Here is a 70861-nt window from a genome sequence, read left to right on the forward strand (position 1 = left end):
TTCTTGAGTATGAAGGAATCGACATATGGGATCGAAGGTCCCCTATTTTCAAAGAAGACAAAGTGTAGATTTTGGAATAAGACATTAGATTTCAATAAGATTATAAGACACCCCCTAAAAAAACTGTCATTTTCTTCAGAAAATCACACTGCTGCCAATCAGTATAGCCATAGAAGCCAAGTTAAATCAAAAGAAAGACTGCTCACGACGGATTCTGAAAACAATAGTTACTATAAATGCAAAGAACGAATATGCATATGTGAAAAGTGAGCAAAGGATGTGACAAGTTACAACGTCGAAACTGGATGCAATTGCATACCGAACTCCCTACGGTATTGCCTCAACAAAGCTGTTGTATCAAGTTTGCAAGTGACTGTATTTATGTCATCTTATTACTCATCCTAATGCGATTCTCTCTTTTGCAGGTGGGGGCATGAGTTCTGTTATAATTGTGGAGCCGAGTGGAAAGACAAAGGCAACATGTCCATTGCCGCTGTGGGATGAGGGCAATATTTTGTACATGATGAAGATGATGAGGATTTTGATGAAGAGGATGTGTCGAAGTCAGATTCCGAGGGGTATTAAGATTTTTATCACAAATGGTCTTTTATGTTCTACGAATCCATAATTTTAATCCTTTATGTTTAACTTCAATCAACGTGGCTTCATGTTTCCTCCCAAGCATTGATTTGGTCGTGCCATCCAGATACGTAAAAAACTCCGTTAGTGTGCTGATGTGGCACACATGTGGGAGTCAGGACTCGGGACCTACAACTTCATACATCATGTGTATTAGTGAGATTGTAAAAACAATTTGGTGGATCGATCGGACGAACTCGGACAGTTTCCAGTCTTAGACCACAGTTGTTGAACCTGGATACCAATCGTAGTGATTTGCTTTGTTAGAAGTGGTTCGGCTGGGTTGATTTGTTTAAGTGCAAGGTAACAAACGTTGCTCTTTAATTTGTCAAAGTGTTTGGGACTGTCAAATTTAGCTGCAGAAGCTGCATGGTCATCATTAATCGTGTTTACTGAATAAAGCATGCTTAGCATTACAGAAAATTCTGTTTGGTGCCACTTACGCGGATGATTGACATCTTATAAATACTGTAGAAAATGTTGAAGAAGATATTTTTCATTCATTAGCTTAATTGACAGTACACAGAGATATATATAGTCACAAAGACTCTTTACATAAGTGACCTTATTTTCTACAACTAATTACACAAATACCACAACTAACTATTTACTGTTGTAACTAACTTGTGACTGGTTTAGATCTCTCAATACACCCCCTCAAGCTGAGCTTGGGATCAATTGAAGAACCAAGAGGAAGCTTGGATTTGAGAGTAGCAAATCGACTTTTGGACAGAGACTTGGTGTGTATGTCAGCGAGCTGATCCTGACTACAAACAAAGTGAACCTTGATGAGATTAGCTAAGACCAACTCGCGAATATAATGATAGTCAATCTCCACGTGTTTGGTTCGGGCAGGAAAGACCGGATTAGAAGCAAGAGAGATGGCTGAAATGTTATCACACCAGAGAGTGGGAGCCTGAGAGAGAGGAAAACCAAGGTCACGAAATTTTTTACAGATCCAAGTCAGTTCAGCTGCAATGTGGGCTAGAGATCTGTATTCCGCCTCTGTGGATGACCGTGCCACAGTAGCCTGTTTCTTGGCACTCCAACTGATAAGATTGGATCCGAGAAAGACATTGTAACCACTAGTAGAACGGCGATCAAAGAGACAGCCAGCCCAGTCTGCATCGGAGAAGGCTATGAGATTAGTGGCACCCTTTCTGAACCATAGACCTTCAGATACAGTACCCTTGAGATAACGAAGAATTCGTTTGGCAGCTTGCATGTGTTGGTCTCGAGGAGCATGCATGAACTGACAGATTTGATTCACAGCAAACGAAATATCTGGACGTGTCCATGTCAAATACTGTAAACCACCAACAATGGATCGATACTCAGTTGGATTAGAGAAAAGAGGACCACTGTGATCCAATTTGTTAGAGCTAAGGGGAGTGCAGCAAGGCTTCGCACCAGCCATATTAGTTTTCCGGAGAAGATCAAGTAAATACTTTGTTTGATGGAGGAAGAGACCTGTGGAAGATCGTTGAATCTCTAAACCCAGGAAGTAGTGCAGTGGACCCAAATCCTTTACTGGAAAAATAGCACTGAGATTTTGAATGAAGAGACTGCATAAGGAAGAGTCAGGTCCAGTGACTAAGATATCATCTACATACACAAGCACCATGACAGGAGTAGGACCAGGGAGAACAAATAAGGAAGCATCGGAGGAAGATTGCTGAAAACCAAGCTGAAGAAGAGCTTGAAACAGTTTGTCAAACCAAGCCCGAGGGGCTTATTTGAGACCATAAAGGGATTTCCTTAATTTGCAGACATGATGCGGCATAGTAGGATCAGAGAAACCGGGAGGCTGCTGCATGTACACATCTTCCTTCAAATCACCATGAAGAAAGGCATTACTGATGTCTAACTGATTTAGAAACCAATTGAACTGCACAGCAAGAGAGAAAAGGATTCTAATGGTGACTGGTTTAGCCACAGGACTGAAGGTCTCTTGAAAATCGATACCTTCCTGCTGATGATACCCCTTTGCCGAGCTTAAAGCGCTCAACAGTACCATCAAGTTTCTTCTTGATTCGGAACACCCACTTGCAGCCAACCACATTGTAGGAGGAAGATGGAGGAACAAGGGTCCAGGTGCCTGTTGATTGTAATGCTTTAAACTCATCTTGCATGGCAGATCTCCAATGAGCATGTTTAGATGCTTGCAGATATGTAGTTGGAATAAAGTCAATATCAGATGGAAGAGGATGTTTGGTAGCTGCATAAACTTTGGGCTTGAAGATACCAGCTTTGGAGCGAGTGATCATAGGGTGAGTATTGGGAAGGGGCAGTGACATAGTTGTTGCAGAGGAAGATACGGATGCATTATTCAGAGAATCTGTACTTGGAGCAGCAGTAGGAAGAATGGACTCTTGAGTATGGCCAACGTGTGGACTTGAAGGAAAACAATCAGAGGTAGATTGCAAATCTAGAACCAAAGGTCCAGGAGGAACACCAGTATGCTGAGAAACGGAGAACTGCAGATCCATGGGAGTGGTAACAGAGTCTGAAGACAGAACATGGATGGTAGGAGAAGACTGAAACGGATATGTTGCTTCATCAAACTGCACATGTCTGGAAATATAGAGACGATTAGTGACTGGATCAAGGTATCTATAACCTTTGTGCTGTAAACTGTACCCCAGAAACACAGAGCTTTTGCTTTTAGCGTCCAACTTGGAATGAGTATAAGGTTTGAGCCACGGGAAACATCGACAGCCAAAGACTTTGAGTCTGGAGTAATCTGGTGGCTTGAAGAAGAGTAATTCCCAAGGAGATTTAGAGAGGCCAGAGATTGGCAACCTGTTAATAAGATACACAGCCGTGGAAAAAGCTTCCACCCAATAGAGATGTGGAACATTAGAAGCAACAAGTAATGTACGGGCAGTTTCCACGATATGGCGGTGCTTTCTTTCAACACAGCCATTTTGTTCAGGAGTGTGAGGACATGTTAATCGATGAATAATACCATGAGTGTGAAGAAAAGACTCGAACTGAGCACCAATGAATTCACCCCCTGAATCTGAATGCACAACTTTGATTTTATTTCCAAGTAGATTTTCTACATATTGTTTGAATACAACAAAAGTAGAATAGGCATCATTAGCTTAATTGACAGTACACATAGATATATATAGTCACAAAGACTCTTTACATAAGTGACCTTATCTTCTACAACTAATTACACAAATAAATACATGTCACAAACAGAGTGCATCAAAATAGAAAGGTTGCCACGTTAGTCAATTAAGTGGGAAAAGGATCCTCGTCGGATCTTTTTCTTAGAAATCCTAAGGATCACGTGATCGTGATCGTTCATCGTACATCGTGCGGTAAAAAATTATTTCAAAATTTAAATTTTAAAATTAAATATAAATAGTACCTAATGAAAATTGACTGCACGATGAACGGTCACGATCACGGGATTCTTAGGAAAATGATCTGACGAAGATCCTTTTCCAATTAAGTGGCTCGTCTGTGGGCATGTGTGGTGTCTCGCAATTGATCGGTTTGAGACTGATCTATTTGCCCATCAAATTAACGATAATGCGAGAAAGACCAACTATTTAGATCAAATTTTGTAAACTAGATGGTGTTGCTGTTGATCATTAAATATTACTTAAGTATTGATTAATGTATTTTTTTTAAGAAAGTACGATATTCATTAATACAAAAAACACATACAAAGAGACGATATGGTGCTAAAATAGGTCTCAATAAAAATCTTGTTGGGGATTTCAACCATGTCTAAGAAAAAAAAGAGTGTTTTGCACAAATTTCATATTAATAAAACATTATATAATTTGTAAATTTGGTCCAAAATAATTAATCCATCTGATATTATCATTAAGTTAAATGACCATTTGACGTTGAGAGACGTAATAAGTACGACTAAGAAAAGTATTTTAGAAAGGGAAAGCAATGTTGACATGGAGTGCCTAACCACCGATCGGTAAAAAATATGTAAAACACAAAAAGCAATGCAGACGATCCAAACATAGAGAAATATGGTGGGAGGATAACGAAATAAAGATTGATTGGACACAACACATCACAAAATTGTACCAAAGGATAGACTCTTTATTTGGGTTTGGATGGACTCTTTATTTGGTTTCCTAACCGACGTAATATCGGTTAAAAAATGTCATAAGATTATTGATTACAATGTGACGTGTGTATAGATATGTCTTGGAGAAAGAGGGAATATATTGATTATTATTTACATGTAGTGTTTACACACATTGTAAAAATTAAGTTATCAGAATTATATTCTAATATTTCATTACTTATTAATGATCATGGTAAGAGAAGGTTTGTCTTAAACAATTGGCAAGTATGTATTTTGGAATAAAGAAGAGTAATTTGGTTGTATATGTTCTTGGTCTTTTTGGCTAAACCAAGGGTTAAGTTTGATATATATATTTATGCCCCAAAGGTGCACTAAAGGCCATAATTAGAATTTGATGTGTGCAGAAATATATCTTTTTATAACTTTAATAAGTTGCTTTTACATGTGAGTCGCACATACATAAGTAGACATTACATGTAAAAAGTTGTACTATTGAATTTTAGTTCTTTTTACAAGATGCACTATGTTACTATTAAGAGTAATGCGAGGGATACCACATTTAGACTACATTGGGATATCATCTTATGTGACAAGTAATGTACATCATTAACATCTAATGAGATAAATTCATAAATTAACGTGACAATTGCACATCAATTACCACATCAAATGATATGTGAATATGATCTAAATATGTAATCTCCTACCATTTTCCTGCTACTAATGCCATTCTCTAACTATTTTTATTGGAAGAGAATGATAATTCACATTCTCTACCTTGAGATTTGATTATTAGAGTTAAATAATGATGGGCAATTGATTGTATGGTTTATTAATTTGTCTTCTTTTCTATTCAAAATATGAAAATGGAATATTGTGTTAATGGTGTTTGTTTGATCATATTTGGCCTCTCGTGAACATCATTTATACGGAAAGAGATCCTCTCCGGATCTTCTCTTCCAAAGTCTAGGGACCAAGTGATTCGAGTCTTTAAAATTTGATCAAACGGCTAAAAATGAAGAAATTAGTAAAAAAATTTGAAAATTATAATAATTTTTACCGTTTGATCAAATTTAAAAAATTCAGATCATTTAATTCCTGAGTTTTGGAAGGAAAAATCCGAAGAGGATCTCTTTCCCATTTATCCTTATAAGGGAGTAATATCTTATGTTTTACATGAATTGGGAGAATAGTTGATGACTTTAGAACTCGACTTCGTATAACCGCCATAGTACTGCTATTATTGCCTCGTCACATCAAAATCTTATTTAAAGAAAACACTATCAAATATATTATGGTCCATGTATATATATCTTAGTGAAAAAAAAGGGTCAACTTGTTAATCTAACAGTTACTAACATGAACACAAATACATTATTTTCAAACAAAAAATTATTACTCTTATCATGTATTTGTATGGTTTCTTTAGCAAAGATGAGACCTATATGTGTATGAGCTATCTTTATATTAGACAGATGATACAAATGATGGTACAAATATTTGGTAAGTGTAGATTTCAAACATATCTTTTCCATGATGTCTTGCTTACGGGTGTTTTTTTTTGTGCAACTTGTTTTTCTATTATACCCGGAATTTTACATAATTCTTTGACCAAATAAAATATTGAAATATCTTGAATCTATGTTATTTCGTAATAATTTTCCTTTTTGGTACCACTCTATTTGAACCCAAGCCTAATACTAAAGTTACTAAACTCATCAGAGAAAAAAATGGTTAAATATTTAGGGAAATTAATTAATATTTTATTTTAGAAAAATGTTAAGAAAACTCTCTTGAAGTGGGATTGTTCATAAATTATCTGTCAACTCACAATTTAATGTTAATTTCATGCCAACAATGTAAAATATTGTACAAAAAAAAACATAGATGATAGAGATTCAAATCCTACTTTTGAGAATTTTTTTTTAGGATTTTTTTATTTTAATATGGAGATAATTGTAGAATTAATATTTGCTTTTTAATTTAATTGGAGCTTTAAATTTAACAGAATGTGAAATAATGATTAGTTTAGATAACTTCGTTAGAATTCTAGTCTTTAATTTATCATTTTAAACCTTTTATTAAGAATGAAAATTTTGATAAGAGTTATATGAACGGACGATTGAAACAAATTGTGACAAGTTCAGCTATTTAGTTGGTTGGTAAAGAATTTCGTAGCCAATCAATACTACAATCTAGTGATATTTCTCTTAACTTGTAAGTGAGATGTCTTAAATTAAATCTTATAAATGACGAATTCAATACTAAATTAAATTGTTTATTTCGTGACTTGAATCAATACTCAATTATTTCCTATAATATTGTGGATGACAGCAAAAAAGTTAGTTCCGATGACGTGGCCGGCGCTGGCGCTGAAAGAAAGGAAATCATCAGGATGGCGAGGAGAAAGAGAGTGCGTGCATGCAACAAAAAGCGATGGTGGTCGTTACTACCCAACAACCGCCACTTCCACTATTATTCCACTGACGCATTGTCAGGACAGATCTCCACCGTCCATCTCAGCCTCACGCTCACTCCCGGCCCCACTAGGATTGCCCGTTCGCACGGTCCACGAAGACACCAGATCCCACGCAATCCAAAAAAATATTACAGAAATTAATTCGACGAAATAAAAAAGGTTTCTTTTGTTGTCAGAGGTGCATAAATTAAATTATTAAAGTTTGAATGAAAGAAAATTACATGGGGAATGTAAAATAACAAAATGTATGAAAATTCAAAATTATGGGTGAAAATCATCTTCTAATTATATTAAGATGTCACCAAGCCACACGATTCATGCTATATATCGGAGAAGGATATGTGAATCTTCAAATTATGTCCGTTTATTATATATGTTCAGTTTTTATCAGGTACTATTTATATTTAATTTAAAATAAAAATATTTAAAATAATTTATAACCGTACGATGTAAGATGAACCGACACAATTTAAGGATTCTCATAATTTTACAAAGTCCGACATGCTTATGTATCAGCAATTGAAAAAAGTCGGCAAGATGAAAAGGCTTGCCTAAAAAGTATCGGACCCAAATTGCAAGATAGAAAGGATACTTTTTTGCTCAACAAGATTCTTTTTTACGTTTAATAATTTCGATTCTTCTTCTTCGCACTTTTAAAGTAGCAAGATGATCAAAACTGTTTATTTATATCTAAATTTTAAAAACAATTTGCCAAAAATAAATGTAATTAAGACTTGGTTTAAATGTTTGATTAATGATTCTCAAGAGCTAAAATGAAAAGATCGTCATTCAGTGTGTTTGAAACACAGATATATACATCATATGTCACTGTATAATTGAAGAAACAATTAAAAATAAAAATTTCACGTTTATAATAACATATGATATGTGTTTCGGACACATTAAAAATCCGATATTGTCAAAACATTAGTAAAAAGTAAATAAAAACAAGAGTAAAATAGGAAAGCTCCGGAAAACAAGAAAGGGAATTACACTGCAACTGCAAGAAACCAAAAAGCCACCCACTTTCATCTTCTCACTCCACTTTTCAACACCTGTTTTCAACCTTTCCACGCCCAATTTCTCCCACATTTCCCCTTTTTTTTTTATAGAATTCTTTTTTTATTCTTCTCAATGTAATAAAAAAAATAAAAAAACCACTCTCTCAATTTTCAACTCTCCAACATCTTTTTTCTTCCATTTTTCTTCGTTGCCCGCAGTTGCTGTGTGATCCAATGTCGGAGCCGGACACTGGACCCGAATTCTACGCAGGCCGGCCCAGGCCGTGGCGACCCAATGATCTGGTAAACGGGGGCGGAAGCGGCGTGGGAAGGGCAGCGTACGGCGTCCCATCGGGCGGTGTGGCCGTGTGGCCCAATGCGAGCGAGACGGTGCCGCCGGAGACGCTGGGGGGACTTGTGCGGGAGTTCTCGAAAGCGGCGGCGGAGATTGCCGTGGAGTTCGGGAAAGGGTGCAGGGATATAGTGCGGCAGAGCCTAGGGAATCGGGACTCGGTGTTGGGGAGGAGCTTGGGGAAGGTAAGGGAGTCGTACTTGGGGAAGAGAGTGACGCAGCTTCGCAGGAAATTGGGGATCGTGAACGAGTATCTGCCGGAAGATAAGGATCCGATTCATGCTTGGTCGGTGATTGCCTGCGTCACGATTCTTGCTTTTGCAGGTGCGTGAGTGTGTGTTGTGTTTGATTGCCGAGAAGATGGGGAGGAGGAAAACGAGTTTTTGTGGCCTTTTATCCACTGTTTGGTTGCTGAGAAAATTCAGGACTAATAGATTCTTTTGTTGGATAAGTTATGCTTGCTATGAGTTCTGAATTTTTATTTAATTCGATTTTTTTTAAGACATGAACCGGAAAATTTTCTGACTCGGGATTTTGTCCTGTATTGTGAAATGTTATCTTGTGTTTGGTTTCTGAGAAAATGAAGGAAATATGACTTGAAAATGTCACTGTTTTAATTTATTTCATTTTCGGATCCCGAGGGAGTCGTACCAAGTGGTCAACGGAGCTTGCTAAATCTGCATGATATCCTTTCTCGAGAACCAAACAGAAATTCTGGAAATCCTGGAAATTTTCCGAGAAAATTTCCTACAACATATTTGGTTTCACAGTGCTAGAAATTTGACATTGGTTGATTCATGGGGTGCTTTTTTGTTTTAATTCTCAAGCGTAATTGGGACTTTAAAATCGATGTCCATCTTACTGACACGGATTTTCAAATTTCCAGTGGTGTATGTGAATGTCGAAACTACTCCTTCCGGTCCTGCCCCGGAAGTAAAGAAGATATACATTCATCCTCCGAGTGCTGCCCGCGTAATGCTTCCAGATGGTAGATTCATAGCATACAAGGAGCAAGGCGTTCCGGCGGACAGAGCTAGGTTTTCAATCATTGCTCCACATTCTTTCCTTTCGTCCCGCCTCGCAGGTTGCACATTTTGGATGTTGAAAGCAAACAGATAACCTCTCTGTTAACGCACGTTGTGCAATTTCTTAGTTTTGTGTCATTGTTTTGAACATTAGGAATACCTGGACTCAAGGCTTCCCTGTTGGAAGAGTTTGGCGTTCGCTTATTGACATATGATCTTCCTGGTTTTGGAGAGAGTGACCCTCACCCCAACAGAAACCTTGAATCTTCTGCAATGGATATGTTGCTCTTAGCTGATGCTGTTGGTGTGAATGACAAGTTTTGGGTTGTGGGATACTCGAGCGGAGGCTTGCATGCTTGGGCAGCGCTCAGATACATTCCTGATAGACTTGCAGGTATTAATGTCTCTTCTATATGATATTTCCATGTAAAAAATTTCAAGTATATGTCAACGATGAAGAATATGGGCACAAATACGAAGCTGTCACTGTATTTCGAGTGGCATTGCCACAGAGGAATATGCGTGCGGCTAGCTTCGAGTACTATTCATTCTGGCAATGACCTTGAGTTTTGCCATGTAGTCTGAAATTTCTGATTTTCATGCAAGATATAAGCCTGAAGATTTCTACATTTACGTGGGTGAGATGTTGCTAGATTTTCGTAACAAGCATTATAATATCATAGCCTGATATGGGATAAAACTAATTTCTAATGTATGATAAGTCTTTGATCAAATCAATATTCATGTAACTGGGACAAATAACATGTTTTGAGGAAATTTGGATCTCTGATGTATTCTATTCAAAAGCATTTTCTTATGATCCCTACCGGTCTAACTCGCAGGTGCAGCCATGTTTGCTCCAATGGTTAATCCGTATGATTCATTCATGAATAGGGAAGAGAGGCGCAGAACCTGGGAGAAGTGGACGCGAAGCAGAAAATTTATGTACTTTTTGGCTAGGAGGTTTCCTAGTTTTCTTTCTTACTTCTATCACAGAAGCTTCTTATCTGGAAAGCATGGACAAATTGATAGATGGCTGTCACTATCTCTGGGAAAGAGGGTGAGGATCGTTGTTCATCTTTTTGTTTACTAGTTGAAACGTTGACAAATTTGGCAACTAAAATTTTAATTTCCACATAAACGCATAAGCTGCATCTGTAACTAGGTATATGGACACATAATCGGACTGTAGAGTTCTTCTCTTCTAACGATGCCGAAAGAGTTTCATGTTTGATTTGTATATCCTAAACCTGTAGCAAAGCATCATCTTTAGTTGATTTTCCAAATTTTCTCAAAATTAATTATCTAGTGGTAGACCTGGAATATGATGCATCGAGAATTTTTAGAAGGTTTGGCTTCCATTCCACTCTAATTTGGTAACTGGGCTCCCATTTTGTCAGTGTTACTTTTAGAATAAACGAAAGGCCAAAGTAAGATTATCATCTTACCTGTATGGATTCTTATTCAAAACTTTATGTTGAATTTCTCCAGGATAAAGCTCTAATGGAAGACCCAATCTACGAAGAATTCTGGCAAAGGGATGTGGAAGAATCAATTAGGCAGGGAAATGCAAAACCCTTTGTGGAGGAAGCTGTTTTACAAGTGTCAAATTGGGGTTTCAGCCTTGCAGACCTCAAATTGCAGAAGAAAGAACGGGGGAAAGGCGTGGTCAATTGGCTCAAGGCCATGCTCACCTCTCAGGAGGAATTAATTGGCTTCCTTGGCCCAATACACATATGGCAGGTCTGAAGCATCTCCGTCATTTACATGTTTGTTTTTCGATTGTTTTACTGCTAAGGACTTGGAAAATTTTGATGGAAGACTGGTAATATGTTGAGTAGACTCGTAGATGGCAATGAGATCACTCATTGTACTAGAAGAATGTGAGATTGTTCTTAGGTTCAGAAACTAGTGTATGCCGTAGCATATTCGTTTACAGATTGCTGGTGATAGTTGTTTCCTTGTAACCACAACGAATCTCCAGCCGTTGAATTGCTTGGTTCAAATTATACAGGAGCCTTTAGTATTTCTTATCCAATGTATTACTTTCCTGTTAAATAAAGTATTAATCATGGGCATTTTCTCCACTGTTTGACAGGGGATGGATGATAAGGTGGTCCCGCCATCGATGACTGACTTTGTGCACCGGATTTTACCAGGAGCTGCAGTGCATAAGCTCCCATACGAGGGCCATTTCACTTACATCTACTTTTGTGATGAATGCCACAGACAGATATTCACCGCACTCTTTGGAACACCACAAGGGCCACTGAACTTCACAACAGAAGTAGATCAAAGTCCTCTTGAAGGTACTGAAGAGCAGGAAGAAGAGGAAAGTCCTCTTGAAGGTACTGAAGAGCAGGAAGAAGAGGAAGCGCGTGGTGATTCTGTTCCGGCACCAGCCGAGGCATGATTGTCCTAGTTTACTTCAGAGAGGTACAATGTATATATCATAGGGTTACTACGTTACTCTTAGAGTTTGAAAAAATCAAAGAAAGCAAAAAATAAACGAAAAGAAAGAATAGCTAAAGCATCCTGTTAATTCTGTTGCTCAGAGTTTTGGATGTTATCAGGTGGAGTATGACTTTTGGAGGAAGTTTTGTCGAACAACAAAAATATACAAAGAAATCGTATCGTTTTGATTTTCAATCATTTGCTCAAATTTTCATTCAATTTTTGCTTCCGAACTGCTCTGTTTTACACATCGTTTCAATACGTAACCCAAATGTCAAACCGAGCGCTTATCACCGCAAGCAACTTAGGTTAACCAGATTGAGCTTAGCCAAGTTGGCTAGAACAGTGTGCGCTTTGACTAAATGATCCGAACTGACAAACGCATGAGTGAATACCGTAATAGACAAACGCGTGACAAACGCATGAGTGAATACCGTAATAGACAAACGCGCGTCGCCATATGTTAACCTAAATTTACATATTGATAAACTCAACTTTACAAGTCCTCGCCTGATGGAACATCGAAAACTCTTTGTACAACTCCTCCTTCTTGCACCAGCTCTGCTCCAATTCACAGGTATAAAGTATCATCCTCTCTAACAAGTACTTAGCCACTTCCATCTCAACCCGGCGTCCCTTGAATCCCTGTATGGAGATGGTCTTGAGATGTGACAACAAACAAATAGGCACGACCGCTGGTCGGTTCCATCGAAGCTCTGAACATTTTTCATCGCAGTTTGTTTTCCGACAGTAAAAGAATTAGGAAGTGGGAAGTGACTTTAAGACAAGCATGTTAGTATAACGTAGCAGAAGTATTCAGCAATGACATTATCTATGGACAACTCAAACAAGATTAGAGAGAGCACTTGTCTGCACATCTTCTCCTCACTATGTTGCATGCAGCACAAGGACTTACAACAACTGGTGGACTTGGAGTCGGAGTTAGCGTTGGAGGAGACGATGGTGAAGAAGAAGGAGGAGGTTGAGACATAGTTGATGAAGTGGTTGCGTAATTTGTGTTCATTGTTTCAGTACTGCACTCCATTGCAGCTAAAGCTTTGAGCTTTATTTTGGACTTGGTATATGTTTAGAGCTAGAGAGAGAGAGAGAGAGAGAGAGAGAGAGAGAGAGAGAGAGGTGGGGTTTGTTTGAAGTGCAAAGTGAGGGTATAAATAGGGAAGATGAAGCTGGGGGATGAGGTGTCATATGACGTCAGCTGTTGAATATTATTATGTATTTGATTAGGCTGCGGCTTCTGCTGCCAATATAATGACAGAATTATATATTTAATTTCTAATTATTATGCATTTTCAGCTCTTCAATAAGAAAACATCTTTTGCATTGAGGTTTCATCAACATCAAGAACTTCGACATGGACGAACTTAAGACTTGGAAAACACATTGCTGCAGGGGGATCAAAAGATATTACATCCGTCAATAAGAAATATGCTGAAATTGACCATTCTTATTTCTAAAAATGCGGAAACTAATTCGATTGGGGATCAGATAAGTTTTCTATATTCTTGGAGATTCGTACAATCTAGGGATTGTCGTGCGGTAAGTAATCACACTTTTAAAGAGAATGCAATATCTATTCCGTGATATCATTTTGGATTCTCGTTGTTTTGATACAAATTCTATATAGTAAAAGGAGTCGTTTTTTTACTAGTATAAATACTCATTTCTAAGGTTTATCTCTGATAATACAATTATTGCATACTTTATTCTCTTACCCACTATTTGAGTCCCATAAATTGCTTATTAACTTGACTTTCGGAGAGCCTTTGGTCGGTACCCCACTGGTGCCTAGGTGATCTTACGATCGCTTAGTCTTTTACATGTAGTCGAGTTTGTGCATCTCCTCCACATAAGGTGATGCGCGAATTTAGTTCCAAGAATTGGTGATTTCAATTTCATTAATAGTGAATTCATATTACCCTGACCAAATCACTCTACCACAATCATGTCTACCTCAAACCAACACCCATGCGTCTCTGTCGCCCCACGACACGACGACACTCCCGTTGGCGAAGCTACCCTTACCATGGATCAAATCTGGAAAACTCTGATGAAGATCAATGCCTCTAGTAACGAACTTTGAAAGGCTTCGAAGGCCCTTCAAACGAAAGAACGACCAAAGCGTATTTGCCTCGAAAGACGTATGAAAGCCTGTGAGACACTTTCTTTGGCCTTGAGGAGTCACCGGCTCTGGCAACGCCAGGCCGCCGCCCCCGCGAATCGCCAACATCTGTATATTTTCTCCAGTGAGCAATCTATTACTTAATATGGAGATCATTTGCACAAACAAACATCATAGATAATCCCCTAAGTGGTTACCATAAACACAAGCACTATCGTACAAGCATAAGCACCACCAGAACAAATATATCACAAAGATGACATATGACGCTACAGACCTATCCTGAGAAATACGCAGTGTCATTTCCATCAAGCAAGACCACAACAAAGCCATTGTTGGAAAATGAGGCAAAATCACTAAACACTACTAGCTAGACGCAGTACAAACACCCCTGCACTGATCCGAAAGTGATAGCCACCGATTGGATCATCTTCAATTCGAAAATAAGGACACTTAACCAAAACCACCATCAAATTTACCGGTCCAAGAGAGATCCACAACTACCGTGAGCCAAGTAAGGCGTAGCTGCCACAAAACTATCTAGGGAAGTCAGCGCCGCCACAAATTGGTAAAAAAGATCGACTCCGCCCTTGGAAACCAAGCCAACAAATATTAAGAGCAATTCCACCCATGGAGCCCTTTGTTAACTATGATCAATATTATACAGTAAGGAAGACTAAGAATGTAACAGACTTAGAGAGAGAGAGAGAGAGAAAGAACTTAGAGAGAAGATGAATATCTCTGATATATTTCTTAACTTCCAAGTAATACAGTGTTGAGGCATTTATAGTCTTACACTTACACAGCTAACTTCCTTAACTAACTTCTTCTTTAATCTAATTACAAGTGGCAACATCTTATACACCAATATCTCTATTCTATCATCCCCCCGCAAACACATGATTCGATGCTCGAAGCATGAGGTTGGTACAGTGAGTACGAAACAGAGGAGAACTCAACCCTTTAGTCAAAATATCAGCAAATTGCTCTTTAGAGGACACAAACTGAACAAAAAGTTGTTTCTTGGCAACGCGTTCACGCACAAAATGAACATCAACCTCTATGTGCTTAGTACGTTGATGTTGAACCGGATTAAAAGCCAAAGCAATGGTGGACAAATTATCACAAAATAAAACCGGAGGTGATGTAAGAGGAACCTGCAGAAAGACTAACAGTTGCTGAATCCAGTCTAATTCAGCGGAAGTAGAGGACAAGGCTCGATATTCAGCCTCTGTGGATGAGCGAGAAACTGTCAATTGTTTCTTTGAAGACCAGGATATAGGATTGTTTCCTAAAAACACAGCCATGCCAGTGGTAGAACGCCTATCATTAGGGTCACCTGCCCAATCAGCATCACTAAAGGCTTTTAATTGCAGTGGTCCTTGTGAATAAGTGAGGCCATGATGAATGGTACCCTTTAAGTACCTCAAAATGCGGTTGACAGCAGTGAAATGAGCAATCATAGGCTGTTGCATGAATTGACATACTTGATGGACAGAAAATGCTATATCTGGCCTTGTAAAGGTGAGGTACTGCAATGCACCGACTACACTCCTGTACAACGTTGGATTGTTATAAGGAGCACCATCATCTTTGAGAAGCCGGTTATAAGGCAAACAGGGAGTCTCACATGACTTGGACTCAAGCATCTCAGTTTTAGTAAGGAGATCCAAAATATATTTGGATTGAGACAAACATAAGCCATGTGCAGTGCGAGAGATTTGAATGCCCAGAAAGAAATGCAGATCCCCCAGATCCTTGATATCAAATTCCTTGGTTAAAGCACTAATAACCTGTTGCATAGCTGCATCTGCATTCCCTGTGATAATAATATCGTCCACATAAAGCAGCAAGATGACAATACCAGAGTCAACTGTCTTGACAAACAGAGAGGAGTCAGAATAAGTGTGTTGAAAACCCAAAAGAGGCAAGAACTTGGTAAATCGGTCATTCCAAGCTCGAGGGGCTTGCTTAAGTCCATATAGGGACTTGTGCAACTTGCAAACAAGGTGAGAAGTAGTGACATCAGCAAAACCAGGAGGCTGGGTCATATACACCTCTTCATCCAAAATGCCATGTAAAAAGGCATTCTTGACATCTAGTTGCCTAAGGGGCCAATGAAATTGAGCTGCCAAAGCCAATACTAGGCGAACCGTGGTAGGTTTAACCACAGGACTGAAGGTTTCCCCATAATCAAGACCCGGTTCTTGACTAAACCCTTTAGCAACAAGCCGAGCTTTATGGCGAGCAATGGTGCCATCAGAATGTTTCTTGATCTTGAATATCCATTTGCAACCGACCAAGTTCTTTGTAGAAGGTAATATCACCAAACTCCAAGTACCTTGTTTATGTAAAGCACTGATCTCCTCTTGCATAGCTTTCAACCAAGTAGGATCCTTCATTGTTGTTTTATAAGAAGTTGGTTCAATAAGGGACAAATCAGTGCAGTCAGACTCCTGAATAGTAGCTAATAAAGCTTTGGTCTTGATAATACCACTTTTGCTCCGAGTTTGCATAGGATGCAAATTGAGGGGTGGAACCTCCAACACCTCTTGCAAAGTATCAGGACCAAAGGACACTGCTGGAGAAGCATCAGAACCAGGGACAAGTGCCACAGGGACAAGGACTAGAGAATGAGAAGTGGAAGAACCAGTAATGGATGGAACAGATAGGGGTGAAGAAGGAATAGGAGAGATGGATATGGGAGAAGGAGCAAGTGAGGATGAGGAGGCAGGATTGGTATGAGATGATGGTGATCGAAATGATGAATGAGACATAGGTAACTCAACATTGTCATTAGAAATCACAGGTGCGGGAAGTGTGAAAGTAGGAACTGAAGAAGAGTTATATGAGTTTGTAGAGTGGACCAACAAAGTTGTGTAAGGAAATTGATCCTCATCAAACACAACATGTCTCGAAATATAAACTCGCTGTTTAGAAACCTCATAACATATATACCCTTTATATTTGGTAGCATAACCCAGAAAAATACACTTGGTGGTCTTGGCTTGTAATTTAGTAGAATTATAAGGCTTTAACAAAGGATAACATGCACACCCGAAAATTCGGAGATGAGAGATAACAGGAAGATGACCAAACAAAAGTTCAAAAGGAGATTTATGTCCTAGCACAGAAGAGGGCATTCGATTAATGAGGTAGACAGCTGTTTGACAAGCATACGACCAAAAACTAGCAGGTAACCTAGCTGTTTGTAATAGGGTCACAGTAGTTTCAATAACATGCCTATGCTTTCGCTCGGCTAGACCATTTTGCTCGGGTGTATGTGGGCAAGAAAGTTGATGAGTAATTCCCTTATCAAGAAGAAAGGACTAAAAAGCCTTACTAACATACTCACCCCCTCCATCACTCTGTAAGGTTTGAATAGCAGTTGCAAACTGAGTAAGAACAAATGAATAAAATGCAACAAAAGTAGCAAAGATATCAGATTTGTTGATCAAAGGAAACAGCCAACAATGTCTTGTATATTCATCGATAAAGGTCACATAATATCTGTAACCATCAATGGAAATAGAAGGAGCTGGACCCCAAAATTCACTATGAATAACAGCAAAATTTTTTACAGACTTATTAGTACTTAGGGAAAAGGGAAGCTTACAAAACTTGCCCTCCAAACAGCTAGAGCACATTACAGGTAATGAAGACATGGAACAAGGAATATTAGCTTGCTTTAGCATCAAAGAACCAATGTTATTAGATGGGTGACCTAGTCTGTTATGCCAGGTTGTAGAATGAACATGCTGACCAAGGAATGCTTTAGCTGGAAATGGAGCTGAATGTGTAGAATGAGATGTGGCAGAAAGACAAGGGATGGGATAGAGGCCATTATTGCATTTTCCCTTGTAAATGATCCTCCCTGTGGCCTTGTCCTGAATCCAGAAGCAGAAAGCATCAAAAATTAGCCAGCAGTTATTATCTAAACAGATTCGATGCACAGATAACAAGTTGTGTGTCAATTTCGGAACATAAAGCACAAAATTTAGCTTAATCGGATGCACAGAATTCAGTTTGGAAACATTGAGAACTGTGCTACCAATATGAGACACAGGCAAACCTTCACCATTGGCAGTTTGAATGGTCTCAGATGTAGGATATGGCGATGCCAAAGAGAGGTTACTGAGATCGGCAGTCATGTGATTAGTGGCTCCAGAGTCAGTGATCCACACTTGAGGATCGGAATAAGAAGGAGACGGTGAAGATGGTGACTGAGTCATCACAGTATGTAATGCTTGTGGAGATTGTTGATGAGGATGAAAATGTTGAGATTGCATTGATGAATGCTGAAATGGAGCATTATAGCTTGGAGCACCATATGTGGATGGTTGCACTTGAGAAGGATAGAACTGTCGGGTAGGACCACCAAAATTAGGACCCTTGTCATTGAAAAAACAGTACCATGTGCTGTGATTGTGCTTGCCACATATTTGACATGGAGCTTTATCAGGAGGTTTAGACTGGCAATATGGAGCAGTGTGTCCTTCAACATTACACGTTTGACAAGTAGGCAGCAATGGTGCACTTGGATGACCAAAATATGGTACTGGTGATTGACCAAGTATTCCTGGACTTGGTGTAGGGAGCACATGAGTTTGAGTATACTGTTTGGGTGAATAAAACCGAGCCCCTTGATGAAACTTGCCTTTCCCTTTGTTTTTATTCCCATTAAACTGCTTGTAACCTCCAGAAAAGAATTAAGACTGCCCAGATGCAAGATTAGGTGAGTGATTCTTGCCAGAATGAGAGACAGTATTAGCAACCATGGCAGTGATAAAAGGTGCAGTTGTGGAGGTTTCGACAATGACCTCTTCAGCAAGCAACTGAGATCGAAACTCCTTAAGAGAGATCACATTCTCACGACCCCGAATAACACAGCGAAAAGTGTTATATTCAGAAGGTAACCCATTGAGAGCAAGAATAACTATATCCTCATCCACAAAATAAACCCCAGCAGCAGATAAGTAATCTCTAGCCTCTTTAATTCTATGAAGATACTGAGACACCGAATCAGACCCTTTCTTTATCGTCTGAAGATTTGACTTCATTTGAAAAATGCTAGTCTTAGACACTGTAGAGAACTGTTCTTTCAGACGAATCCAAAGATCCTGAGAACTCTTACTACCAATAGCACAAGACAACGCAACAGGAGACAAAGTGGCTGTGATCAATTGCATTATAGCCCGATCATGCATTTTCCACACCACAAATGCATCAGATTCAGCAGAAGTACAAGAGCCAGAGTCAGTAGGAGAAACTGCAAATTGAAGTGGACAAGGGTGCGAGCCATCAACAAACCCCATAATACCATTGCTTTCCAACAAAAGTTGTATCTGAAAATTCCAATTGAGATAATTGGAGTCATCCAATTTGACATTAACCGAAGTCGAGATTGTGGAGATTAAAGCAGTAATCGGAGATTGCACAATTTGAAGTTGCGTTGCAGTCACCATTGAAATTTCGTCTGAAAAACTCTCAGAGGAATAATAGCAAACAGTTGATATGCAAGACGGAAGGAAGCAGAAAAGATGATCGAAGAAAGATCACGACCACCCAAGAAACCCTAGAAATCCAAATTAGAGGAAGAAGAAGAGAATCAGAGATCAGAAAAAACACAAATCAAGAAGAACGAATACACCTTCAATCGGAGCGGAAGCAGAGGATCGAAGATTATGCGCAGGCAACAATGGCGATTGATACCATGTTAACTATGATCAATATTATACAGTAAGGAAGACTAAGAATGTAACAGACTTAGAGAGAGAGAGAGAGAGAGAGAGAGAGAGAGAAAGAACTTAGAGAGAAGATGAATATCTCTGATATATTTCTTAACTTCCAAGTAATACAGTGTTGAGGTATTTATAGTCTTACACTTACACAGCTAACTTCCTTAACTAACTTCTTCTCTAATCTAATTACAAGTGGCCTCATCTTATACACCAATATCTCTATTCTATCACCCTTTCCCCTGGCAATTCACTATTCAATCCATCATATTAAACAGTAACTGCCTTAAATGAATAGTAACTACCATTAATGAACAGTAATTGCCATTTACATCTCCACCCTTGGAACCCTCCCCCTGTCAATAAGCAATCAAAATAATAGTTTTTTTTGTTTGTTTAAATAATAAAAAACCCTCTCTCTCTCTCTCTCTCTCTCTCTCTCTCTCTCTCTGACACAAAAAAAATAAAAAATTGCAAAGCCCTCGGGCCACAGGCCCGTCGACTCCCCACCCCCCCTTCGCTCGGGCTCCCACCCTCACTCGGGCCCTTCCCCGCTGGAGCTGCTCCCACCGGCCCTTAGGCCCTTTCTCCTCCCCTGTCGCCCAAGCAACCAGCATCCGCTGGAGTTGCTCTAAGCTACGTGCTGATTGTGTTTGGGTTTAGTTAAGGGAGTATTTCCCAACAAACATTTCTTCCCACTCAACAATATTCGTACTTGTTAAGTGAAAATCATACATATTTTAGATCAGGAAAAAAAAAATTAAGGTATACAAACATTGGGAGGTTGAACCTGATCGATGACTTTAAAAATGTTCAACATTGAAAAGAAGTATGTAAAATTCCAACGAGCTCGAATCCAAATTTGTGTTGGCTCAAACAACTTTTGGCACTCTAAAAAACTTCTCATGCATTCATCCAAAAAGAACAATAAAAAAAACTCAAGTATCCTAATAACCAAAGATTGTAGAAAATGTCAAGTGTCAGCTGAGGTGGGCTGTCAAAGCTGCCAATATTACAAGCAATGGAGGCGGATCTGCTCGTTTTGCCTCTACTAGGAATAAACTGTCTCACCGCCGGCGCCTCTACTAGCAACAAGCATTAACTCCACACCTGCATTCCTAATAAACCTTACCGCATCTGTAGCAGAAATAACTTCGGCACCTGCAATCAATCCACAGTAAATAGAAATTGATAGGCCCCTGAAATCAATTTTTTGAAACAGTACTGTATGGAGTAATTTTAAGAGCCACTAGACAAAGAGCTAGTACAAAACTGACCTGCACACCATGAGACTGCAACCCTCCATTCGTTCCACATAGAACCTACAGTTGGGACATCTCCTCCAATTTTTCTTTTGAACGAGGTTCCTCAGCATGATATCTTCAGCTTCCCTCTCATCCTTATTCAATTTCTGAAACTTAGCACAGTCGATCCCAACGTGCCAAGGAGCCAGACATTGCGCACAGAAGCATCTCTTACAATTAGGGCACTCCGATTGCCTCACAACCTCGTTCTCGTGATGATCAATAATTAACATTAGGGAGCAATTCTTGAAGGGACGGTAAAACTTTTGAGAGGCAGGAATCACAGCCTCACACAATGCAGTTCCCCACCTTTCAAACACGTTGGCGGGTACGATCGAATGACAGTGCTCGGGCTCTAGTGTTCCCGACGCACAGTCAGGATTAGGGCAACCGATGCCTGTCTTGAAGCTTGGAGCACACGTATTTGACCATGCAGTCCGTACAATATGAATGGCTGCAACTTTTAATGCCAAACGACTCGGATGCAGCCTTGGACTCGACACATATTTCACAAACAAAATCCTTCTGATCACCGTCGACATTCTTGGAGTTGGAAGACTCCCCAATTTCAATTACTTGTCTTGCATGGCTTGCAAGGCTTGCGGGACTGCTCTTTTTCATTGTCGTAGAGAGTCGTCTTTAGGAGTACTAACGCGGCGAAAGTAAGAGGATAACAAGAGAATTATCTAAGGGTTTAGGGGCCTTCTGTATATACATAATTATATCAATATACGTATGTCTCTTATTAAATGGATTACAAAATATGTGGTAAAAACCAATTTATACACTACCCAATTCAATGTGAATTAAAACTTGTAATCCTTTATACATAAGACTGTTCTAAACCAATTTGAACTCAAACGTTTAGCGGAAATATAGCTAGACTTATGCTCATATTATAACATTATATTCAACAATAACAAAGTTTGCCCCAAAAGAAGAACATGAAGAAACCTTTATTTGAGGTAATTGATAATACCTGGATTTGTTTTCTATTAACACGAAGTGGGACATATCGATTTGTTCTTCACCCTTATTATAACATGTAGAATGGTACACCGCGGTATCTTATGTTTATAGAGTAATTAGATTTTAAACTCTTTAGGTATTTTCCACTTTCATACCTCATTTTTAAAACAGTACAATGTCATACACACTATTATGATTTAGTTGCAATGTCATATCCAACTAACCATGACACAAGCCTTGTGCACCAAATTGTCATCTCCCTTGACATAAGGGAATAGAACTGCATTATTAAGAGGGATCCATAAATGACACCTTGATTTGAAAATATCTCCCACATATTTTTGTAATGCTCGTGAACTGCATTTTTAATCTCTTTGATCTAACATTTTGTAATCTATTACTTATTAACTTTGTATCAAATACTTCAAAATTTAGGAATTTGGAAGTCCCTTGTCCAAACATAACCAAACACCCTAGAATAAACAAAACTAAAGAGAGAGTTCAATTACTAATCCAACACAAAAAATAAGCAAATAATTACCATCAAATCTTAGTAAATAAACAGAGTTAAAACCAAATCTCAGTAAATCCTAAACAACAACTTTTGAAGCTTTCTTCTCTATAAACTCAACCTGACAAGTCCTGCTTGTCCCATGAAACATCAAAATTTTCTTGTATAACTCCTCCTGGTAACAAACATTTCTATCTGCATATATTGTCATCTTACTTAAAAGACAACCGTTGTTTAACAAATACTTTGCCACCTCCTTCTCAACCCGCCGTTCCTTGAGTCCCTTTATGGACATAGTCTTGAGGTGTGACAACAAACACGTAGGCACGTTCGTTGGTTGGTTCCATTGAAGCTTTGGACACTTTTTATTGTATTTGGTATCCTGACAGTAAAAGATTTAAACACTGCCAGCAAATCCCAGTCGTTGAAATCACAAAGAACAAGCTTCAATTGAGTCAGATTACCAAAAGCGGGAAGATGCCGAGCCTTGGTGAAAGAAACAAGTATTGATCAAACAAACTCATGCAGAAATTTAAAGTTTCCGTATGCGTAATATACATTGGTTGGCCAAAGCTATGCTTGTGCATTCATTCGCGTCTTGCCGAACATGGAAGGAACGTTTCGTCATCTCTTGTCCTTCTAAGAAACAATTTTTTATACAATGGTATATTTACACTAAGGGGATGAGGTATGAATTAGTTGCGAACTCGCTACTATCGAGATTCGAATCTAAGACCTTAACTTACAAGTAAACGGAAATACTGTTAGAATGTAGACACTGTCAAACCTAGAGAAATTCAAAATCACAACAACATCTAGTTGTAACAAGAAAATACACAAACATAGTAATTCAAGTAATAGTAAAATGACAAAACATTCATTACGAACATAAATAGTATGACCCTTGAGAAAAGACATAAAGATTAGGCGGTTCTATTCATTGAAGTAGTCTAAAATGTGGGTTCTACAGTGTCCCTTTCGCATAGGCATATCACCAGGATTAATCAAATCTCACTAATCAAACAAATCTAAAGAGATTGAATTCTTAAATCGAACGCAAAAAGATTGGAAATAGGTTGCCTGCCAATATGCTTTTACAAACTCCACAGCATAATCCTACACTTTCATCTAAATAAACTCAACTTGACAAGTCATTGCCCTATGAAACATCAAAAACTCCTTCAATAATTCTTCTTTCTTGCAGATAAGGTGTCTATCTGTATAAATTGTCATCTTATTCAAAAGATGGCCATTCCTCAACAAATACTTTGCTGCTTCCCTCTCAACCAGCAATCCCTTGAATCCGGTAATGGAGATAGTCCTGAGATGCGAGGACAAACAAATAGGCAGAAACTTTGGCGGCTCCCATACCTCTGAGTATTCCCCAGAATAAGTTTCCTGACAACAAAAGAATAAATGAAATGAGAATTGACTTTATGACCTGCTGCATGTTGGTGGAGCGTAGAACAAGTGAATAGATTTTACTTACATCTTCCAATGCAAGATCTTCCAGATTCCGTGCTCTGTAGAGCAGCCCTGCTAACAATTTCCAGTACTTGGACTCACGAAGAACCAACTTAAATTTGGTCAAGTTAACCAAAAAAGGGAGACACCGAGCCTTGGTGAAAGATACAAAGTATTAATCAAACAGAACATCACGCAAACATTGAAAGTTTCCTTAAACATAATATATTAATTCAAATACAATAGCCACATGATGAATGGCAAGTTTTAATTCTAAGAATGGGGAATAATTCAGCAGAATACGGTGACAATTCAGGTGAGTATTCAAGGGGGCAAAGTCTAATATTCATATAAACCAATGAAACAAGGAAAGGTAGCTTACCAAAACCAAACGATAAAATTTAAGAGAGAGAATAATGAAATTAATCAAAAAATTGATCAGTAATAGAGTTATGATGAGGCATGATGAGTGCTGAATGCTGATGAGCATAATTTAAGGAATTTAACATGAAGAACAGAGATGAACAACAAGAAACATGTTAAGATGAATGAAAATTCAGAGATGCATGAGATGCGTCTCTTCCCTCGTATAATCTTCTCTACCGAAGCTAGAATAAAAGCAAGAGTGGTGTACTTACCTCCAAAGAATATGCCGAAAGAGACAGATACTTAACTTTGGAAATTCCAGCCAGAAGTGAACATGCACGCACGGGAAACAAAGGCGACAGGTTTCTAGCAAGGTATTTGAAAGCAACACTGGCATTGACTATGGATTTTGCATTCTTCAAAGAACAACTTGACAAATCAGCCCCCTTAAGATGAAAATTAGCAAGCTGTGGGGCATCAATATAAAAGATGTTCTCGTTCTCATAGTCGTCATCCAAAGGTATTTCCAATGTTTTCAGTTGAGGTGCAGAGGCATTAATCTTGTGGATGACACCAGTGTCAACAGATAGATGTATACTCAAATATTCAAGTACAGGGCAGCAAGAAAAGAGCTTTTCCATTGACTCCTCATAAGGATTATCAGCATTAACATGAAGGAACTTGAGACTAGGGAAACACCCTGATGTAGGAGGATCGTAGGAAATAACTATGAAGACACTCTCAAAATCGCAAGTGTTTTGCTCTTAAAAAGGCTTTGAGGCATCTCAAAATCAGCCTCACCTCCATCACTTACATCACGAAGATCAAGATCAAGTTCAACAACATTACGCATAACGGCAATGCAAATCCAAGCATCAATACGAGAGAAATCATCGGAATACGATATTGCAAGACGGAACTTCTTGATGTCTAATGAGTCACGCAAGAAAAACACACGGTCAACAAAATTCATGAAACGATTTGAGTGGTAGCAACCTTGTTCATCAGTTTCGAATTCTCTGCTATCTTCGAAGTCTAGATTGGTAATGAGTGAAGTCCATCTGTTCTTCCATCTCTTGGACAAAACAGTGGTCCTCACAGCCCACGTTGTTGGAAGGAAGGAAACTATGTGACAAAGAAGGGCCTCTGGTAATTCACTGATCCTATCTTTTACTCCTGCTTGATGCTTCGACACTGTACCCATTTGAAACCTGATCATTTTTTACACAAAACATTCATTTGATTACAAGCAATATTACTATTTTAATCTAAACAAAGGGAGTTTGAACTCATTACACAGTGGGTTAAAGAGAAAACCCTATCCATCAGGGCATTAGAAAGTATTTTAGAGATTTTTTTTAATTAGAGATTTGATTAGGTTTACGTTTCATTGTCTTGTGGACAAAGGTTTGATTTTATTTATTGTGTATTATTGCTCATTTGTAGGTCGTTTGAAAAATATTTTAAAATGATTGAACCCGGTTTTGGAACCAGTAAAAGTGCTTGAAGTAAGAACCACATAAGCGTCACGATGAACTTTTTTTTGCCTCTGCAGCAAACAGAATTGTAAATGCGTGAATTAATAAACATTGTGACTAATTTAATTGACCTTTGCGAGAAAAATAATCGCAACAATGTGTTACTGTGGTCCCATTTAAAAAATCTATCAAAGTAAAAAAAAAACATATATTTCTTTAACAAAATTTAGAAACTAAAAATAAATTAAAATGAAATATAAAAAAGGGATATTGGGTTTAAAAGCCAATTTACAAACCCATATTTTTCTCCAAACTTTAAAATATAGGTCGAACCACAAAAATAATTGACTAATAAACTAATAGAAAATTAATAAAAACTCTCTTATATGAGCAAATGTTCTTCATTCGCCCCCTTACAAAATTTCTTTATAGGTTGGTCGCTAATTGGCAATTTTGTCACTCAATTGTTGGTGAACACTCCAATAAGATATCTAGAGAAGATTGCGGGGAGTAACTCGGCCAATTGGAAAATTTGAGTAAAACATTGAAAAACCAGCAGTAATTATATATTGAATCTATATTATCTATATTATTAAGAGAACTCTCCTTGTCAAAATTTTCTTCCTTTTTTTCCTGTTTTGCCCTTACTTTTGATATACACTATTGACAAAAAGGAGGGCAAAATAGTAATTTTGTACCTTTTGATAAAATGACAACCATATCCCTGTTTTTCCTATTTTACCTTTTTTCGAGAAAATGACAATCATATACTTATTTTTCCAATTTTAATACTTTTGATACACAATATTTACATAAGGAGGACAAAATATGAAAAGAAAAAAAAGGAAAAAAATTGACAAGGAGATTTCTCTTAATAATAGTGTATTTAGATCTCGTATAAATACTCGGGGAACTCAAATGTAATTATGTAATAAATGGAGGGGCAAATATGTAATAAGTGAGGAGCCCTTATTCTATAAAAGGGTATCCTCACCCTCACAAACCGGAAACCTCACATCCCCAAAGAGAAGTCTCTCATATTCAGAGCAAAGCTCTCAAGCTCTCTCTCCCTCAGAATTCTCTCACAAATAGAGAAATACAATATCAGTGTGGACGTAGCCCAAACATTAGGGTGAACCACGATACATCTTGTGTTCTTTACTTTCTTGCAGATTCACAGTCGGATTTACGTTGTTCCAAGACCCTTCCGGTTTTGTGCATCAACATTTGGCGCTATCTGTGGGAAACGACACAAAAAACTATGTCGATTCTCTTTCATTTTTTCACCTCCACCGTGAATCTGCAAAATCACAAAAACCCAAGAAACCAAATCTCTCTTTTTCTCCTCTCTCGGTCAGTCATACACAAAAACCAAAACAAAACAAAAAAAAAACCTCAAAAAGTCTCTCAAACTATCTCCGAGCTTCTGTAGTCCCCCAGACGGCAAGAGAGTATGCCCAGTAGCTTAACACTCTAAAAAAGTCTCTCAAACTATCTCCGAGCTTCTGTAGTCCCCCCACCAAATAAATTTTCTCTGGCCAAAAATCAGACCCACAAATGGATAAGAGATTTCATGGCCTGCCTTCTCTCAAGAGATTCAGACTCATGCAGCAACAGCAGCAGAATGATGCCCTTTTGTCCCCGTCGCACCTTCCAACAAATAAGCGAAAGGCGCCGAGAGACCAGCTCGTTCTCCTTGACCCCACTGCCTCTGCTGCTGCCGGCTCCACCTATTCTTTGCCTGCCAAGAAAAGGGTTTGGCTTTTGGCCCGATTTGTTCACTAAAGAGCCACTTTCGACTTTGGACCTTAATGTCGAGTATAAGCTGCCTTTTGGGTGGGAGCTGGAAGAAGAGACAGTGGAGAAATTGGAGGAAGAGAAGGGTGAAGCTGAAAATGGTTGCAATGAAGAAGAAAAAGATGATGCTGATGATGGGACGCAAATTATTGAAAATACCCGAGAGGAGAAAAGCCAAGAAATTGCAGGGGATGGAGAGTGCAATGAAGAAAAAGAAGATGATGCTGATGATGAGATTGTTTGTGCTGTTTGTCAGGGCACAGATGGAGATCCATCATATCCAATTGTCGTCTGTGATGGGTGTAATCTGATGGTTCATGCCTCCTGTTATGACAATCCACTCGTAAAGGGTATTCCGGAAGGTGATGGGTACTGCGCCTGGGTTTTGTCAAAAGCACTCAGATCTGTGGAAAAAGCCAGAACAAACTGAGCGATGCTCCATTATTCCACTATCCCACGGGATAACATGATTAAAGATAAGAATATGCCCACCAAGGGTCTCCGTCTCCACTTTCTATTGGATCAGAAGATGCCATCAACTTTTGAAAAAGAAAACTTTCATCATGCATGTTCCCACTTTTCTGAAGAAGCCACTGGAATGCGCACACAGAAAAAGATCTGCAACAACCCAGTACGCTGTAGGTGCAGTACGCACCAACGACTGCTTTATTTATTTTTGAATGATGTAATTTATTTTTCTTATCTTTCAGAGACATCTGTATAACCCCATCAGAGGGTAATAAAAAAAATAAAAAAAATAGAGCAAGCCTAAAATAATGGGCTGGAATGTTATGTGGAGGACCAAGGCCCATATGCCCAAAAGAGCTAGGCCCTATAACTCCAAAATTATTCGACAGCATGCCGCTATTATCACCAACCAGGTGATTAAAAGTACGTCCAGTACTCCAAATTTATTTGGCACCTTGCCACTATTATCACCAACCAGGTGGTCAAAAGTACGCCCAGTACTCCAAATTTATTCGGCACCCTACCGCTATTATCACCAACTAGGTGATCAAAAGTATACCTTGTACTCCAAATTTATTCGGGATCTGGTTCCGGAGGCAATGGTCCATAATGCTACGGTGCAAGGCCGGGTGAGAGCAAGTTTGTGGCAGAAAGCTTCAAGTGTGCCCTTTAGGTACTCGAAGCAACACTTCTCCTGGTGATGTTTAGTCTCAAGTGTTGCAGGGGTTTTGCAACAGGTGGAGCTATGGGATTCACAGGTGATAAAATGGTCATGAGGTAGGAGGAAGTGTGGGAATTTTGTCTGGCTCGATGGGTTGTTACTGGAAACGGGCGCACTGACGAGTTTCCAGGTTGCAAACAATGAAGATGAGGAAAACCTGTTAGAGGAGACAAGGGTGTGTCGAGATCCTATCTGAAGCTAAATGGTGATTTTTAGCTTGCAGCAGCTGCACATGCATTGGCAGTGATTGAATCGGAACAGGACCAATGAGGTTGATTCAGTTATGTATGCATGCTGGTAAGGCCAATGAGCTTTGGTGATGGGTGCAAGGATTTTTGCATGGTGTATTCGCCAAGGTGGAGATTGTTGCGATTGGCTCATATTTTGAGCTGGCAACAATAAAGTGACCTGTGTTTACTTTCGGTGGAAATATCACATGGTGTGGGCTGCATGAAAGTTGCAAACAAGTGCTGCAAAGTAAAAGCAAAAGTGGACAACAAGTCAAATGCCTTTCAGCTAGTAAACTAAACAAAGAAAAGTTTGGTGGACATCATCATAAGTAAAGACACAATGATGATGCTTGTAAGATAATAGAAAAAGGGGGTTACTTTTACTTTAATGATTATGAAGAAATGTGATGATGGCTTGTCCTTTATTTAATGCAAGGAAATGCTTGCATTATGTGTGCTTGCCGAGGGAGAAGGCTTGTGTGGATGCAAATTTTCTCCTCCCCGATCTTGGACGATTTTGCACCTACAAAACAACTAGCACCTTAGGTTAAGGCCAAAAGCCTCACGCGCCCACGATGAATGGGGGGCTTTGGCCGAAGAACCTCCGATGCCAAATTTAGAATTTTAGAGAGAAATAGTGTTTAGAGTATTTGGGATTTTTTGCAAGAGGTTTGGAATGAGTGTTTGGTAAAAATGGGTGACTATTTATAGGACTAGGTTGGTCCACTTTTCCAAGAAAGTGGCCGGCCACTCTGTCTATTTTTTGGTGAGTTTGTGGTTTAATTAGCCACTTTATTGGCTAATAAAATATGATAGAAATAAATGGGGAGTTACCAAATTGAATGACTAGCTTTATTTGGGTAATAAGGTGGAGAAAATCAGAAAAGGTATGGAGCAAAGGGAGGTGGCCGGTTTTGTCTACTAATTTGGGTCACTTTATTGACAATTAGGAGATTAATTTAGTTGATCCCCTAATTAATTAATTAATTATTTATGATTTTAAGGGATGATTTTAGGAGATATGGGAAGAATATATTATTTAGATAATTAATTAACTAAATAATATATTAGAGAAATTAAGTTTCGGAAATAATTACCTAAAATGAGATAGTTTGGAATTGGTTACCTCTTTTGGAGCATTTTTTGATTGGTTGAGGATGATTACCCAATACCTGCGCGTAGGAATCCCGTTATACCTTAAGGGTATTTTTGTCTTCTTTTGTCCCAAAGTCCACGTGTCACTTTGTGATCGTTTTTGGCTCCACAGCTTGCATCAGGAAAGCATCCAAGGTGGAGAGAGCATTCGACTCTACCATGGGAAAAGTTGAACATGGGTTGAGAGAAAATCAAGAGAGCTAGAGTGAAAAGTATTCTAGTGAAAGAACTCTTGGGGTAGAGTGAGGCTCTTGGGAAAATTCTATGAGTGGGTGTGCAAGGGATTTGGAATTGGGTTATGTTGATTTAACTCATGTGTACTTGTATTGTTATTCCCATAGTGATCGAGATGTAGGAATGTTTTTGCTGAACCTCGTAAATTTCTCAGTGTCTTTATTTCTTGTATTTTATTCTGTTCAATTAAGTATTATTTGGTGAGGTTGTAATCTGAATATCGTTTCCGCACTAACGAACGGACCAAGGCACAACAAAAACATCATCGATTATAATCTTATTCCAATTTCATATCTCATCCAAACTAGTATACTGAATCAAGAACTTCAAGTCTCGAGAGTATTCCGAATTAATCTCATGAAATGGAAATGATTGAGAAAACAATCAAGTAAGGCTTCGTTTGTGCTTTATCCTTCCTCATGTTGGGAAGTGAACACTACGAACCAAGTGTTCTGTCGTGCTTTAGGCCAAGACAGATTGATTGACTTTGTGCCGCTGTATCGGATCGTCCAACAGGAGCGGCTAAACCGTCCTTCAAAGGCGCCACATCCTTCGGAGATGTTAACTCGACGTCCGTTAAGTACGTCTATCTTTGCAGACATGTTTGTAACTGGTATATGATCTCGTCACTTTAGCTAAACCAGAAAAATGCGTTTGGAGCAACATTTTGAAACCTAGAGTACATCGCACATGCTTGTCATACTTGTGTGGTATAGGGATCGAGATGAGACAATGGGCAATACCCACGCAAATTCGTATTGTTCAGAAACGTTGACGTTCTTATCTCCTCCTAAACGGTAATAATTGAACCTAAAATCTCATATTTACAGGTCAGAAAAAATATTACTAAATCGTAGTAATAAGTGACGGTTCCCAAGTTTGATGTTAGCAATAGCATTAGGAGTGGAACAAGACAATTTAATAGGGTAAATATCCTGAACCCGGTCGCCGCTTCCCACTTCCAAGGATTATTACACCAAAATCTCTGTGCATGGACACGCCGCAACCTCCAGAACCCGCCCTCTGTATCTCTTCCACTTGGCTCCTCCTCCACATTCTCTCTCTCTCTCTCTCTCTCATATAAATATAGAAGCGTAGTGGTGGCACGTCTAGAGTAGCAATTGAATGTGGGCGTCTCAGAGAATCATCAATGCTCCCGCTATAACTCCTCCCCTCTCGTCTTCGTCTTCCTCAACCTTCGTTTCCGGAGCCTTCCTCTTCCTCCGGTCCTCCTTTCCTTCATCCTCCCATCCTCGCTTCCTCTCTCCCTCGCTTTCTCTCTCCTCTTCCATCTCTCTCTCCCATTCCACCATGCCTTACAACCAGGTACCAATTTTTGTTTTAATTTAATTTAAATTTTCCATGCATTTTGTCAAGGTTTCTGTGTTTTGTATAGTTTGGCGATCGTTTTGTGTTTCATTGGAGCTCGTTTACGTTGAATGTGATTTTAAATTGGTTGGTGGCGGTTTCGGTTTGTTGATCGTCGTCTGAGTGATTTTCTTGGCCGAAACGTTTGGTTGGGAATCGATTAATTGCTATTTGTTAATTCAATTTTAGTTTAAATTTGGATTTTGAACCGTGTCGTTATGCAATGCACTCCATTGAAATTGTTTGAAGATTTTTCTAATTATTGTTGCGGACGATGATCATTTGCTTTGCTTTTTTTTTTTTTTTTCCCTAGAAATGATCATTTGCTTATTATGGTTAAATTGGATGAATTTATCTTTGTAATTCCGTCTGATATTTCGGGACTCTGATTATTTCTGTGTGATATCAGTTTCAGCGAAAGCTTGGTTGGATGGCCAGTATGAATGTTATGTAGTTTTGTGTAGTAGTATGGTTGATGTATGTAGGCATGTGCTATATCTTAATGCGGTTATGGTTGTGATTTAGAAATCGCTATGGCATTGCTTCGGATAATCAAGAGCCTCACGGCCTTCATAAGTTGCGTTGAACACTGTAATTGTGTTTACTTTAGTTGAACTTTGCCTGGCTTGGTTGTGTGATTGAGATGTTTGGTTTACTTTGCAGCGAAGGGGTGGGCGTGGAGAACAAAAGTGGACACAAAAGCAAAAGACTGATGGCTCATCAGCGTCGACAGGGGATTCTTCAGCCGCTGTCACTAACAGAGTTGGTGAGTTGAGTCTTAGTGGAGGCAATGGGCAGACCAATGCTTCAGTTAAACCCTTACAGTTTGGGAAGGTCCAATCGGCAAATCAGGGTCCAGTACAAGGTCAGAAAGGAACTTGGATGCCTAAGTCGTATGGGACAGTGGATGGAGCTAAAGCAGCAGAAGTTGAAGCACCCATTGATAAAAGTTCAGTTGGAACCCGGGGAAATGGAGCTGGACAAGCAGCAGTTAAAAAAACCAGTGTTGGTTTAAGTCAGTTGTTCAATGGTAATCTGTTGGAAAATTTTACTGTGGACAACTCCACGTATGCTCAAGTGCAAATACGAGCTACTTTCTATCCCAAATTTGAAAATGAGAAGACAGATGGGGAGGTATATTTTTGTCTTCATGCGTTTCCAATTTTAAATTTATTCATCCATTTGTGTTTCCTGTAGGGGAATTACCAACCTCAATAACGCTATGCGGATTTTTTCTCCAACAAATAGCATGTGCTTGTGTTCTCTGGATTATGTTATATAGCCAATGAAAACAAACAGAAATGTGCTCATATTTTATAGAATAGTGATGTGAATAAATTGATACTTGCCCTTACGTAATCATGAGATTCTCTATTTCTTCTTGGATCTTATCTGAATGCTTGTCTCGTTAATATTTCTTTATTCAGATTAGGACAAGGATGATAGAGATTGTATCTAACGGCTTGGCTACCTTGGAGGTAAGGGTGTTTTATGAGCTATTGAATTGCTTTCTTTCTGCATAGACATTCTGTCTGTTGGCTTTCATGTTAGCAATCACTCTTACTTCTCATAAGTTTTGGGGAGCCTCCAGTTGCATTTTCTGGTTTATTCAATTTTGATGTTATTTTACTAAATTAATCTTCATCTGAAGAATTTATTGACAATGAACCTTTTTGCAGGTTTCACTTAAACACTCGGGATCTCTTTTTATGTACGCTGGTAAAAAGGGTGGAGCATATGCCAAAAACAGCTTTGGGAATATGTATGCACAACACAACCATTTCTTCCCATCCTTTTCATATTGTTTCAATTGTTTAATTCAGTCAATGAATGAAGAGATCAATGGAGTCATTCATGTTTTCGTGGTTTGCTCAATATTCTATTTCTATTACAGATATACGGCTGTAGGCGTATTTGTTCTTGGACGGATGTTTCGGGAGGCATGGGGACGTGAAGCACCAAAAGTTCAAGCAGAGTTTAATGATTTTCTTGAGGTGCTATTCACATGAGAAACCTGAACATAAAGAAAATTAATCTTCATTAACAGCTATCAAATTCTTCCTTTCTGTGCTTGTTTAGTCAAATCTAATGTTGATTGTGAAAGTTTTTCAAAAAAAAATAAAAAAAATTTGTTCCCAAGAGAGGTTAACTGTTCTGATCAAAATATTGGTTTTTAGCTGAATTTAGATTTCTGCCTTCTCTGATTTTATTTATTTAATAACTTAGTCAGCAGTGATTATGCTTGAACAACTCTTCTTACTCCTTCCCCTAATTTTTCTGTTGGTCAATCTTCCAGAGGAATCGTATGTGCATATCAATGGAACTCGTAACTGCTGTTCTAGGAGACCATGGACAACGCCCGAAAGAAGATTTTGGTACTGACTACTGAGTTATTTATATTATAATAATTTTCCTGTGGATTTTGTTAAAATACTTTGTAAAGTCAGATGCATGGAGTTAATTGAATTTCCAATGCGTCATATAATTTTAATTATATCAAAGTCTGAGTTTAAACTTCTTTCTTTTTTAGGAGAATTTGTTGTTTATAGTTTCTTGAATTTGCAGAATAAGGAACCCTGATTGTAGTGATTGCACTTGTCATCACTGAATTGATAGTGTGACCTTTGCTATTTGATTCAAGTGATGGGTAAGCCTTTTCCCAACATTCGTAAAAATATTTTCAAGCTTATGTGGTTTTTTTTATTAAACAGCTGTAGTGACGGCAGTCACAGATTTGGGCAATGGAAAGCCAAAGGTCTACTCAACCCCTGAGATAATTGCATTCTGTAGAAAATGGCGCCTACCAACAAATCATGTATGGCTGTTCTCAACAAGGTGATATCCAATAATTCCATTTTACATGAATAGTTATGGTCTTGGCTCTTATGTTTTAAAGATAGTACTCTTCGGGTGTTTCAAAGGGCAGTTGCGTTAAGACGGTTGATTTGTTATAGTTATTGCAATATTATTTTTAATGAAGTCCTGATTAATCTCTTTCTTTGTGTATAACTAAAGGAAATCAGTGACATCATTTTTTGCTGCCTTTGATGCTCTCTGCGAAGAAGGAACTGCAACAACTGTATGCATGGCTCTTGATGAAGTTGCAGATATATCTATACCAGGTAAACTCTTCAGCGAATTTGCTTTGATTTTGATTCCCTTTTCTAGTGATTCGTGTTAGCTTATCTCTCCCATAAGTATTGCCTGTTAAACAACCTTTGTAGGATAAAGGGAACAATGAAGACCGAAGTTATAGAACCGAAAGCATTGTGTTTATAGTATATTACAATACAAGCTTTTACAGTCACTTGAAAAGGAGGATTTGGAAAAAAGTTATTTGGAACATGGATACTATTGCTAAATTTAGAATAAAATGGGTATTGATGATTGTGCACCCGAAAGGTGAACATGTTAACTAGATTCTCCATTTTCCTTTGTTGTTTGTTTTGTGTTACCCTCAGCTGGACACTGGTTTCAAGAGTTATTTGTGATGTTTGGAACTCAATTGTAATTCTGTTTTCAGGTTCAAAAGATCATGTAAAGGAGCAGGGTGAAATCTTAGAGGGCATTGTTGCTCGTATTGTAAGCCAGGAGAGCTCAAAACATATGGAAAAAGTCTTGATAGATTTCCCTCCTCCACCAATGGATGGAGGTATGATGTTTCCCTCTTTCATCTATCTGTTTTGGGGCATTATAGTTCACTTCAAGCTGGAGTTTTTTTGTGGGTGTGTTGTTGTTCTCCCGATTCAGCTGCAACCTTCACTCTTAAAACTTATTAAACCATTTTCTCTCCTTCCCTTTTTGGTTCCTAAATGAAATCTTCTGTTAACAAAAAGTAAAATGATTGGTTGAAATTGTTGTTGCATGTTAATTTGTTTCCACTTATCTCCCAAATATATTCCTTAACATTTAGTCATGCAAACAAATTTTTGCTTTGGCTGATCCCATAAGTTCATACTTGCCTGGACTTAACAATCCGTTCAAAAAGTTCTTCCTACTACCCTCTTGAAGATAATTTTGTTGACATATGAGAATGCTAGTCAAATTTTAAGCTTTCTTTTCATTGTTTAGAACATTACTGGGTTTATTGACAAAAAAAAAAAAGAAAAAAGAACATTACTGAGTTTGCTTTATGTTTCAGCGGGTCTTGATTTGGGACCAAGTGCGAGAGATATTTGTGCTGCAAATAGGTCGAGTGAAAAGCAGGTAATGGTTAATTCTTTGGATATGAGATTTCATGTGCTTTGATTTTATCCACAATATTGGAATGTGGATACAATAATTTTTAACTTATTTTTCTGAAATCCTCATGCAGCAAATAAAAGCGCTTCTTGAGGGTGTTGGCTCCTTTTTTTGCCCTGACCAATTGGACTGGCTTGGAATTGGAGCTGGTGACGACTATTCCAGAAACGCAGATAAATCTGTGGTATCAAAACTTTTGCAATCTCATCCTGCGGATTTTTCTACCACCAAATTGCAGGTCATTCTAATTTTCATTTCAACCTATTTTCTCGAAACAATAGCGTCCACAAAGTTTTACTGATGAAATCCAGTCAATCTTAAATGCATGCATCGCTTTGTCTACATATTCTTTTAATGGTTTAGGACATACAATCCACTGTGAAGTGTTAGTTTTGATATAGAATTATCCCCTCAGTATATAATATTCTATTTATTGAATCAGGAAATGATTCGTTTAATGAAAGAAAAGCGTTTTCCTGCTGCCTTTAAATGTTACCATGACTACCACAAAGTTGATTCCATATCAAGTGACAACCTTTTCTATAAAATGGTCATCCATGTCCATAGTGACTCCGCATTTAGGCGTTACCAGAAAGAGATGAGGTATTTTTCAAATTCAATCTCTAATCTCTAGACTTTGGTTCATATTTTTATTCTTCTTACTTTATTTTTTTACATGTCTCGGATTCATTGAGCATACGTTTTGGTGCATTTCAGGTTGAAGCCAGGATTGTGGCCTTTATATCGAGGTAGAAAAAAAAAACCTTGCTGAGTGAAAAAAGTCACACTTATAACCAGTTAATTGTTATTTTTGTACTTGCCAATGGACATGTTTTTTAGATTATCTACTCAATAATGGTCATTGAAAGTATGCACGTTGGACATAGGGTTTTTGGCTCTTATTTTGGTTAGCTTTCTTGAGTTGTTTATTCAGTACTGATACACTTAATATTATGTAGGTTTTTTTGTTGACATTAATTTATTCAAGGCAAGCAAGGAGAGAGCTGCTGAGATTGCAAAAGGTAAAAGCAGCATTGTGGAAGATGGCAACAGTGGTATGCCTGGAAAATATGGACTGGCTGATGAAGATGCTAACTTAATGATAAAACTGAAATTTCTCACATACAAGGTATGTAGTCCCATCTTAATAAAAAAGTATGTATTTCATTAAATTCCCTCAAGGAAGCAAAAATAGTATGGTGATCGTTCTCTTTTGCCTGTCAAATTTTATTAGAAGAATACTTGTTCACCATATAAGGCTGATAAATAGACCTTTCTTTTGTTAGAAAATGGCTATGAAAGTGGTACATTATAATAATAGTAGGTATTTCAAAATTATATCCTCTGAATTAGCAAGGTTAAATTCAATGGATAGATGCTAAATATTTACTGACAATAATGAATTCTTATTGAAATTCTGTATGGCGAGTGAATCAATATAGTGCTGCAACTAATGTGTTCTTTATGGGAAGGGACTATTAAAGTGAAGGAAAATACGAGTAGGGCAGCTATGTTTATTTATGCTATATGGTGGATGTAAAGTATAAAAAGGAAAATGGAAGTGGCAGAAACGGAATGCTGAATTGAAGTACCAATGTCTACTGGATCTTATAACTCGCTGTTTTTCGCATGCTGTTTTGTTTTCCAATTGTTTCCTCATTTCCTTTGTTGGTTTTAGAAAAAATCCAAAAAACAAGCGCTTCACCATTCTTTCCAGACTGAAATAGATACAAGGTTAGGTAGCTTGGGTACTTTTTAGTGGTGGAGAGGAACTGATGCATGGTGGTGTGGGCGAGAGTATGAATAATTTGTTCACTCATTTCCTAACAACTTAAGCTTTCCAACAGTTATCATATTGGTGCTACATCTCTTGATTTCTTCATTTCCTCTATGAGCATTGTACTTATTAATTCGATTTAGTTTTCATGTAATGCGTACCGTTCAATGTTGGAATCATCATACAAGGGTTCAAAAATTAAATGTTGATTGTGCCCATCTTTCACTGCAGCTGCGAACCTTTTTGATTCGCAATGGTTTGTCAATTCTTTTTAAAGAAGGTCCAGCTGCTTACAAGACCTATTACGAGAGGTGAGGTTCTGAGCTTATCTTACATGTTATGTCTGCAACTTCTAATGAGGCATCTGGGGGATGAGGTACCGTACATTGTCATTCTCAAGTCTTCTCTTTAGTCTCTAATACTTATTTCGTATCCCAGTCAGTGGAAACTAGCCTGCCTGATGCACAGTTTTGGAAGGCTGGGACAAATGGTCCAAATTCTGTCATTGATGTTTAGTACTCGAAACACCTTCTTGAAGCATCCTGTCCATAAGAGATACATGTTGCTTTTTATTTATATGGTATATCCTCAGCCTAATATTATTGGGAATCCGTCGCTGACAGCCTGACCAACTATGAGCTTTCTTTTTTACTTACCCACGGAAACAAACACTCTTTCTAGACCTCTGGAATAAAATCTTCATCTGTTCCACTCCAAACCCACTTCTTCCTTCCTGATAGGTTTCCATTGGTGTAATTTCTCAGAGTATATTTTAGGCACTAGGCACCATTATTTATCACACATATATTAAGATGTTACATAAGAGTTTTTTTTTGTTGGAAAGATGTTACTTAAGTGGAGCTGCATTTTGTTAACCTAATGGATTACATGAGCAATATGATGTTATAAACTAGCGTCGTGGGTTCTTTATTGCAATGAAAGAGACCCCATAGTGCTTTTCTGATTCTTTAGTATGCTAGTTCAACAGAATCTTGTTTTATTAACCATTAATCCTTTGCCTCTGTCATTATAGGCAAATGAAAATATGGAATACTTCAGAACCAAAGAAGAGGGAACTCAGAAAGATGCTTGATGAATGGTGATTTGTGTAACATTTCTGTTATTTTCTTTGCATATGACTTTTGTGTTTATCTCTGCTTAACTGGTAGAATTTGTTCCTTCATGTTCAGGGCTGTGTACATACGAAGGAAATGTGGAAACAAACCACTTTCATCATCAGTTTACCTCAGTGAGGCTGAGCCTTTTCTTGAACAGTATGCAAAACGCAGTCCACAGAATCAGGCTCTCATTGGATCTGCTGGAAACTTTGTAAGGGCTGAAGATTTCCTGGCCATTGTTGAGGGAGGAAGAGATGAAGAGGGTGATCTTGAGACGGAGCAGGAGGCTGTACCATCAAGCCCCATTGCCTCAGGCAGGGACACTATCCCAAAGGTTGAGGGTCTGATTGTATTCTTTCCTGGTAAGAATTGTGTCAAATTGATGGAGTTTTGGAACATTGAAAAGTTCTTATGAATACAATATAAAAAGACAATTCTCTCTGTATAGACTACTTGTACATCGTGCAACTTTTTCGTTACTTGGGAAGCCAATGTCTTCCATCGTTCAACTTCAACATTTGGATATTTCCCTTTCGATAGTTCTTTGACAGTGTGCTCTTATGCATTTGAATATCTCTTGATGGGTATTTGCTATTCTATTTAGACATGGGTGTTTTAACTGTTTTGACATTGAATATGATTGGGTTCTTATATTTTTATTTATTCCCTCTTCTGTTAAGGTTTATGGGAGTCAAACAATACGTTCTATGCCTTTCCTGATGTTTCTCTCTTGGTTTGGAATTTTCAGGACTACCGGGTTCAGCTAAATCAGCATTATGCAAGGAACTACTTAAAGCCCCAGGAGGAATGGGAGACAATCGACCAATTCAGAGCCTGATGGGTGATCTCATCAAAGGTAATTATGTTGTCGAAAAACTGTTGTCCATTAGCACCCAGAAAAATAACTCTTGTAAGGTTTCTAGCAGTTTCTTAATCATGCACTCATAATATAGGTATCCTTCATCATCCTGCTAACCTGTGTTTGTATGTTTCTATATATGAATCTGATCAGATCATCCCAGTCATATCATAGATATCATTGACCATGGTTCTGACCATTGTTTTTATTCGTCTCCTTGTATGAATCATGTATTATGCTATTGCTGCAAAAATTTTGAATCCGGCTAGAATGAAAGTCGTACCACATTTTCAGTCAAAATATTCGCATAGTGACTGATAGTTCAAAACTTCTAAGATTTGTCCATTACAATAGCAAAACCTATGAATGTATGCAAAGGATTGACCTATGAATTGAGATTCATGAGAAGTTCAAAATATCTTGAATTTGACGACTTCTTCTTATTATTGTTCATAGCTTTATTACATCTGTTGAGAGTGTTGTCCCACTTTGGGAAAGTGAAGCCTTGCATGGTAGTTCAAAAGATATTGGTCCTCTCCTCCCACTGCCAATTGGTTTGGGTTGGATACTCATACTATATAAACATTGGAAGTTAAAAATACTAGAATTAACAGGATTCTTCTCATAATACTGTTCATACCTTTATGTAGAATTTTCTTTGTACTTCAGAATAGATCCATTGGTATCCAATTGTCAGGATGCTTGATGAATTAGTACGTCGAAAGATTATTGGAGGACTTATAATATTAAGATTACTTGTTTATTGTCTATAAACAGGAAGATATTGGCAGAAGGTTGCTGATGAGTGCAAGAAAAAACCATATTCAATAATGCTTGCAGACAAGAATGCACCAAATGAAGAAGTATGGAGACAGGTAATTTTCTTTTGGGGTTCACTTCAAGGATTGTTCTACAATCTGTTCATGAGAACCCAGAAGTTGCGTTCCATGTAGCCCGTGTGGAGGCTGACCGTAGCCCTAGGTCCTAACCAAAACTTGTATTGCTTAGTGCTAGTTACTTTCTATAGGACTAATAAGCAAAAGTGAATTGCTTATAAATCCCTAAATGGGGTGATGTTCCGGGATAACATCCAAAATGGTAACCTAAGGGAACTAAAAAGGATGTCTCTTAAGTCTTGACCAACAAGATTGATGGCTACTTAATTGATAGGAATCATAAAAAAAATTCTCTAGATATTAATGATTTTTTTTATATAAATTAAAAAAAAATCTAAAAGGCTTTTCTGTTTTCTATTTATTAATTATCAAACAGAAACTGATGTGTGCTCATCATAATTACAGTATCATTTTTCTCTCCTGTCGTTTGCAGATTGAACACATGTGCCACAGCACTAGCGCCTCTGCAGTTCCAGTTGTGCCCGATTCTGAAGGTTCTGTTGCTCCTGAGGCTGTTGTTTGTTGCGTTCTAGTTCACTTTGTTCACTACTGTAGTTAAAGATGAATGGAATGTACTTTAGTAGTTTAGGAAATGATGCTGCGGTCATTGGATATGCTTTTGTATTATGATCCTTTAATGTGCAGGAACCGATTCGAATCCGTTTTCTCTTGATGCGTTAGCGATTTTCATGTTTCGGGTGCTTCAACGTGCTAATCATCCAGTATGCATTTCATTCTCTCATTTTCTTTTTCTTTGTAGATCTGAGACACATATACTTATTTGCATACTTACATGCTCGCAATTTCTGAAGGGAAACCTTGACAAGGAATCTCCAAATGCTGGCTATGTGCTGCTAATGTTCTATCACCTATACGATGGCAAGGCATGATTTACTTACTCTGGTCCATGCTCTGTTGATGCACCTGACTTTATTTCATTTTATCTGAATTTGTTATTGTCTAAATTTTTCAGAGTCGCCGAGAGTTTGATGGGGTATTAGTAGAACGTTTTGGCTCACTTGTCAAGATTCCACTGCTGAAGCCTGATAGGTAGATTCTGCTTTCTTGTGTTTTCCGAAAGAAAAAGGACCCGATACCTCTCATATTGGTTGTTTTCTATAATGCATTATTTTATATGATAATGATAATTATCAGGGGAAACTGTTCATAATACATCAATCATGCAGCAGATAAGGTGGGTTTTTCTTTCTTTCTAGGAGTACTCTGTGCATGGTGGGCGCATAGTAGTTAATGTATAGATTAAGTGAAATTCTCAGTTCATTTGAGTAAATTTATAACAAAAAACATTTAGTGATATATATAGTGATATATATATATATATATATATGTTTTCCTTTTATTTACTAATGAATTAAAAGATTGTGCTCGCTTGCTTAATAAGAGTTTGAAAACTGTGAATAAAGGAAAAGATAATCCAATTTATTTGTGTGGTTGATTCCACAACATATGAAAAGCATAGGATGATGTATATGATTTGTTTGTGTAAGACATGAAGCTTATATCTTTCCTCTCTAGCCTTTGCAATACACTAATTTCGTGGGACTTTATTTTGCATACCCAGGAATCCATTACCTGATGCGGTGAAGAATATTCTGGAGGAGGGTATAAATCTATACAAGCTTCACACTGCCAAACATGGAAGGTTAGCCTTTTCTTGGCCACTATATCATGAAGTTAGATTTAGCGCAATGGAGATACTTCTTTCCTTTTCATTTACGTTTCCTGCTTAATTGGAATTTCAATGAAACTAGGCTTTTAGCTGTTTCCATGCACAGTACCATTTTCTATAGTAGCATAACACTTTGAATTTTCATAGTCATTGTTTAACCGCTGTTCCGGCCTCCTTGATGCGGGAAAACCTTACCTCCTTTCTTGTAAACCTGTTCTCAGATTGGAATCAACCAAGGGAACCTATGCAAAGGAGTGGGCTAAATGGGAGAAACAGTTGCGGGATGTTTTATTTGGCAATGCAGAGTATCTTAATTCTGTTCAGGTCAGTACCATTTTTGTGTAATTCTTTTTTACCTTCCAAGCTGTTGATTCCACATCGTCCAGTTCTATTATATTCACCGTCTCTGGAATTTACTTGATGAACCATTAACTTTTTCAGATCACTAAATTAAATTTTTGTGCAATCTTAATGTCCTCAGGTTCCTTTTGAGTCAGCTGTTAAGGAAGTGTCAGAACAGCTGAAAAAAGTCGCAAAAGGCGAGTACAAAACTCCAGATACTGGGAAGAAGAAGTTTGGGGCCATTGTCTTTGCTGCCGTTAGCCTGCCTGTTCTGGAAGTCAGTGGTCTGCTTGATAGTGTAAGTTAATGCTTGCTTTCAGTTATTCTTCCAAGTCGCATCACTTATCTAGTGAGAAAATGATGACTTTTTGTTTCGTGCAGTTGGCTGCGAAACACAGTGAAGCTGAAGCTTTCCTCAAAGACAAGCATTTGGATAAACTTAACAAGGCTCATGTTACTCTTGCACACAAGAGAAGTCATGGTGTTACTGCCGTGGCTAGTTATGGAACCTTCCTCAACAAAACGGTCCCGGTGGATATAACTAAGCTTTTCTTCTCGGATAAAATGGCTGCATTTGAAGCCAGCCTTGGGTCTGTCGAAGGCGAAAGAGTAGTGTCTAAAAATGAGTGGCCACATGTCACCGTATGGACTGCAGAAGGGGTTCCGGCCAAGGATGCCAACAACTTACCCCAACTGTTTTTTGAGGGGAAGGCTACCTGCATTGCAATTGATCCACCTGCCACCATTGATGGCACGCTGGAATTTTTCTGAGGTTTGATCGACCTGGCCAGATTGAGCTCTGCATATGAGCGAGTGAAATTTCCTTTGATGATGCGGGTGTTCAATGAAGAGAGAACTTAACTGCTTTAGCGAAGAAGATTTCGTATGCCACGAGGAAAAAGAAATTTTGCTGAGTTGATTTTTCAGAGGTTTTTTCATATATATACAGGCAATTACAATTTTAAAATTTTGGAATTAGGTTAAGCTTTTACCAATTAAGGGGTGGTTAGCCGCGGTCACATCCCTCGTATCTATCTATGCGAGGCGGGCTGATTGTGTAGCTGCAACTCCAACACCTCGATGGCAATTCTGGGACTGTAGTAACTGTAAGCAAAGTCCAATGCAGTTTAAGGGAAATGATTTCGACGCAATCTACTTTTCTCTTGCACACCTTGTTTGTTCATCTTCCTTGATTCCTCTTTGTGTTATTCAAAAACTTAAGGGTGTGCGAAAATTACTGTCCTTCGATTTTCATACAAAGGAAAGCAATTGCGATGGCTCAGTAGCCTCATACGATAGGATGTTCAAGATGGCTCAGTAGCACGTTAATGCTATACCCCTGAACCGGCTTTCCTTCATTCCCAAGTATTCGCTTGTTCCGCAGCCAGTGTAGGCAAGATGGCCATAGCCTCGCCGGCAATGACGGTACTACCATTGCTGAAGCATGCCATCTTGAATTTCACTCTGAACCATACATTCTATAACCAAATAAGTCGGTCTCTGTTTAAGTCATACAAAGTGCAGAAGAATGGCATTGGCAAAGAATGATATGGCTTACAGGTATCTCTTCTTCTCTGCTTTGTACCTCACCAACCATCTCTTCTCCAATGTAGACAGGCAACCTGAAATGCAACGTTTGGGAAACATGTACAGCCCCGGGCCGAAAACACCACAACAATATCAAGGAATCAACCAACACAACAAATCAAGAAATGAGAAGATGTGATGTTGGGGAACAGGGCAGCAACAAGCATACCTTGAACCAGTCGATCTTCAAATCCGGCATTTGCAGCAGCCAGAGAATCGAAATGCAGAGGATTAGAGTCATGACTCACTTTTGAGTATTGTAAGACATCTTCATTTGTGAATACTCTAGTACGTTTCAACGTACATCCAAATCTACGAAAACTAGCTGCTGCTGATGACCAACCTCTCGTAGAATGTAGGTTCAATAAGAGTAAGTTCCGGCCAAGCATAACTCTAACCGTTTCTAAACACTGCCGGAATAGTGTTGTCCTCTCCATAGAAAACACAGGTTTGAATGTCTTGTATTCTACTTGCAGTGTGCGCTCACACCTGCAGGGCTGCAACATCAAAGTACACTTTCAAATTTTGTTTTTGCATAAATTGCTAGGCTGAAGTGGAAGCCTTCACTTTTTGCTCATATTATTTCTAAGTAGCTTGTACTGAGCATTATAACATGGTAGGCATCGGTTTCATAAGGTACACCATTCTCTTGAACGTCGGTTTTGTCGAGCCAAGTTCCACATATGGCCTTATATCATTGAGTTTGTGGTGGCGATAACTTGACTCTCAAGTTTTCAACTTCTAGACCCATTTGACTCTGCTAAATTTGATAAAGAGACATCCTTTGCACTTTGAGCATAACTTTCAGTACAAAACAATTGAATTTTACAACTCCTGTTTAACAATTTCGTTCAAAGAATAAGTTACAACAATTGAATCAAACAACGGCAACGATACAACATGAACGATACATTCATGGCACATCCAACACAGCAATTACCCCAAAGAAGCAACTCCAAGAATTGTGCTTCTTTGTACACTTATTGAGGATGCTGATTGAAACATCACCAATGCTACTGCTTTTCTCTAACTTGGTGTATTATTATAGTCCGCAGACTCCGCACTTTCAGCGGGGCAGATAGAAGAATATTGACAGAACCGGCATTTCCATCGCTCATCCTCAGGAGTGTAACTTGCTTCTCGCTCTCCTAACCAGAACTCAAGACAACCTTGTATTTGATTCTTGACCCAATCAGAGTCGTATGCAAACTCATCTTCACCAAGTAACGAATGATCTTTCTGTAACTCATATCTGACTCAAAAATAGTCATATTAGTATCTTCCCAAAAGTTATTGTGACCAAGCAAATGTAAAAGATCTACCGTATAAATTTTATACTCACCTCAATACCAGTTGGTCATGTGCAGAGGGCAGCATGCTACATGTGTTTCTATAGTATCTCACTATGTCATCAAGGGTCTGCGCAACCAAGAGAAATTTTTTACCTATACATGCATGCCTTTGAAGTGGTAATTATCTGAAGAATCTATGTGACACAATTTTGCTTATGAACTAATAAACAAAACAAATTACTAAAAAAAATGCATCTTTAATATCAAGTGATTGGTTTTAGAAGCAAGTATAGTGATAACGGGAACATCTAACAATAGAAAACCCCGAAAATCCTGATTTCCTGGACTAAATGTATCTAATAATTCAATGGAGAGACTTTACCTCTGCTGGGAACCCTAAGTTAGCAGTCATCTTTCTGATTTCTTCAGATAAGATGCCATGAGGATTTAAGGAAAAAGAAGTGAAAAATTTCTCTGATGGGAATTTATCGGCAACTAAATCATCCCAAATGTACTTGTAGCACATTAATTGAAGCCTGCCAAAATAGAGTGTGACTTCATTTTGGTGCATTTCCTCATCAATGGCAACAAAACATCAGCCCAAAACAGAAGCTAATAAAGGTGCATACCTTCCATTTCTTCGTTGTGGTTCAGCAGGAAGTGTATCTTTCACACGAGTCTTTGTGTCAACTAATATTGGGTGTCGGTTGGTTTCCATAACAGGCATTCGAATCTCATCGATCACACCCACCATCCATACCCCTTCTGCAAAACCTATTCTGATATCATAAGAAAAGTATAGCCAATCATTGAAGGAAAGGAGGTTAAGAATATCAATGCTCCGATATCATCAATTCTATCAGAGAGAAACAGAGAATTGGCTGTAAGTATAAAGCAAAAGAAAGAGCATGCCTATCTGACATACCGATATATAAAGGTAAGATATTTTTCTAAGACTTTCTCAATCATGTTTCATTTTCAGTACTGATGTTTCAGGTATCCAGAGCATTGTCTCATTAGGTCCCAAAAACTACATCTGGATCACCATCAGCAATCTCTCGTGTGTATTTCATATTATTTCAATCAAGTACATGACAAGCTGTATATTCAGTTAAAGGGCGCCATAATCTTACAATCCAGGATTCATACTTACATCCAACCCATACAAAAACTGCCAAACAAAGCATCAGAGCTGCAAACTTAATCCAGACATCATTCCTCACAGATGATATCTACTTTACAACAACAACAACAACAAAGCCTTTTCCCACTAAGTGGGGTCGGCTATATGAATCCTAGAACGCCATTGCGCTCGGTTTTGTGTCATGTCCTCCGTTAGATCCAAGTACTCTAAGTCTTTTCTTAGAGTCTCTTCCAAAGTTGTCCTAGGTCTTCCTCTACCCCTTCGGCCCTGAACCTCTGTCCCGTAGTCACATCTTCGAACCGGAGCGTCAGTCGGCCTTCTTTGCACATGTTCAAAATCACCGGAGCCGATTTTCTCTCATCTTTCCTACAATTTCGGCTACTCCTACTTTACCTCGGATATCCTCATTCCCAATCTTATCCTTTCTCGTGTGCCCACACATCCCACGAAGCATCCTCATCTCCGCTACACCCATTTTGTGTACGTGTTGATGCTTCACCACCCAACATTCTGTGCCATACAACATCGCTAGCCTTATTGCCGTCCTATAAAATTTTCCCTTGAGCTTCAGTGGCCTACGACGGTCACACAACACGCCGGATGCACTCTTTCCATCCAGCTCGTATTCTATGGTTGAGATCTCCATCTAATTCTCCGTTCTCTTGCAAGATAGATCCTAGGTAGCGAAAACGATCGCTTTTTGTGATCTTCGCTAGATTGCTCCGGTCATTAGTGTGGATAAGTATATAAATGGATAGAGATAGGAAAGCAAACACAAGATGTACGTGGTTCACCCAGATTGGCTACGTCCACGGAATAGAAGAGTTCTCATTAATTGTGAAGGGTTTACACAAGTACATAGGTTCAAGCTCTCATTTAGTGAGTACAAGTGAATGATTTAGTACAAATGACATTAGGAAATATTGTGGGAGAATGATCTCGTAATCACGAAACTTCTAAGTATCGGAGTGTGGTGTCGTCTTGACTTGCCTTATCTGTCTCATAGGTAGATGTGGCATCTTCTCTGGAAGTACTCTTCCTCCATCCAGGGGTGGTATCTTTAACTGGTGGAGATGCACAAGGTAATGTATCAATTTCACTTGAAGCTTACTTGTAGTTTCAGGCTTGGTCAAGCGCGATACAAACCATGTAGTAGGAGTCCCCCAAGTCGCCGAGCTAGGGGGTCTGCTGAAAGAGGTGACAGACAAGGTAAGCAATCAGAGCTCCGACTGATTGTTCACCTTCTCCCCATCTTGCAGCAGCATGAAGGATAAAGAGAAGAAAAATGAGAAGAGATGATATGAGATACTTTTGCTTTTGAAGAAGTAACTTTCCACAGGCTTATTCTTGAACTGAGCTGGAGGGTTTTCTGGTTTCCTCCAGAGTATAAGGCCGACTGAAGAATTTGAGGGTCAAAACAAGTCCATCAAATCTCGAGTACGTTCCACCCTGCTGATATGGGATACTTTTGCTTTTGACAGAGTAATGAATGTATCGGCACGTGTGCTGTTACGCTTGTCTCCACATGCTTCCTTGTATCCTTCGCACTTGCCCTATCTGTTCCTCAAGCAGATGCGGAATCTTCCCTGGAAACATAAGATGTTGAAGATGAGTACTCGAGAGCAATGCCAGGTAAGTAATCAGGTAAGGGGTTCCAGGCAGTCAGTTCCTGGCTGGAAGCTTGATTCCAAGTGCTGACTGATTGTTCTCTTTCTCCTTGTCTTGCAGGTAAAAACAAGGCCAAAAGAAAAGACAGGGAAAAAGCATGATATGGGATACTCTTGCTTTTAACCCTGATGATATGAGATATTCTTGCTCTAGTATAGCTTGTTTGCAGAGGTATTATCGGGGGGAAAGAAAGCTGAATATTTCGAAAGGCTTCGTTGGGAGTGCCCTCTCAGATATGATGAAGGGTTGAGCATTTTTGCAGGTCTGCCTGTCCGTTGGGGATGGAGGTCGACATATATAGGAGTCTCCCTAACAACAAGTAGTAATGCTATTCCTTTACCCTGCTTGGTCATAGCACGGTAGTGGGAGCTGCCAGTTTCACATGTTTTAACTCTGTCAGAGCACTTTGAAAAAGTGGTCTGTGGTATCTGGCTCTCGAGATTCGGAGAACGATGCCTCTTCGATTTTTGAGAAAGCAATCATGCTGGGGGTATGACTCTCGAGATTCGGAGGGTGGTGCCTCTTCGATTTTGGAGCAAGCAATCTTGTTGGGAGTGTTGTCTCGAATGTGAGTAAAGGTTGGGCATGTTTGCTAGTCTACCTTGCCACGAAGCACAAAGGTTGACACACAGGGACTTTCCAATTATCCAGCAATGGTACTGTTCCTTTACCCTCTCTTCGATTTTGAGAAAGTAGTCATGTTGGGAGTCTGGCTCTCGAGATTCGGAGGACGGTGCCTCTTCGATTTTGGAGCAAGCAATCTTATTGGGAGTGTTTTCTCGAATGTGAGTAAAGGTTGGGCATGTTTGCTAGTCTACCTTGCCACGAAGCACAGAGGTTGACACACAGGGACTTTCCAATTATCCAGCAGTGGTACTGTTCCTTTACAGTTGTGGGTAATAATATGGTAGCTAGACCTTCAAAATTTATGTGTCTAAACTTTTGTTAGTGCTATTTCTTTGCTATTCTTTTACCTTTCTTGGTCAGAGCGTTGTAGTGGGAGCTGCAAGCTTCACGTGCTCAACTTTGGCAGAGAACTTTGGCAAAGTTATTTGTGGTACCCATGAGCTATTGTTGCATGTGGGAAGTGGGTGATTGAACAGTAAGATTCATGTGCTTTCTACTTCACTAGAAGTCTTCGACAGAATGCCCATAATTTCTGCAAAGCTGAGTGTGCGTGTGACAGGTGTTGACAAGGCTAGAAAAGTAGGTGCCTCTTCGATTTCTGAGATCGGCCCTCGTGGTCTCTGAGCAGCCCAGCTTTTGAGAAAGCGAGCGCCTCTTCGATTGATTCGGAGAACGATGCCTCATCGATTTTTGAGAAAGCAATCATGCTGGGGGTCTGGCTCTCAAGATTCGGGGAGCAGTGTCTCTTCGATTTTTGAGAAAGTAATCATGTTGGGAGTCTGGCTCTCGAGATTCGGAGGGCGGTGCCTCTTCGATTTTGGAGCAAGCAATCTTGTTGGGAGTGTTTTCTCGAATGTGAGTAAAGGTTGGGCATGTTTGCTAGTCTACCTTGCCACGAAGCACAGAGGTTGACACACAGGGACTTTCCAATTATCCAGCAATGGTACTGTTCCTTTACCCTCTCTTCGATTTTTAAGAAAGTAGTCATGTTGGGAGTCTGGCTCTCGAGATTCGGAGGACGGTGCCTCTTCGATTTTGGAGCAAGCAATCTTATTGGGAGTGTTTTCTCGAATGTGAGTAAAGGTTGGGCATGTTTGCTAGTCTACCTTGCCACGAAGCACAGAGGTTGACACACAGGGACTTTCCAATTATCCAGCAGTGGTACTGTTCCTTTACCCTTGTGGGTAATAATATGGTAGCTAGACCTTCAAAATTTATGGGTCTAAACTTTGTTAGTGCTGTTTCTTTGCTATTCTTTTACCCTTCTTGGTCAGAGCGATGTAGTGGGAGCTGCAAGCTTCACGTGCTCAACTTTGGCAGAGAACTTTGGCAAAGTTATCTGTGGTACCCATGAGCTATTGTTGCGTGTGGGAAGTGGGTGATTGAACAGTAAGATTCATGTGTTTTCTACTTCCCCATAAGTCTTTGACAGAATGCCCATAATTTCCGCAAAACTGAGTGTGCGTGTGACAGGTGCTGACAAGGCTGGAAAAGGCTGGAAAAGTAGGTGCCTCTTCGATTTCTGATATCGGCCCTCGTGGTCTCTGGGGAGCCCAGCTTTTGAGAAAGCGAGCGCCTCTTCGATTTTTGAGATCGGCCTTCGTGGTCTTTGAGCAGCCCAACTTTTGAGAAAGCAAACGCCTCTTCGATTTCTGAGATCAACCCTCGTGATCTCTAAGCAGCCCAGCTTTTGAGAAAGCAAACGCCTCTTCGATTTCTGAGCAGCCGCCTCTTCGATTTCTGAGCAGGCGCCTCTTCGATTTCTGAAGCTTCGTCGAGTGCAGATTTTTATAGGGGCTGGCATTAAGTTCCAAAGCACACTTGAATCTCCACCAGTAGAAGCTTCATTCTTGCACTTCTAAGATCTTGATTTGTCCGACCTCTTCTCTCTTCAACACCTTTGAAAATGTCTGGCCCCTCCGACCGTCGTTTTGACTTGAACCTTGTTGAAGAGGCAGCCCCGCCTTCTCCAGACAACATATGGCGCCCATCCTTCGTCTCCCCTACTGGTCCTCTTACCGTTGGGGATTCCGTGATGAAGAATGATATGACCGCTGCGGTGGTGGCCAGGAACCTTCTCACTCCCAAAGATAACAGACTACTTTCCAAACGGTCTGATGAGTTAGCTGTTAAGGATTCGCTGGCTCTCAGTGTTCAGTGTGCAGGTTCTGTGTCTAATATGGCCCAACGCCTATTTGCTCGAACCCGCCAAGTTGAATCATTGGCGGCTGAAGTGATGAGTCTCAAACAGGAGATTAGAGGGCTCAAGCATGAGAATAAACAGTTGCACCGGCTCGCACATGACTATGCTACAAACATGAAGAGGAAGCTTGACCAGATGAAGGAAACTGATGGTCAGGTTTTACTTGATCATCAGAGATTTGTGGGTTTGTTCCAAAGGCATTTATTGCCTTCGTCTTCTGGGGCTGTACCGCGTAATGAAGCTCCAAATGATCAACCTCTGATGCCTCCTCCTTCTAGGGTTCTGTCCAGTACTGAGGCTCCAAATGATCCCCCTCCGGTGCCTTCTCTTTCTGGGGCTCTACCGACTGCTGAGACTTCTCCTAAGCAACCTTTGTGAAGGCTCCCTCTTGTGTGCTTATTTTGACTCATGTATATTTACATATTTGTAGCTTATCGGGGATATCAATAAATAAGCTTTCCTTCATTTCAACGTATTGTGTTAAATACACCAAAGCCTTCTTCGCTAAGTTCTTTGAATTTTCTTTTGTTAAAGCTTGTATGTTGAAGCTTTCTGAGTGGAGCATGTAGGTTGGGGTAGTGTTCTCTTAATTTCCCGAATGAGGAAAACTTCTCGGTTGGAGACTTGGAAAATCCAAGTCACTGAGTGGGATCGGCTATATGAATCTTAGAACGCCATTGTGCTCGATCCTGTGTCATGTCCTTCGTTAGATCCAAGTACTCTAAGTCTTTTCTTAGAGTCTCTTCCAAAGTTTTCCTAGGTCTTCCTCTACCCCTTCGGCCCTGAACCTCTGTCCCATAGTCGCATCTTCTAATCGGAACGTCAGTAGGCCTTCTTTGCACATGTCCAAACCACCGTAACCGATTTTCTCTCATCTTTCCTTCAATTTCGGCTACTCCTACTTTACCCCGGATATCCTCATTCCTAATCTTATCCTTTCTCGTGTGCCCACACATCCAACGAAGCATCCTCATCTCCGCTACACCCATTTTGTGTACGTGTTGATGTTTCACCGCCCAACATTCTGTGCCATACAGCATCGCCGGCCTTATTGCCGTCCTATAAAATTTTCCCTTGAGCTTCAGTGGCATACGGCGGTCACACAACACGCCGGATGCACTCTTCCACTTCATCCATCCAGCTTGTATTCTATGGTTGAGATCTCCATCTAATTCTCCGTTCTTTTGCAAGATAGATCCTAGGTAACGAAAACGGTCGCTCTTTGGTATTTCTTGATCTCCGATCCTCACCCCTAACTCGTTTTGGCCTCCATTTGCACTGAACTTGCACTCCATATATTCTGTCTTTGATCGGCTTAGGCGAAGACCTTTAGATTCCAACACTTCTCTCCAAAGGTTAAGCTTTGCATTTACCCCTTCCTGAGTTTCATCTATCAACACTATATCGTCTGCGAAAAGCATACACCAAGGAATATCATCTTGAATATGTCGTGTTAACTCATCCATTACCAACGCAAAAAGGTAAGGACTTAAGGATGAGCCTTGATGTAATCCTACAGTTATGGGAAAGCTTTCGGTTTGTCCTTCATGAGTTCTTACGGCAGTCTTTGCTCCTTCATACATATCCTTTATAGCTTGGATATATGCTACTCGTACTCCTTTCTTCTCTAAAATCCTCCAAAGAATGTCTCTTGGGACCCTATCATACGCTTTTTCCAAATCTATAAAGACCATGTGTAAATTCTTTTTCCCATCTCTATATCTTTCCATCAATCTTCGTAAGAGATAGATTGCCTCCATGGTTGAGCGCCCTGGCATGAACCCGAATTGGTTGTCCGAAACCCGTGTCTCTTGCCTCAATCTATGCTCAATGACTCTCTCCCAGAGCTTCATTGTATGACTCATTAGCTTAATACCCCTATAGTTCATGCAATTTTGTACGTCGCCCTTATTCTTGTAGATAGGCACCAAAGTGCTCATTCGCCACTCATTTGGCATCTTCTTCGTTTTCAAAATCCTATTGAAAAGGTCAGTGAGCCATGTTATACCTGTCTCTCCCAAAAGTTTCCACACTTCGATTGGTATATCGTCTGGGCCTATTGCTTTTTTATGCTTCATCTTCTTCAAAGCTACAACCACTTCTTCCTTCCGGATTCGACGATAAAAAGAGTAGTTTCTACACTCTTCTGAGTTACTCAACTCCCCTAAAGAAGCACTCATTTCATGTCCTTCATTGAAAAGATTATGAAAATAACCTCTCCATCTGTCTTTAACCGCGTTCTCTGTAGCAAGAACCTTTCCATCCTCATCCTTGATGCACCTCACTTGGTTTAGGTCCCTTGTCTTCTTTTCCCTTGCTCTAGATAGTTTATAGATATCCAACTCTCCTTCTTTGGTATCTAGTCGTTTATACATATCGTCGTAAGCCGCTAACTTAGCTTCTCTGACAGCTTTCTTCGCCTCTTGCTTCGCTTTTCTATACCTTTCACCATTTTCATCAGTCCTCTCCTTGTATAAGGCTTTACAACATTCCTTCTTAGCCTTCACCTTTGTTTGTACCTCCTCATTCCACCACCAAGATTCCTTTTGGTGTGGGGCAAAGCCCTTGGACTCTCCTAATACCTCTTTTGCTACTTTTCGGATACAACTAGCCATGGAATCCCACATTTGGCTAGCTTCCCCCTCTCTATCCCACACACATTGGGTGATTACCTTCTCTTTGAAAATGGCTTGTTTTTCTTCTTTTAGATTCCACCATCTAGTCCTTGGGCACTTCCAAGTCTTGTTCTTTTGTCTTACTCTTTTAATATGTACATCCATCACCAACAAGCGATGTTGATTAGCCACGCTCTCTCCTGGTATAACTTTGCAATCCTTACAAGTTATACGATCCCCTTTCCTCATTAGAAGAAAATCTATTTGTGTTTTTGACGACCCACTCTTGTAGGTGATCACATGTTCTTCTCTCTTCTTAAAGAAGGTGTTGGCTAAGAAGAGATCATATGCCATTGCAAAATCCAAGATAGCTTCCCCATCCTCGTTTCTCTCCCCAAAACCATGGCCACCATGAAAACCTCCATAGTTGCCTGTCTCCCTGCCCACGTGTCCATTTAAATCTCCTCCTATAAATAACTTCTCCGTCTGAGCAATTCCTTGCACCAAGTCTCCAAGATCTTCCCAAAATTTCTCCTTCGAACTCGTATCCAACCCTACTTGAGGTGCGTACGCACTAATCACATTGATAAGTTCTTGTCCTATTACAATCTTGATTGCCATGATTCTATCTCCTACCCTCTTGACATCTACAACATCTTGTACCAAGGTCTTGTCCACGATGATGCCAACACCGTTTCTCGTTCTATTTGTGCCCGAATACCAAAGTTTAAACCCTGAGTTTTCTAGATCCTTTGCCTTACTACCAACCCACTTAGTTTCTTGTAGGCACATAATATTTATCCTTCTCCTCACCATAACTTCCACTACTTCCATAGATTTTCCCGTTAAGGTTCCTATATTCCACGTTCCTAAACGCATTTTGCTCTCTTGAACTCTACCCTTCTGTCCTAGCTTCTTCACCCTCCCCCGTCTAATAGGATCAAAGTACTTCTTTTGTGTGTCCCGGGTAAAGTTGATAGGAGCATATGCTCCCAAACAACTTTGAGTGGAGTCGTTCGAAAAGAAGTTTCTATGGCCCCCTTGCTCATTTAACACTGCATCCGGGTGCCGATGGAGATACAGCGACCCTTGCTCACTTATCACTGTGCTCAGGCCACACAGCGCGCCACTTACGGGTGACGCCCTAGCTTTAGCGCGATTTTGTTCTGGATTCATTTTCATAAGGATTCGACGTGATCATGGAGTGCCGGCTGTCGACTACCTGACGCCCTCCCCCTCCTCCTTTATCCGGGCTTGGGACCGGCCATGTAAGACATAGGCGGAGTTAGATGATATCTACTTTATGCAACAATAATGATCCATATGATCCATTTATTAATTGATTATAATGCTAAATAAGCCCTAAGAACGCCTTTATCTAACTCATTATGACAAAATGCCCCGCAAAGATAAATTAGGAAATAGAAAGATAAAGCTTGGACCTCACTTGGATAGACAGCATTACAATATCAAGTAGCTCCATTCAGGAGGTTAAAAGCCACCTAAACAATGTATCGGGAGTCCAAGATTGAATCAAGAGACGCAGATGAATTAACTCACAGTGGCAGCTCACGTGTCAATCCTTCAAACAGTAATTGATTTACACCAGTTATAAAATTCAGAAGCTTCAGAGCCCATCTATCTTCAGTCGACGTGACACGAACTTTAACTCTTTTTACAACCTGCCCACAAATATAAGCAGATTCTAAATGTGCATAGCAAACATGGAGGCCATGGAAAAAGTGCTTTGTACTTTGACAAGAAAGAAAAACTATAGCCGAATTTTATAAAATCCCGAATTCTAACTTGACTACCAAATTGAAAAATGATTTCAAACTGCTAGGAGTCAGCTAATTCATGCAGGACAAAACCCCAAATAGTAATCACTTTTTGAATGCTTACCTCTTCTTCAAGTTTTGCATGGCGAGCAATACCCGCTTTCATAGCCTTACTCTCTTTTCGCTTGCCAACCAGGAGAACAAACTCCATTTGTTTTTCACACCATTCCTATAATTGACATGTAATGAGAACGAATCTAGGTCAAATATATTTCAACTCGTTAAGATGGATGGACAGAAAACTCAAATTAAACCCTCTCACAGAGTAACTACACCCCGCGCGCATTATCAATACTATCTGGAATAAACGACCATACTTGGAAATTGGAAGCATTCACAAACTCACACCGGAGAAACAGAGATACTCAATTGGATTCCACCTCATCTTCGATTTTCCAACCGGAGATTATTCAATTTTCAAATTGGAAATGATAACAAAATGCTCTTGTAAATCAAATTTTTTTTGCATTAGATTCATACGCCATTGATGTGTCATTGAGAAAAGCAGTAAAATTCAAACCAATCTACTGCACAAAATTATTGTCATCTCATCGCCATACAATTCAAGAATCAATTGATCTCAAACATTCAACGTAATCAACCATACCCATTACCAAAAACCCCATCTGATTCACAATCAAACATTAAAGATTCAAATTTGACAAATAAAAATCGAAACCCATTTCGCAAAAACTCCTAAAAAAGAATCCCAAAGCCAAGAAACTCCATACCGTGGCAGTAATGTCTGTGACATACAACCCCTTCTTCCTAAACCGGTGCAAAAACGAGTCAGCCACCCGAGTCTTCTTCTGGGCACTCTTCAACCCACCCGAATCCTCAATATCGGGTTCGGAACAACCCGAAAGCCTCCTCTTCGACAAAGCGGTGATCGACTGAATAGACCTAACGTTGCCGTGGAACGAAAGCATTGAGGACCGAATTGCAGGGATGGCGGAGAAGGAAGCGCGAGCGGAAACAATAGCAGCTTCGAGCAGAGCCATCTCTTCCTCGCTCACAATCTCGATTGGGATTTCTGGCACGATTGCATCGTTCCCCTTATTGCTGTGGTTGAAAGGTGAGTCGGAGATTGACTCGGACGGTGACTCGGTCATTTCGGAAGAGTCTGGGGAAATGTGACCGTTAGGAGCGCCACGCTTATGGGGCAAGTTATCGTGGTGGTTTTTAATTTCAAAAGTGTCGGAATAATTTTAGTTGTGTACGCTACAACCATTATATTATGGTGCTAATCGTTGCGTAAGATTTACCAGAAGTCGTTTTTTTCAAAAGAAAACTTGTGAAGAAAGATGGGAGCACAATGGACTGGGCCTGGTCCCATTTTTTAGGTTTAGGTCATCTCCAACCAAATGAGGGCTAAAAAGCTCGTTATAGCCTTATAGTTCTTCAAGAAATTAATGTGCATGATCCTCGGTTGAAGACGATTTTCGTGTTATTTTGAACTATTTTCGGCCCCCAGACCGGATCAGTTGGAGATGGACTTAGGCTTCTAAGTTTTTGTTCCTTGTTTGAAACGCCTTTTCTATTTTTAAAGTAAACAACTAAACTATTTTGAACATACATCGTCTACACGAAGTTTTTTAAAAGTAAAATGTCTTGGGTGTTAGAGCATTGAACAACACACTCACATGATTGGTTGGGATGGAACCCGCATGTGTAGATTTTAACTCTGCTGGGTGTCGTTGTATACAGTCGTCATACCCAAGACTCTCTTGACCTTCATTTGAGGTTCCGTGTTTGGATCTTGGGTTTGGTCGGAATGACGGCTCTCAATTCTAAAATCTATGATTATCATTTAGAACTATTGTTCATTGACATTCAAAGTTCATGTTTTGTATCTCATTTAAAATCTCAATCATCTGATGCATGATGCTTTAGAGTGTTTTTTTTTTTTTAACAGTAACTTCTAATTGATTCCATTTGTTTTCAATCATCCAATGGAATTTCATTCGCATTCTCATTTTACCTACTAAGATTTTGAGTCAAATTATATTTGACTTTAAAAAATATTAGTCATTTATGACTTTGAAGTTATGTATAAAGTATTCTATATATGATCGTAGAGTTAAAACTGAAACTACCCCCTTTGATTATATAAAAGTTTTATTTGACTCAACGTTTTTTCTAAGACACCAGAGTAAAAAGTTAAATTTAATTATTTATGGGGTAAATTACATAGTAGACCTCAGGTTTGAGCTCTATTGCAATCTCATACAACATCTTTAAAACATTTCACTTTCATACCTCAAGTACTATTTTATTTCAATTTCATACAACCGTTAGATTTTCCATCCATGGATCTGTTAAATGCTGACATGGCTGCCACATATATGACACGTGGCTGCCAAATGTCTGCCACGTGGCAAATAAAATAATTTTTTAATTTTTTTTTTAAAAACCTGAAATTGGAAGAAAAAAAAAAAGGTCCGAACCCAGAAGAAGAAGAAAGAGAAAGAGAAGAAGAAGAAGAAAGAGGAGGGAGGAGAAAGAAGAAGAAGAAGAAGAAAAAAAAAAAGAAAGGGGTCCGAACCCAGAAGAAGGAGGAAGAAGAAGAAAGAGGAGGAGGAGGAGGAAGAAGAAGAAGAAGAAGAAGAAGAAAAAAAAAAAAAAAGGGACCGAACCCAGAAAAAGGAGGAAGAAGAAGAAGAGAAGAAGAAAGAGGAGGAGGAGGGAGAAGAAGAAGAAGAAGAAGAAGAAGAAAAAAAAAAAAAAAAGGTCCGAACCCAGAAGAAGAAGAAAAAGAAAGAGAAGAAGAAGAAGAAAGAGAAAAAAAAAAGAAAAAAAAAAGGACCAAACCCAGAAGAAGAAGGAGGAAGAAGAAGAAGAGAAGAAGAAAGAGGAGGAGGAGGGAGAAGAAGAAGAAGAAGAAGAAGAAAAAAAAAAAAAAAAAAAGGTCCGAACCCATAAGAAGAAGAAAGAGAAAGAGAAGAAGAAGAAGAAGAAGAAGAAGGAAGAGAAAAAAACAAGAAAGGGATCGAACCCAGAAGAAGGAGGAAGAAGAAGAAGAGAAGAAGAAAGAGGAGGAGGGAGAAGAAGAAGAAGAAAAAAAAAAAAAAAAAAAAGGTCCGAACCCAGAAGAAGAAGAAAGAGAGAGAAGAAGAAGAAGAAAGAGAAAAAAAAAAGTGACAAATATGTTTTTTTTTTAAAAAAAATTAAAAAATTATTTTATTTGCCACGTGACAGACATTTGGCAGCCACGTGTCATATATGTGGCAGCCACGTCAGCATTTAACAGATCCATGGATGAAAAATCTAACGGTCGTATGAAATTGAAATAAAATAGTACTTGAGGTATGAAAGTGAAATGTTTTAAAGATGTTGTATGAGATTGCAATAGAGCTCAAACCTGAGGGGCTACTATGTAATTTACCCTTATTTATGCATTGTGAATGATATAACTTGCACTATTATATTTGAAGATCTCCAATGCACCGAAAAGGTTAAGAGTATATGACTAGAGATAAATGCAAAGTTATATATATATATATATATATATATATATATATATATATATATATATATATTGAACAACCGATATTATCTACACTAAGAGAAAGAGGGTGGGTTAAGCCTCATAATGTGTTAATAATAATGTAGTTCAAATTCGCATTTGACGAGAATTGAACCTAAAACCTCTCACTTACAATATTTGACTCTGGATTAGAAGTGTGACCCTCAATTAAGAGAGATTTTTAATGTGCCTAGAACACAGAGCAGTACGCTTTATGTCATTATATAAGATAACGAAAATGATTTGTATTTCAACATTGATGGCCACTTCTATCATTTACTTCCATCTCGCTACATGTTAATGCTTTTAGTGATCATAATTTAATAGTTGTATTTTTGTTCACCACCCTCAAGTGGTGGTAATGATCACCACCATTTTTATTATTATTGGATGAGTTTAAATTTTGAGATTTGTGTATATCTACTACACAGAGCTCGAAATTTAAACTCATTTAAATGGTGACATCACCATCACTTGGTGAGCAAAAATATTCCCTAATTAAATGAGATATTATAACTAGAGGCGGATGCATGTATGGACCCAAGCGGTCTTGGGACCCAGTGGTCCCAGAACCATCCAGAAGTGCTTGTGAGAACCTTTGAAGGACCACCCTGACTATGCAGATGTTGTGAAACATAAGCTTTGAACCAAGAAGAAAGACCACCATAACTATGTTGTTCTTGGACCTTGGTTCCAAGGAAGAAGGACTTTCTCTCTTCATTTCCCACGTGACCAACTCCCCATTTTTTTTTAATTGGTTTCCAATCAGTTGTGTCATCTAACATTTTAATTAATAAGGGGATGAAAATTACTCAACCAATGCTTTTATAACATATATTTTGACGCCATTATTTCTTTTAAAAGTCACTATAAATTCACACTAGCTATCTTTGAAAAATATTTTGTAAAGTACTACGAACTCGTAATCATTTGAACTTTCATCTACTAAAGCAAAATTATGATATTTTTGATGTTATATGTTTAATAATAAATCTAATTAAAGTAATAAACTCAAATTCTCAGTACAAATATAGATTTTTAAGTGTAAATATACACTTATTTATATGATATATAAAAAATTTAAGGGTTTGCTACAAGTATATGATATATGTTTATACCATATTTAGGGACTCGTATTTAGACCTCGTATAAATACTCGGTGGACTTAAATGTAATTATGTAATAAAGGAATGGGCAAATATGTAATACGTGAGGAGTCCTTATTCTATAAAAGGACCCCTCACCCTCACAATAGAGGCCATTTCTGAAGCCTTCTCACCCTTCTCACATCTCCTATCATTATAGAGGTTCTCTCCCTCACCTCTCAGATAAACATACAATCAGTGTGGACGTAGCCCAAACCTTGGGGTGAACCACGATACATCTTGTGTTATTTACTTCCTTGCAGATTTACAGTCGGATTTACGTTGTACCAAGACCTCCGGTTTTGTGCATCAACATTTGGCGCCGTCTGTGGGAAACGACACAAAAAACTATGTCGGTTCTCTTCATTTTTTCATCTCACCACACTCCACGGTGAATCTGCAAAATCACACAAACCCAGAAACCAAAGTCACTGCAAAACCCATATCTCAAAAATGCAGAAAGGAAAACTCCAAAACTCAACCACAATTTCTTCTCTCTCTCTCCCTCTCTCTCTCTCTCTCTGAACTCACGCCTTTCCCTACAACCCACACATTTTCCACTTCTCAGAAAAGCAAAAAATAAATAAATAAATCAATGAAGCTTCGTCTCCATCTCTGCACAATTTCTTTGCTGATGCTCTCATCAAAATCAACGGCCATACAATCCGACGACGATCCGATAATCTCGCGGTTCCAAACGATACCTCTGAATCAACACGGCCCACTTAAATCCCCAGTACCGCGAAGCAGCAGATTTCATTCTCTCCGAGGTTGAGTCCCTCTCCCTTGAATCCCAGATTCTCGAGTTCGTCCCCACCGCCGCACTTCACCTGCTGTTTCCTCCTCTTACTGCTCCCGTTGATCACGTGCTCAAATCCGAAGTTGACAACAGTGTACGACGTGCTGCAGGCCCATGAGTTTTCAAGGTAGACAACTTCGGCAGGTCTACGGCCCACCTGGATCAGGCCTGCAAGTTCGAGAGCGCATAGCATTACCTTGGTTATCGCGAATTGGAATAGAGACGCTGAGCATTTCAGGGACGCTGAGTTTCGGGCGGGTCGGATCCTTGTCAGGTATCTCAGCGAAGGAGATCTTCCTTTGGTTTCCGGTTAAGGGTATCCGGATCCGGCAGCTTGAAGCCATTGGAATAGTTTTTTTTTTTTTTTAAATCGGGGAAATTGCGATCCAAGCTTAATTATGAACTTGGTGGGAGGTATTTTGTGTAGAACTTTGGAAGGAGAAGTGGATTGGAATTGTGAGTTCTGCAGAGTCTGGATTAGTGTGTTGGGTTGAGTTTTTTTTCAATGGCCAGTGAATTCAATTCAAAACCAAAAATTGGATGAGCCAGCTCTCCGACTCGGTGGGCCCACTCAGGTTTGACGGCATCGTCTACAACTTCCCTCATCTGCAGGGAAAATTGTTATAAATATGTATAACTGGAGCAGAGCAGTAATAAAGAGATGAGAGGATGCTGATGGTGTTGCATTTCAGACTGGTAAATCTTGTGTTCTTGGTCTAGCTGATATTTGCTGCACTGCATCTTCAGTGGCGCCAACATCATCCACTGCCTTTGTCGGCAAAAGCAGAAAGGGAAACAGAGAACTTGAGTGCCATATGCACTCTGCAAAGTATAAGCAAAAGGAAAAGAAAAAAAAAATGAGGAGTGATGGGCACAACCAGGCTGTCCAACAAAAACAAAAGAGGGAGGTGCAAGCTGTTACTTTAGAGAAAAGCAAGAAAAACAACTGGGTAGTGTCAAGGCTATCCAGGCAGCTGTTACATTTTACAGGAGAATTAGGGGGGAACACATGAGAAACAAAAGCAGAAAAGAAAAGAGAAAACGAAAGCGAAAGCGAAAGCAAAAACAAGGAATAAACACCCCACCAGAATGATGTAATTTATTTTTATCTTTCGGAGACATCTGTATAAACCCCATTAGAGTGTAATATGTATAAACCCCATCAGAGGGTAACTAAAAAAAAATAAAAACAGCAAAGCCCAAAACAAATGGGCTGGCATGTTGTGGAGGGCGAAGGCCCATAAGCCCGAAATAGCACCAACCAGGTCATCAAAAGTACGCCCAGTCCTCCACAATTATTCGGCAACCCGCCGCTATTACCACCAACCAGGTGATCAAAAGTACGCCCAATACTCCAAAATTATTCGGCAACCTGCCACTATTACCACCAACCAGGTGATGAAATGTACAACCTGTACTCTAATATCATTTGGCAACTAGCCACTCATGCCACCAACCAAGTGATGAAATGTACAACCCGTACTCTCCTTTATGCCACCAACCAGGTGATGAAATGTATAATTCGTACTCTCCTTCATACCACCAACCAGGTGATCAAAAGTACGCCCAGTACTCCAAATTATACATGAGCATTACTCATGCCATTCATACATAAACATTCATGAGCATCACTCATGACAATCATATATCAACATTCATGACCATCATTCATGTCAACATTCATGACCATCATTCATGTCAACATTCATGAGCATCATTCATGACAAACATCCATAAGCATCACTCATGTCAATCAACATAAACATTCATGAGCATCACTCGTATCAATCAGCTTCAAAAGCTTCATTTACAGAACTCTAGCTTCAAAAGCTTCATTTACAGAGCTCTAAGCTTCAAAAGCTTCATTTATAAAAGCTCTAGCTTCGAAAGCTTCATTTACAAAGCTCTAGCTTCAAAGCTTCACTTGCAAAGCTTCACCTACAAAGCTTCAGTACAGGGTATACAAATACCGCCTCCAAACAACCGCCACTTCGGCTCATACATGGATTCAATTTGAAGTCTCCAGCCAACAGACTCTATTTGATCGAAGACTTGAGGGACTACACTATACATCATATATTGGGCCTTAACTGGGCCTCATGAAAAATACTTGGGGGACTTAGCCCATCACTTATGTATTGAGGAACGAGCCCTTATTTTATAAAAGGGACTCCCTCACCGTCATTAGAGAGCATCAACTCTAGCACATTATTCATGTATTGATGAGCGAGCCCTTATTTTATAAAAGGGACTCCCTCACCATCATTAGAGAGCATCAACTCTAGCATATTATTCATGTATTGATGAGCGAACCCTTATTTTATAAAAGGGACTCCCTCACCACCATTAGAGAGCATCGCCGCCTACTGAGCAACTGCCTCGCCGCGAGCATTAACTCTAGCCTATCATTTATGTATTGAGGAACGAGCCCTTATTCTATAAAAGAGACTCCCTCACCATCATTAGAGAGCATCAACTCTAGCCCATCATTCATGTATTGAGGAGCGAGCCCTTATTCTATAAAAGTGACTCCCTCACCTTCAAACGCCGCAAGCCGAGCCAACCAAGGCAACATAAGCCACGAGCCGAGCAGCCTCGCAGTGTGTGCTACTTCTAGCTGAGCATCATTTCAGATTAAGTAATGCCTCATATCGAGCATCAGTTCAAGACAACATCTAGTTACTTCGGCCCACACATGGACTGAATTTCAAGTCTCCAGCCAAAAGACTCTCTTGACTGAAGACTTGGGGGACTACTGTTTATACCATGTTTAGGGCCTCGTATTTAGACCTCGTATAAATACTCGGGGGACTTAAATGTAATTATGTAATAAAGGAAGGGGCAAATATGTAATAAGTGAGGAGTCCTTATTCTATAAAATGACCCCTCACCCTCACAATTAGGAGAGGCCATTTCTGGAGCCTTCTCACCCCTCTCACATCTCCTCTCATTACAGAGGTTCTCTCCCTCACCTCTCAGATAAATATACAATCAGTGTGGACGTAGCCCAAACCTTGGGGTGAACCATGATACATCTTGTGTTGTATGCTCCTATCAACTTTACACGGGACACACAAAAGAAGTACTTTGATCCTATTAGACGGGGAAGGGTGAAGAAGCTAGGACAGAAGGGTAGAGTTCAAGAGAGCAAAATGCTTTTAGGAACGTGGAATATAGGAACCTTGACGGGAAAATCTATGGAAGTAGTAGAAGTTATGGTGAGGAGAAGGATAAATATTATGTGCCTACAAGAAACTAAGTGGGTTGGTCGTAAGGCAAAGGATCTAGAAAACTCAGGGTTTAAACTATGGTATTCGGGCACAAATAGAACGAGAAACGGTGTTGGCATCATCGTGGACAAGACCTTGACACAAGATGTTGTAGATGTCAAGAGGGTAGGAGATAGAATCATGGCAATCAAGATTGTAATAGGACAAGAACTTATCAATGTGATTAGTGCGTACGCAACTCAAGTAGGGTTGGATACGAGTTCGAAGGAGAAATTTTGGGAAGACCTTGGAGACTTGGTGCAAGGAATTGCTCAGACGGAGAAGTTATTTATAGGAGGAGATTTAAATGGACACGTGGGCAGGGAGACAGGCAACTATGGAGGTTTTCATGGTGGCCATGGTTTTGGGGAGAGAAACGAGGATGGGGAAGCTATCTTGGATTTTGCAATGGCATATGATCTCTTCTTAGCCAACACCTTCTTTAAGAAGAGAGAAGAACATGTGATCACCTACAAGAGTGGGTCGTAAAAAACACAAATAGATTTTCTTCTAATGAGGAAAGGGGATCGTATAACTTGTAAGGATTGCAAAGTTATACCAGGAGAGAGCGTGACTAATCAACATCGCTTGTTGGTGATGGATGTACATATCAAAAGAGTGAGAAAAAAGAACAAGACTTGGAAGTGCCCAAGGACTAGATGGTGGAATCTAAAAGAAGAAAAACAAGCCATTTTCAAAGAGAAAGTAATCACCCAGTGTGTGTGGGATAGAGAGGGGGAAGCTAACCAAATGTGGGATTCCATGGCTAGTTGTATCCGAAAAGTAGCAAAAGAGGTATTAGGAGAGTCCAAGGGCTTTGCCCCACACCAAAAGGAATCTTGGTGGTGGAATGAGGAGGTACAAGCAAAGGTGAAGGCTAAGAAGGAATGTTGTAAAGCCTTATACAAGGATAGGACCGATGAAAATGGTGAAAGGTATAGAAAAGGGAAGCAAGAGGCGAAGAAAGCTGTGAGAGAAGCTAAGTTAGCGGCTTATGACGATATGTATAAGCGACTAGATACCAAAGAAGGAGAGTTGGATATCTATAAACTAGCTAGAGCAAGGGAAAAGAAGACAAATGACCTAAACCAAGTGAGGTGCATCAAGGATGAGGATGGAAAGGTTCTTGCTACAGAGAACGCGGTTAAAGACAGATGGAAAGGTTATTTTCATAATCTTTTCAATGAAGGACATGAAAGGAGTGCTTCTTTAGAGGAGTTGAGTAACTCAGAAGAGTGTAGAAACTACTCTTTTTATCGTAGAATCCGGAAGGAAGAAGTGGGTGTAGCTTTGAAGAAGATGAAGCATAGAAAAGCAGTAGGCCCAGACGATATACCAATCGAAGTGTGGAAAGTTTTGGGAGAGACAGGTATAACATGGCTCACTGACCTTTTCAATAGGATTTTGAAAACGAAGAAGATGCCGAATGAGTGGCGAATGAGCACTTTGGTGCCTATCTACAAGAATAAGGGCGATGTACAAAATTGCATGAACTATAGGGGAATTAAGCTAATGAGTCATACAATGAAGCTCTGGGAGAGAGTCATTGAGCATAGATTGAGGCAAGAGACACGGGTTTCGGACAACCAATTCGGGTTCATGCCAGGGCGCTCAACCATGGAGGCAATCTATCTCTTACGAAGATTGATGGAAAGATATAGAGATGGGAAAAAGGATTTACACATGGTCTTTATAGATTTGGAAAAAGCATATGATAGGGTCCCAAGAGACATTCTTTGGAGGATTTTAGAGAAGAAAGGAGTACGAGTAGCATATATCCAAGCTATACAGGATATGTATGAAGGAGCAAAGACTGCCGTAAGAACTCATGAAGGACAAACCGAAAGCTTTCCCATAACTGTAGGATTACATCAAGGCTCATCCTTAAGTCCTTACCTTTTTGCGTTGGTAATGGATGAGTTAACAGGACATATTCAAGGTGATATTCCTTGGTGTATGCTTTTCGCAGACGATATAGTGTTGATAGATGAAACTCAGGAAGGGGTAAATGCAAAGCTTAACCTTTGGAGAGAAGTGTTGGAATCTAAAGGTCTTCGCCTAAGCCGATCAAAGACAGAATATATGGAGTGCAAGTTCAGTGCAAATGGAGGCCAAAACGAGTTAGGGGTGAGGATCGGAGATCAAGAAATACCAAAGAGCGACCGTTTTCGTTACCTAGGATCTATCTTGCAAAAGAACGGAGAATTAGATGGAGATCTCAACCATAGAATACAAGCTGGATGGATGAAGTGGAAGAGTGCATCCGGCGTGTTGTGTGACCGCCGTATGTCACTGAAGCTCAAGGGAAAATTTTATAGGACGGCAATAAGGCCGGCGATGCTGTATGGTACAGAATATTGGGCGGTGAAGCATCAACACGTACACAAAATGGGTGTAGCGGAGATGAGGATGCTTCGTTGGATGTGTGGGCACACGAGAAAGGATAAGATTAGGAATGAGGATATCCGGGGTAAAGTAGGAGTAGCCGAAATTGAAGGAAAGATGAGAGAAAATCGGTTACGGTGGTTTGGACATGTGCAAAGAAGGCCTACTGACGCTCCGATTAGAAGATGCGACTATGGGACAGAGGTTCAGGGCCGAAGGGGCAGAGGAAGACCTAGGAAAACTTTGGAAGAGACCCTAAGAAAAGACTTAGAGTACTTGGATCTAACGGATGACATGACACAGGACAGAACACAATGGCGTTCTAAGATTCATATAGCCGATCCCACTCAGTGACTTGGATTTTCCAAGTCTCCAACCGAGAAGTTTTCCTCACTCGGGAAATTAAGGGAACACTACCTCAACCTATATGCTCCATTCACAAAGCTTCAACATACAAGCTTCAACAAAAGAAAATTCAAAGAACTTAGCGAAGAAGGCTTTGGTGTATTTAACACAATATGTTGAAATGAAGGAAAGCTTATTTATTGATATCCCCGATAAGTTACAAATATGTACATATACTTGAGTCAAAATAAACAAACAAGAGGGAGCCTTCACAAAGGTTGCTTAGGAGAAGTCTCAGCAGTTGGTAGAGCCCCAGAAAGAGAAGGCACCGGAGGGGGATCACTCGGAGCCTCAGTATTGGACAAAACCCTAGAAGGAGGAGGCATCAGAGATTGATCATTTGGAGCTTCATTACGCGGTACAGCCCCAGAAGACGAAGGCAATAAATGCCTTTGGAACAAACCCACAAATCTCTGATGATCAAGTAAAACCTGACCATCAGATTCCTTCATCTGGTCAAGCTTCCTCTTCATGTTTGTAGCATAGTCATGTGCGAGCCGGTGCAACTGTTTATTCTCATGCTTGAGCCCTCTAATCTCCTGTTTGAGACTCATCACTTCAGCCGCCAATGATTCAACTTGGCGGGTTCGAGCAAATAGGCGTTGGGCCATATTAGACACAGAACCTGCACACTGAACACTGAGAGCCAGAGAATCCTTAACAGACAACTCATCAGACCGTTTGGAAAGTAGTCTGTTATCTTTGGGAGTGAGAAGGTTCCTGGCCACTACCGCAGCGGTCATATCATTCTTCATCACGGAATCCCCAACGGTAAGAGGACCAGTAGGGGAGACGAAGGATGGGCGCCATATGTTGTCTGGAGAAGGCGGGGCTGCCTCTTCAATAAGGTTCAAGTCAAAACGACGGTCGGATGGGCCAGACATTTTCAAAAGTGTTGAAGAGAGAAGAGGTCGGACAAATCAAGATCTTAGAAGTGCAAGAATGGAGCTTCTACTGGTGGATATTCAAGTGTGCTTTGGAACTTAATGTCAGCCCCTATAAAAATCTGCACTCGACGAAGCTTCAGAAATCGAAGAGGCGCCTGCTCAGAAATCGAAGAGGCGTTTGCTTTCTCAAAAGCTGGGCTGCTCAGAGATTCTCAAAAGCTGGGCTGCTCAAAGACCACAAAGGCCGATCTCAGAAATCGAAGAGGCTTGCTTTCTCAAAAGCTGGGCTGCTCAGAGACCACGAGGGCCGATTTCAGAAATCGAAGAGGCACCTACTTTTCCAGCCTTGTCAGCACCTGTCACACGCACACTCAGCTTTGCGGAAATTATGGGCATTCTGTCGAAGATTTCTGGCGAAGTAGAAAGCACATGAATCGTACTGTTCAATCACCCACTTCCCACACGCAACAGTAGCTCATGGGTACCACAGATAACTTTGCCAAAGTTCTCTGACAAAGTTGAGACACGTGAAGCTTACAGCTCCCACTACATCGCTCTGACCAAGAAGGGTAAAAGAATTGCAAAAAAACAACACTAACAAAGTTTAGACACATAAATTTTGAAGGTCTAGCTACCATATTATTACCCACAAGGGTAAAGGAACAGTACCACTGCTGGATAATTGGAAAGTCCCGGTGTGTCAACCTCTGTGCTTCGTGGCAAGGTAGACTAGCAAACATGCCCAACCTTTACTCACATTCGAGAAAACACTCCTAACAAGATTGCTTGCTCCAAAATCGAAGAGGCACCGCCCTCCGAATCTCGAGAGCCAGACTCCCAACATGATTACTTTCTCAAAAATCGAAGAGAGGGTAAAGGAACAGTACCACTGCTGGATAATTGGAAAGTCCCTGTGTGTCAACCTCTGTGCTTCGTGGCAAGGTAGACTAGCAAACATGCCCAACCTTTACTCTCATTCGAGAAAACACTCCCAACAAGATTGCTTGCTCCAAAATCGAAGAGGCACCGCCCTCCGAATCTCGAGAGCCAGACTCCCAACATGATTACTTTCTCAAAAATCGAAGAGACACCGCTCTCCAAATCTCGAGAGCCAGACCCCCAGCAGGATTGCTTTCTCAAAAATCGAAGAGGCATCGTTCTCCGAATCTCGAGAGCCAGACCCCCGACAGGTCTGTAATCTTCACACGCAACATCAGCTTTCCAGATACCACAAACCACTTTTTCAAAGTGCTCTGACAGAGTTAAAACATGTGAAGCTGGCAGCTCCCACTACCGTGCTATAACCAAGCAGGGTAAAGGAATAGCATTATTACTTGATGTTAGGGAGACTCCTATATATGTCGACTTCCATCCCTAACGGACAGGCAGACCTGCAAAAATGCTCAACCCTTTCTCTTATCTGAGAGGGCACTCCCAACAAAGCCTTTCGAAATATTCAGCTTTTTTTCCCCCCGATAATACCTCTGTAAACAAGCTATACTAGAGCAAGAATATCTCATATCATCAGGGTTAAAAGCAAGAGTATCCCATATCATGCTTTTTCCCTGTCTTTTCCTTTGGCCTTGTTCTTACCTGCAAGACAAGGAGAAAGAGAGCAATCAGTCAGCACTTGGAATCAAGCTTCCAGCCAGGAACTGACTGCCTGGAACCCCTTACCTGATTACTTACCTGGCATTGCTCTCGAGTACTCATCTTCAACATCTTATGCTTCCAGGGAAGATACCGCATCTGCCTGAGGAACAGATAGGGCAAGTGAGAAGGATACAAGGAAGCATGTGGAGACAAGCGTAACAGCACACGTGCCGATACATCCACTACTCTATCAAAAGCAAAAGTATCCCATATCAGCAGGGTCGAACGTACTCTAGATTTGATGGACTTGTTTTGACCCTCAAATTCTTCAGTCGGCCTTATACTCTGGAGGAAACCAGAAAACCCTCCAGCCCAGTTCAAGAATAAGCCTGTGGAAAGTTACTTCTTCAAAAGCAAAAGTATCCCATATCATCTCTCCTCATTTTTCTTCTCTTTATCCTTCATGCTGCCTGCAAGATAGGGAGAATGTGAACAATCAGCCGGAGCTCTGATTGCTTACCTTGTCTGTCACCTCTTTCAGCAGATCCCCCAGCTCGGCGACTTGGGGGACTCCTACTACATGGTTTGTATCTCGCTTGACCAAGCATGAAACTACAAGTAAGCTTCAAGTGAAATTGATACATTACCTTGTGCATCTCCACCAGTTACAGATACCACCCCTGGATGGAGGAAGAGTACTTCCAGAGAAGATGCCACATCTACCTATGAGACAGATAAGGCAAGTCAAGACGATACCACACTCCGGTACTTAGAAGTTTCGTGGCTACGAGATCATTCTCCCACAATTTTTCCTAATGTCATTTGTACTAAATCATTCACTTGTACTCACTAAATGAGAGCTTGAACCTATGTACTTGTGTAAACCCTTCACAATTAATGAGAACTCCTCTATTCCGTGGACGTAGCCAATCTGGGTGAACCACGTACATCTTGTGTTTGCTTTCCTATCTCTATCCATTTATATACTTATC

General features: G+C 39.7%; 6 protein-coding genes across 7 annotated transcripts; 3 read left to right on the forward strand and 3 right to left on the reverse strand.

Annotated features, from left to right (window-relative positions):
- The first annotated feature begins 8171 nt into the window (after positions 1 to 8171).
- Positions 8172 to 12214, forward strand: LOC103427185 (uncharacterized). The gene is made up of 6 exons (XM_008365256.4): positions 8172 to 8864; positions 9427 to 9624; positions 9720 to 9959; positions 10408 to 10625; positions 11057 to 11308; positions 11664 to 12214. Exons 1-6 carry the CDS (start codon positions 8423 to 8425, stop codon positions 11976 to 11978), a joined length of 1665 nt encoding a protein of 554 aa, XP_008363478.3. The 5' UTR covers positions 8172 to 8422; the 3' UTR covers positions 11979 to 12214.
- An 11378-nt stretch (positions 12215 to 23592) lies between these two features.
- On the reverse strand, positions 23593 to 25854 carry LOC103418823 (F-box/FBD/LRR-repeat protein At3g26920-like). Of its 2 annotated transcripts, none has more exons than XM_070818942.1 (3): positions 24784 to 25854; positions 24167 to 24299; positions 23593 to 24079 (listed from the first exon to the last, which is right to left on the reverse strand). In XM_070818942.1, the coding sequence occupies exons 1-3, from the start codon at positions 25150 to 25152 to the stop codon at positions 23964 to 23966; spliced, it is 618 nt and encodes a 205-aa protein (XP_070675043.1). In that variant the 5' UTR covers positions 25153 to 25854; the 3' UTR covers positions 23593 to 23963. The 2 variants fall into 2 exon arrangements, with proteins under 2 accessions (XP_070675043.1, XP_070675042.1); XM_070818941.1 differs by having other exon boundaries at positions 24171 to 24299; positions 24784 to 25848.
- On the reverse strand, positions 25239 to 25730 carry LOC139187707 (F-box/LRR-repeat protein At3g59190-like). Its single transcript, XM_070819531.1, has one exon. It carries the CDS (start codon positions 25728 to 25730, stop codon positions 25239 to 25241), a length of 492 nt encoding a protein of 163 aa, XP_070675632.1.
- A 1708-nt stretch (positions 25855 to 27562) lies between the features above and the next one.
- On the forward strand, positions 27563 to 28216 carry LOC139194641 (uncharacterized). Its single transcript, XM_070819532.1, has one exon. The coding sequence runs from the start codon at positions 27563 to 27565 to the stop codon at positions 28214 to 28216; it is 654 nt and encodes a 217-aa protein (XP_070675633.1).
- A 3312-nt stretch (positions 28217 to 31528) lies between these two features.
- Positions 31529 to 44037, forward strand: LOC103422685 (tRNA ligase 1-like). The gene is made up of 27 exons (XM_070818943.1): positions 31529 to 31920; positions 32626 to 33096; positions 33390 to 33440; positions 33642 to 33724; positions 33857 to 33956; positions 34259 to 34337; positions 34674 to 34797; positions 34978 to 35084; positions 35486 to 35614; positions 36104 to 36168; positions 36278 to 36442; positions 36647 to 36807; positions 36922 to 36953; positions 37164 to 37333; positions 38213 to 38292; positions 39015 to 39080; positions 39172 to 39461; positions 39848 to 39955; positions 40736 to 40833; positions 41288 to 41348; positions 41500 to 41576; positions 41667 to 41738; positions 41828 to 41904; positions 42437 to 42517; positions 42766 to 42868; positions 43026 to 43184; positions 43268 to 44037. The coding sequence occupies exons 1-27, from the start codon at positions 31720 to 31722 to the stop codon at positions 43655 to 43657; spliced, it is 3600 nt and encodes a 1199-aa protein (XP_070675044.1). The 5' UTR covers positions 31529 to 31719; the 3' UTR covers positions 43658 to 44037.
- A 1238-nt stretch (positions 44038 to 45275) lies between these two features.
- LOC103422042 (exonuclease V, chloroplastic) lies at positions 45276 to 57083 on the reverse strand. Its single transcript, XM_008360080.4, has 7 exons — positions 56592 to 57083; positions 55925 to 56029; positions 55583 to 55704; positions 46395 to 46544; positions 46148 to 46301; positions 45816 to 45892; positions 45276 to 45725 (listed from the first exon to the last, which is right to left on the reverse strand). The coding sequence occupies exons 1-7, from the start codon at positions 56970 to 56972 to the stop codon at positions 45500 to 45502; spliced, it is 1215 nt and encodes a 404-aa protein (XP_008358302.3). The 5' UTR covers positions 56973 to 57083; the 3' UTR covers positions 45276 to 45499.
- Between the last annotated feature and the right edge of the window lie 13778 nt (positions 57084 to 70861).

This window comes from Malus domestica, chromosome 03 (assembly GCF_042453785.1).
Source record: "Malus domestica chromosome 03, GDT2T_hap1".
Taxonomy (NCBI): domain Eukaryota; kingdom Viridiplantae; phylum Streptophyta; class Magnoliopsida; order Rosales; family Rosaceae; genus Malus; species Malus domestica.

What these genes read in the sequence shown, in the direction of transcription:
- LOC103427185 (XM_008365256.4), top strand. Translation starts at nt 8,423, where the DNA reads ATGTCGGAGCCGGACACTGGACCCGAATTCTACGCAGGCCGGCCCAGG. An exon ending in CACGATTCTTGCTTTTGCAG is followed by an intron (nt 8,865 to 9,426) that starts GTGCGTGAGTGT and finishes TCAAATTTCCAG; the next exon opens with TGGTGTATGTGAATGTCGAA. An exon ending in CATTCCTGATAGACTTGCAG is followed by an intron (nt 9,960 to 10,407) that starts GTATTAATGTCT and finishes TCTAACTCGCAG; the next exon opens with GTGCAGCCATGTTTGCTCCA.
- LOC103418823 (XM_070818941.1), bottom strand. Translation starts at nt 25,152, where the DNA reads ATGGAAAAGCTCTTTTCTTGCTGCCCTGTACTTGAATATTTGAGTATA. An exon ending in TTTCGGCATATTCTTTGGAG is followed by an intron (nt 24,300 to 24,783) that starts GTAAGTACACCA and finishes TCTTTCACCAAG; the next exon opens with GCTCGGTGTCTCCCTTTTTT. An exon ending in AAGATCTTGCATTGGAAGAT is followed by an intron (nt 24,080 to 24,170) that starts GTAAGTAAAATC and finishes TTTTGTTGTCAG; the next exon opens with GAAACTTATTCTGGGGAATA.
- LOC139187707 (XM_070819531.1), bottom strand. Translation starts at nt 25,730, where the DNA reads ATGATCAGGTTTCAAATGGGTACAGTGTCGAAGCATCAAGCAGGAGTA.
- LOC139194641 (XM_070819532.1), top strand. Translation starts at nt 27,563, where the DNA reads ATGGCCTGCCTTCTCTCAAGAGATTCAGACTCATGCAGCAACAGCAGC.
- LOC103422685 (XM_070818943.1), top strand. Translation starts at nt 31,720, where the DNA reads ATGTGGGCGTCTCAGAGAATCATCAATGCTCCCGCTATAACTCCTCCC. An exon ending in AGTTTAATGATTTTCTTGAG is followed by an intron (nt 33,957 to 34,258) that starts GTGCTATTCACA and finishes TCAATCTTCCAG; the next exon opens with AGGAATCGTATGTGCATATC. An exon ending in ATCACCTATACGATGGCAAG is followed by an intron (nt 41,739 to 41,827) that starts GCATGATTTACT and finishes TAAATTTTTCAG; the next exon opens with AGTCGCCGAGAGTTTGATGG.
- LOC103422042 (XM_008360080.4), bottom strand. Translation starts at nt 56,972, where the DNA reads ATGACCGAGTCACCGTCCGAGTCAATCTCCGACTCACCTTTCAACCAC. An exon ending in ATGCAAAACTTGAAGAAGAG is followed by an intron (nt 55,705 to 55,924) that starts GTAAGCATTCAA and finishes ATTTGTGGGCAG; the next exon opens with GTTGTAAAAAGAGTTAAAGT. An exon ending in ACTTAGGGTTCCCAGCAGAG is followed by an intron (nt 45,893 to 46,147) that starts GTAAAGTCTCTC and finishes TTGGTTGCGCAG; the next exon opens with ACCCTTGATGACATAGTGAG.